Raw genomic sequence first — 72,089 nt, forward strand, 5'->3', positions numbered from 1 at the left:
CTTGCATTTTTAGTTATTTTAGGCTAATAATATAAGTAAGTATACATTTAAAGGAGATACCTCTTCTTTGCTAAAATTAAATGGTTTCTAATAAATTTTTAGCTATGATATTTATAAATAATTTAGGCCTCGTTTATATAAGGAGCTAATGATGCGATATCGCTCTTCAAGGGATGTGTATATTGTTAAACCTTTAATTTAACATTAGGTATTTTAAAAATTATGCATGTCTTGAGCGATATCACGGTATTTGGTTGGAGCTTACTATAAACGAGACCTTTTACTGACTATTTATTGGTTCAAAATGCATTAAAAAATGTCCCTTAGATTGAAGTTGGCCATTTAAAGGTAATTTAGATCAAATGTAAAGGGCATGTTAATAGCTATGGGCTGGACTTTTCTGAAGGTATTCACCGAAACTGGTATTTAAAATTATGCAACATCTTGCGAACTGGTTGTTAATTAGAAATGAACTAATTTAGTGTAAGATGTGAATTTTAAAAAGAATAAATCAAATCGAACCAGTTTGCAAAACTTAATTTTTGTAAAAAAAACATAAAATCCGATATTCACAAATTTATATGACAAAAGATGGCAATTACTCCCCACGAGGAAATCACTTTAGATAGAGTATTGCGTTATGCAATCACTTTCCAAGAAATAAAAAATTTTCAGGAATTGATTGACGTATTATTTAATGATCGACATTATCGAGATCGATTAATTTATTAGAATATTATTATTTAATAAGACGATATATCAAGGTTTTGAAAAATTAAAAGAATGATTTCGAGACCAACAAAGAAAAAAGATTTCATATTTAATTAAAAGTGAATGATACTACTACTACAGTCAAACCTGTTTAATTTTGACTTTTAATAATTTAGGTAACTCTCTATCTTGGCCAAAATTTTAAGTAATAATCAAATTCCTATTAACCACAATTAGAAAATGTCTTGATAAATTGGGCAACTGTCTACCTTTGAAAAGTGGACATATTTTTATTTTTTGTTCATATGCATAAGACCTCTATATAGTGGGCATTAGGCATTTTTTCATTTATAAAATTTTATTAACAAAATTATTCATATCAAATAATAAAATTAATAAAAAAAAATAGTATTGTTAAACATCTCGATTTGAGCTGATTTTTAAAAACGGCTCATTCATTATTAAGTCAGAAAAATATTGCCTAAGCCTCGAGATTTCGCTAATAGATTCTCTAACCCTTATGCCATCTATGAACAAAATCTAAAGCCTTGTGTATAATTTTCTGGATAAAAGTGAGTTGGCCGTTCTAAAGATCGGCTCAAATAGAACCTTTTAACAACATCACAAATATAAGGAGTTATCGTTAATTAAAAAAATTTAATTTATTAAATTCCAAATCATCATATTGTGGCAATAAACTAACTAAAATCTTATTTTATTTCATAAATTAATTTTACATTTTAAATTGTTATTTGGTATACGATCATTTTATAAATACACTTTTATTTTATATTACATATATAATTTTACTCATGATTTTGATTAATTAATAAAAAATAATTTTAAAATAGTTAAAAATAATCTCACTTTTTTGTTAAACTAAGAATATAACTATTATAAAAATGTATAATCTCACTCAACATTAAATTAAATAAGCATCATAAACCTAAAAATAAATATATGATTCTATATTGCTTATACTTTTCTAAATATAATAATAATATCGCAAATTACTTTATTTCCAAAATCAATGTAAAAAAAATCATGATAAATTCTAACAGAACAAAGAATAAAAATTGTTATCTATCTTTATTGCGAAATCCAGTGAAAAAATGTCCATAAATGTGAAATATATATCAACAGACACAACACGCCCCCCTTTCATGAGAAATCAAACTGGGGTAATAAAAAATACAATTTACGCATATATAATCAAAGTAAATGTCTACATAAATTCTAAATGATCAACAAAAATATAAAAATTATTATTATTTATTTTCATTAAATTTTTTTTTTCTGTTCCAGGAAGTTGCATATTTTTTCTTGACCATACATAATTTTCATTGAGCTGTTGCTACCCATTTTTTCTTAACTATACATAGTCATTGTGCTGTTGATTATCATTAAATCTTAATGGGTAATGAGTCATAGCTTGATTGATCCATTGCATCATTGGCAGTCATGATCATTCTATTTTAAACTTGGTATCATTTATCCAGCATCATTGTACTTTATTGGACAGAATCATTGTAGTTGATTGGTCAGAATATTACAAAGAGTAAGTCAGTAAATGTTTTTTTTTAAATTACATCCAAAATGTATTCTTTATTTTTTCTTTTAACATTCCATATACACTTCTTCCTTATCAATTATAATCCTACATTTCAAATATTTAACACAAAATTTCTGATTCCAATTGTTGGAATTGAATTTAGATCCACATTTATTATTTGATTATCATCATAATTTATATTGGTTATAATTTTATTTTATTTTCTTATAATAATTTAATTTTATTATATGATAAATTACATTTTTATTTTTCAAAAACAATTACATTTTTTTATCTCTTTATATATCTTTTTTTTAAACAAAAAAAAAATAACTAATACAAATTGATGTATAAAAAAAATGTTAATATAAAATTTTCACCTATTAAATTTAAATACAAATTGATATAATATAAAATAAAATAAATCAATTGCCAAAATAAATAATAAAATAACATCCATCAACATTCAACACTAATTAACAAAATTTTATTATATGATGAACTACACTACTTTCCCCCTTTCCGTGGGTCTAAATTATCAAATAGCCAATTTTCTTCATATATATAACTTTCAAAATTTTACACATAAAAATATTATAATATTATTTAATGGCTCTCTCCATTATTATAAATCCACATTTATATTCATAAAATCAAAGATATTTATATATATATATATATACATATAATATTACGCATGTATATATATAAACCTTTAATCAAAATTTTAAACATAAAAATATTCTAATATTATCTAATGGCTACCTCCATTATTATCCTTTACATATATATAAATCCACATTTATACATATAAAATCAAAAATATTTTTATCAATAACCTTTACACTTTATTTTTCTACTTAAAAATTTGAACTATTTATGGCCCATTCTTGATTATCAATTCATCTTTAGCACATGTTTAATGTAAAACTTTTATATCTGAAATTTGCATATTTTTACTTCATTACATAATTCAATTTTTTATTTAATTTATCACTCTTTTTTTATCATTAAACATTTTATATCCATAATTTTCTTTTCATTTTTTTTTAAACATTAGCAAAATGTTTAATATCCATAATTTTCATTTCATTTTTTTTTAAAAAAATATCCATATTATCATAATCCTTTTTTTCTTCACATTATATTTCAAAAAAAAATTATTCATGCTAATTATAATCCCAAAAGTTAAATATCAATTTTCTGTCCTGCATAACATGAGGTCTTAATTTCCTATGATGGAATACCTATAACGCCATTAAATGAGTCTTAATGTTTCCAAAATAAAATTTACTATTAAATCACTGGGTTTAAAAACTAAAATCAAAATATATAACACAAAAATTAATATAACCCTACCATATTCAATGATATAAAAATCATTACAACCATATCCAATGGTACAAAAATCATTACAACCATATCCAATGGTACAAAAAAAATTTATCACAATAATATATAATCTAAACCTATGTTATTACTTATTTTAATTCACTCAATTAAGACAATTGATAACCTTTTAAACGCATACTTTACGTTCTATCCTATCTTTTATTTGCTAAAATTTAAATATTAATTATTAATTTTAAAATAACTTATGAAATTTTTTTTAAAAAATAAACAATTGAATTTCACACCTCTCACTTTTTTTAAATGGAACCAAATTTTCTTTTAAATTTACATTAACTTTACTTTCATAATTCTTTCAACTATATATAAATCATTTAAATATCCAAAATTTAACTTCTAAATATCAAAATATCTTAACCATTTTAATCACTATAAAATCCTTTCATTTTCCATTATTTCTAAATTCATAAAAATTTCTAATATAACATCAATTACTAAATATCTAATTTTTATCTCATATAATTTAATTAATATTTTTATATTTAAAATTAAAATACATCAAATCTTTTTTAAAACATATTGTATTTAAATTTCTCTTTTTTCATCTCTTTTCTTTTCCCCTTCCATCTATTCCAATTTTTCTCTATCTTCTATCTTATTTTTTTTATACTTTTCATAAAAATATAATTTATTTCATTATTATGGCTATGTACAGTGGTTTTTCAATGTATTGTATAACCCAGGTTTCGTATCTCAAAAAACACATACACCAATATTATAAAAATGTATAATCTCAACATTAAATTAAATAAGCATCATAAACTTAAAAATAAATATATTATTCTATATTGGTAAGACTTTTCTAAATATAATGATAATTTCCCAAATTCCTTTATTTCCAAAAATATAAAAAAATCATATGATAAATTCTAAAAGAACAAAGAATAAAAATTGTTATTATCTTTTGAAATCCATTTAAAAAAATGTTCATAAATGTCAATTATATATCAACAGACACAACAATAACCAATGGCAAAATATATCGAGGATAGAAAGAAGATAAAAATTAGAAATTTTATAAAAACTATTAAATTTTAAAATGACAGTGGCGTCGCTAGTGGGGGGGGGCGCGCAGGGGCTCGAGCCCCCTGAAGCAAAAATTTTTTTTTAATGGCTCCTTAATATCCCCTTGAACTAAAAATAAATTCTTTCGATTGCGCACTGAATGATTTCTTTTATAATTCTATTGAGTAATATATAGATTTAATTTTATAATTTAAAAATTAATAAGTTTATCTAAATTATTCTTAAATGAATACTATTTTAACTATTAGAGTAGATTAATCTTATAAATTATATTTTCACTATTAAAAAAAAACAAACTAAAACAAATCTAAAATCTACCCAAACAAATCCTAGAAACTTAACCAAACTTTCTAAAAAACGAATCGTCAATAATTATATGAAATTATCAAATCAAAAGACAAATAAAACTATAATATAAATCCAAAAATTTTATTCAAAAGAAAATTCATTTCTTTATAAAAAAAATATCCGTAATTTTTTATAAAAATTAATTAATTAAAAATATAATAAAATCCACATATATCATATTACATCTAATCTTTCTATCCAATCAACCTTATTTTAATTGGTTGATTGGCATTTCGCGTAAAAAAAAAACGTTCACGTATTTACAAATACGACATGCCACCCCTTTATGGGCTCATGGCATGTCGGCATATATATATTTTTGTTAAAAAAATAATCGATATATAACGGTGTTGCATGATCAATCAAATTGCTATAACAAATTTATAAAATTTTATAAAGTCCTTCAATTTTATATAATTAATTCAATAATATCATGATTACCTTGAATATTTCAAAAAAATAGCTAATTTCAATGTGAATGATCCATTGTGATAGTGGATATAACTATGAGAAACACCAATCCGAAAGGAACAATTATTTCCTAAAGTATTCAATTTCAGAATCGTCATTAATATTATTTTACACATTAACATTAAGTTGTTTTGCCGGTGATAATAAAATCCTTGTCAAATCATCTGCTACGTTTCCTGCTTCCTTTTTTTCTTTTGCGATATCCATTCATAATAAAGAATGTTCATTGACTAATCATTGATGGAACTGTGATATTCCTTCGTGTACTGCTCAAATCAACGACGTAGATAAATATAGCCGGGTGGTTGTCATTGCTCCGATTAGTTGATTAAACGATAATTCATGAGCATTGGCTTGATAATTAACTTGACACGAGTTTGTTAAGACTGTAATCGGTTAATACGAGTTTTTTGGGGAATTTAAAAAAAATAAACAATTTTATAATTTAAAAAAAAAAATCTTTTACAAAAAAAATTAAATTAAATAAACACTTTTATAATTTAATTTTCATAAAAAAAATTAACACTTCATACACAAAAACAAAACCAATTCATGATTGCATTCCGAAACATAAACACATTTTAAACTTTTCATATTTCCTTTTACGGCCTTCCACACATACACGGACCATTAAATTATAAACAAGAAAAAAAGGGGGGAGAAAAAAAATAAAACAAAACTTTTTAATTTTAAGTCCTCTTATACAAATGTATTCCTAATACTAAATAACTCAAACACGTCGCACGTGCTAACCAAAAAAACAAATTTTTTTAAATAAAACTTTTTAATTAATTATATCTTTTTTTTTTGTTTAAAAAAAAAATATTTTCCCAGTACTAATACCAATGTTCAACAACCGTGATTTACCCTATAAGGCTATGAACAAAAATGTATTCACAAAATGAATTACAACTTTTCTATTCCTTTTATTTTTTTACACTTTTATTCATTTACAATACATATATTACCACAATTTCAATCTTTTTTCCTTGTTTATTACCGACAGCCGGAACATTAAACCAGTTTAACTTAACATTACATATACATACATATACTTCAATTTCTCGTAATATTACCTAGATAACCTCCTTATTCAATTTCACTTTCTTACATAAACATCTATCAATAAATTCTAATACCATCATATAATAATACATAAACTCAAACACAAAGGTTACCGACCGTTCACGTACATTTTACTCCTTCATGCTTTAACTTTGCATAAATATATATATTCACCACTTTAAGATGAGCCCCTCTCCTATTTGATCCTTTAACTTCCCATTCCCACATACAATATGTTACCCAAACCTTCATTTACACATTATATATTTGCTCGGAAACGAGTCTAATCCTTCGGGATGCACCTTCATTTTATTTATATTAATATATTTTCATATTTATATTATCATATGAGGTACCTCAGATTTACTCCCGCGGTCGTATATGATCATTGTGGCGCATAACTGTGCCGCCCATTTCTAATTGAATCAAATTCAACTTTGAACCTCTGTTTACCCCAACAATGCCCTTGGCCCATTTCTTGCCCCTCCCGTCAAACAAACGAGTCCATACTTTTTTTCCAACTTCAAACCTCATCTTTCGGTCCTCCAAAACTCCCTTCTCGTGACTCTCGGCCCTTAGAAAATCTAGGGGAACCCTAGTCCTCCGACCCAAAAACAATTCAGCAGGTGTCACTCCCTCCTTATTCCTAGAATTGAGGTAATACAACTGGGCCAAATACACCCCATTCCCCTGATTGCCGGCCTTTCTTATCCAATTCTTAACAATTGCTACCATCCTCTCAGCTTGACCATTTGAGCTGGGATGATAGGGCGGGGTCAAAATGTGTCGAATCCTAGACTCTTTACAAAACTGCTTGAAATTTTCGCTAACAAAGGCAGGGGCAGGTCCTCCATCAGATACAATGGTATCCGGCAATCCGAACCTGGCCATTAATGTCCTCAATTATCTTACAACAATTTTCGTGGTATATCCATGTACCTCCTCGTACTCTATCCATTTCGAATACGAATCTACTACTAAAAAATACGACCTTTTATCTAAATCGAAAAAATCAACATGTAAGCGTTCCCACGGTTTTCTCGACCTGGGCCATATCTGACCCACCTCCTTCCGGGACATCGTCGCGCACGAATTACACGGCTCACATTTCCTTGTTATATTTTCAATTTCTTTTCCCATACCCGGCCACCAAACATATTCACGGGCCCACGATTTCATCTTCCCCTGACCCTGATGTCCAGCATGTAACAAATTTAAAATTTTACCCCGTAATTTGAACGGAATTACGGCACTGAACGGAATTACGGCACGATTACCCCTCATTAAACAATCATCTACCACAGACAACTCCTCCTTCACCTTTTTAAAAACTTTACAATCCTCCTCCCAAGTCTTTTTCCCCATTACACATAACTTTATCCTATTCATTTCTCTATCTCTCAATGTACTCAACTTAAGATCCTCCCAATTGGTAGGACCCCCTTTGAGCATATGCGAAAGCGAACAAACCAGGGCTTTTTCACTGTTTCGAACCTTATTGTTCCCTTCATCATTTCCTTCATTTAATCCTAATCGGGACAAACTATCAGGCAAACAATTCTCTTTACCGCAACGATATCGGATCTCCACATTAAAGCTGCCCACCAACAACAACCAACGTTGTAACCGGGGAGACATCATTAACTCCCGATTGTTTTTCCGAAATAAGCGAATTAACGGTTTGTGATCAGTAAAAATTACAAATTTTTTACCAATCAAATATTCACGACATTTTGTCAACCCGAAAATCACAGCCAGGGCCTCCTGTTCAATCACAGAATACCTGGTTTCCACCTCACGAAAAACACGCGAGAAAAACAATACGGGTCTCTCCAAGCCCTCTATTACCTGTAATAACGCACCATCAACTCCTTTATTTGAGGCATCTACCGCCAAAACAATTTCCAATTCATTATCAAAACACACCAGAACCGGCTCCCTTCCAATTTTTTCCTTTAAAATTTCAAAAGCAATTTGCTGTACATCCTTCCACTCAAAATGAATTCCCCTTTTCAATAAATCATATAACGGCGCCGCAACCTTTGCAAAATCTTCCGCGAACCTATGGTAATAATTTACCATACCCAAAAAAGACTGCAACTCAGCCTTAGTGTCAGGCCGTTTCATGTTCGATATATTCTTCAAATTTTTATCCAAAGGTTTCACTTCAATTCCATTAATCCGATGACCCAAATATTCAACCTCCATTACCCCCAGAACACTTTTCTCCTTACTAGCTCTCAAGCCTTTATCACGAATTCTCCTAAACACTTCCTCCAAACGCTGATTATGCTGCTCCGGCGTCACGTCAGTAATTATCACATCATCCATACAATAAAATACTCCTTCCAATCCTTGAAAAACTAACGCCATGGTCCGTTGAAAAATGGGAGCAGACACGCTCAACCCAAATGGTAATCTACAAAACGCAAACAACCCCTTTGGAGTCGTTATCTTCAATAATTTACGGATTTCCTTTCTCAAAGGTAACTGCAAATACGCCGACGAAAAATCCACCTTGGAAAAATATTTCGCACCCTTCAACTGAGCCAAAATCTCTTCAATCCTAGGCAATGGATATTTAACCTCCACCACCCATCGATTTACCGTGACCCTGAAATCCGCACAAAGTCTCAATTTACCATTTGCCTTTTTAACAGGCACTAACGGAGTTGCCCAATCGCTATATCCCACAGGAATAATAATGCCGTCCTTCACCCATCTATCTAATTCCTCATTGATCTCCTTCCTCCATTCGAAAGGAACTCGCCGACAAGCCAAAAAGATCGGTGAAAAACCCTCCCTCAGTTGAACATCAACTTGATAATCATTTAAACAACCTAATTTTTCATCAAAAATAATGCCATACTGCCTTACTAGAATAGGAATAGCTTGATTAACCTTATTTCAATCCTCTTTTCCCCCGGCCACAATTTGCTTCTCATTCCCCTCATCATTAAAATCCAACTTGCTCGATTTCTCCATCATCTCCTCCGAAATTTCACAAATTTTATTATCGGTATTATCCAAATTTTCATTCTCTCCAACATCCACTATTACATTATCACTAGTATTAAAAATATTCCAATAATTATTGGGAAGACCAAGCTTGGTAATCCAATCCCACCCCATAACAGTCTTAACATTTTCCTTTACTACCCATAAATCAAGGAAAAATATAGTATCATTAAGATTAACCCCCAATTTAGCCTTTCCCAACACAGCGACTTCCGACCCATCAAACTGCCTGACACACATAGCCTCTTTTTCTAGTTTACCCCCAGGCCAATACTTATAAAAATTCTCCTGCGACATTAGAGAAATACTAGCCCCGGTGTCAAATAGCATTTCTATATTCCTATGATCAATCCTCAAACTAACCCTCGGACACAAACATGGTCCATCTAATTTTTCCGTCATTAAAATATCATATGTTTTAATCGGAGAATCAGCGTTTATTTTATCTAAAATAATAATTTCATTGGCATTCTCATTGCCCCTTAAATTCAACTCGGAATTAAAATTTTTATTACTGACAATTATATTTCTTTTAACAAGATTTGTGGGACATCTTTCCCAAATAAAATTCTTAACATCCCTTCTAAAAGAATAACGAACAATATTCCTCGGATATTGTTCCCACCTAAATCGACTAACCTCCCTCTCAGGGAAATTACAAGAATGATTTCTTATTTTAATTCTATCATTTCCCTCATTTCGACTAATAATATTAAATGTTTTATTATACACATTTTTCCGAACTCTCGGAGCCCCAACTCCTATATGATTCACCTTGCAATCATATAGTCAACACGAATTTCGTGATACTTCCATGCAGTCCACAGCTACATGTCCCGGCCTTTTACATTTAAAACATAATCTGGCCCCATTTAAACTAACCATTTTTACATTAGCATTTCCTATTTCAGGTCTCTTTAACGGAAATCCATCTTTAAACCTTTGCTCTGGGACTATGCAGGTATCCCTTTTATGTCCTCGCCATCCGCAACGATGGCAAATGATCATTTCAACAAATCTTTTATTTCCTGACACTCCTTTATTTTCCTCGTAATCATTAAATTTCTTATTCATATTTATATCACCCACCTGGCTCTTAACCGGACCTTTGCTCTCCTTCATCAACGCATTGATGGCTTCTAACATTTCTTTCATTTCCAGGAGGATCCTATCTGACCTCTCCCCAACATTTCCAGCCTTGATTTCCTCTAAAACATCTTTTAGATTACTTTCCAAGTCTGCTATTTTCTTCCCATAAATATCCGATATTAAAATAAAATACGTTTCCTCCATTTTCTTTTTATAAACATCTGACACTGCAGTGTCCTTCTTCCAATTGCAATACATGCCTGCCAGTACCGCAGTACCCCTTTTTACCAACAATTTCAATATAATAATCAATAAATACATCATTAATAATATTCCCACAGTAATCAACTGTTTACCTAAATCCAATTCATTAAAGTTCTTATACATAACTTTATAACCCAAATCCTTATAAAAGAGAACCTTATCCCCAAAACTATGCTCCCCACTAGGCCTAAAAAAATAAACCATTTGCTCATAAATTTTTTAATTAATACTAATAATCAATTACAAAAATTTAAATATTTGTAGAAAATATTAATATAGCACCTTAAATAAAAACTTCTCTATCAGAATCGTATAATGGTTAGTACAAATGCGCAGTCAAAAATTCTTAAAAAAATTATATAATTAAAAATTTTTTGTTTTACCTTCTAAACCGAATAACTCCTAGGAAACTATCAGCGTCACAAGACACCACTAAAAAAAAACCTACAAACACAAACTAAAACAAATCTAAAATCTACCCAAACAAATCCTAGAAACTTAACCAAACTTTCTAAAAAACGAATCGTCAAGAATTATATGAAATTATCAAATCAAAAGACAAATAAAACTACAATATAAATCCAAAAATTTTATTCAAAATAAAATTCATTTCTTTATAAAAAAAATATCCGTAATTTTTTATAAAAATTAATTAATTAAAAATATAATAAAATCCACATATATCATATTACATCTAATCTTTCTATCCAATCAACCTTATTTTAATTGGTTGATTGGCATTTCGCGTAAAAAAAAAATAAAAAGTTCACGTATTTACAAATACGACAACTATGTCAGCTTGCAATCAAATTCTGTGTTAAAAATAGAATATTTATATCACTCACTAAATATAAATTTAGCATTAACAGTTGGAGCTTTATTAACTTTTATTATTTAAATTATTATATAATCCTAATTAAATAAATATTAATTGAAAATTAACAAATTTAAATTGTAATTAGCCGAGATCAAAATCACTAATCAAATATATTATTGATATTTAAATTTAATTACCGTGCCTCTTCTTAAAATTATTTTCAAGGTCCTAATCCAAATAAGTATAAGAGATTTATTTATAAAAAGTAAGTAAACATAATAATTGGTTATAAAATATTAGGTGAAATAGCACTTTTACAGACGTATTTGACAGTTAATTTTAATAAATTTTACTAATAAATGCTTTTAATAATAAATATAAATAATAAATTGCTTTTAAATATTTAACGCCATCTATTTATTTAGAAATATTTTTAAAAATTTAACATCTTATTATTTATCCCAGAATGTATGTAATAAATTAGATAACTTTTCTTCTCTTTTTTACTTGTTTTTAGGAAAGCTATTTTTTTTATTTGAAAAACAGTTTTGAGTTAAATTTTTAATACTAGTATATTTTTGATATTTTTACAAACTACTACTATTTTAAGATATAATATACCCAGGCTTGTTAACCAATCTTTTTAAAACGATCGAATCCCGATCACGATCTTTTTTTCTATTTAAATTTCTGAAGGAAATTTCTGACCGAGGCAAAATTAACTAATATATGTTATAGATTTATTGTAATTGAATAATAATATAATATAACCGATGCAAAATTAACTAATATAAAAATAAATTAAATATGGTAGAAATTTATTGTAATTGAATAATAAATATAACAATTATAATATATTTATTTATAATTAAAATTAGCTTTTAATAATAAAATTTTTTCTAAATTATCATCATTTAATCATCCGCGTCTTTCATTTAGAACATGTTTAGCTTTACTAAACAAGCGCTGAACAGGAGCGCTTGATGGCAAAGGTGTATTCAATAAATATATTTTTTAAATTAATATAAGTATTAAAAATATTCATGGAATCATCATTTGAATAAAAAAAAATTTTAACGGAACAAGCATTTTGTACAGTATTTTCCCCAAAAAAGCATCAATGTCAATACATTCATTTGAGGTATCCGCATATGGTTGTTCCTGCATATTTTCCAAATGGGCAACTAATATTTCTTTTACCATCATATTTTGTGGCAGATTAATATAAGGCCAATTAAGTTTAAATTTAGGGTGAATCATGGCTGCCAAAATGTTACTGTCTTCATATAGTGAAGGAAATCTATATTATGAAATGATAATTAATTTATTATTAAATAAGTGTTCATTTTATTCATATAAATCAAATCAAGTATCTGCAAAACTTAACCCTTTTAAATTTTACAGTCAAGTCTGGCACATCATCTGTATGGTATTTATTTATATTTGGGTCATATCATAAATATTGATTAAATGTAAACTTAATACTTAATATACAAAGAAATTAACATTGTAATTTATTTACAAAGAATATTAATCAAAATATTAGCTTAAAATTCAAATAATCTAATAAATTTTTAATGTCTTCAAAGGCCCATTAATATTTTATTAGATATCAGAGGTTTAGTAGAACTGGCCTTTAAAAAATATTTTACTAAATTTGCCAGATCTTTGCAATTTTTTAATATATTTTGCAGATATCTGATAATATAAAATAATTGCATAAAAAAATATTTTTTTATAAAGAATCTGTATCTAGATTCTATTTCTGTAGGACCTGCTCAACTCAGGAATGTAATAAATTAAATTTAAGCATGTTGACATTAAGATTATCAAATAAAAAAAATTTAAAAGAATTATTTTTAAATGTCTCTTTAAGTTCGAGGATGATATTGGAAGATGATATTATTTTCTTACAGAGACGGCATTTGGTGCTGATCATATTATAAGAGTTGCTTTCATCCATTTCACATAAAGTAAAATACTTACGTAATTTCAAAAATGGTAAAAGATTCTCATTCTCACTTATATCTGCTGTTACTTCAATAGTAGAAGCAATAGAATCTTCTAAATCTATAATGGACATTTACATTTACCTATTAAAATAAATATTAATATATTATTATAAATTTATATTAAATAACTTGTAAGAGCTCTAAATCTCGTAAAATTTAGGAAATGAATAAATATATCTATAAAATAAATGGTGGAATGGAAGTTGATAAAATATGAAGATAGATATTTTTTTTTAAAATAATATTTTAATTTAATTTTCAAAATTTTTATTTTATTTATTGCTTTAAAAGAAAGAAAGAAAGAAAATTAATTTTTAAGAAGATCGGGATCGAATTTTAAACAAAATGATCTCGATCCTCAATTTAAGTCAGAATCATAAATCTCGTAAAATTGACAAATTTGCGATCGAATCCATGATCGTCGATCTTTTGATTCGATCTTTTAAGAACTCTGAATATACCAACTAGAGGTGGTACGACAATAATATATAAAATCTTAATTAATTTCTTATCATATCACTCTGGTTCTTATTTTATAGTTACACAGTGTTTCATTTCTAATATTGCATCCATGCCTTAAGGCTTCAATACATTTGCATAATTTATTCTAAAGATTTTTTGTGTTTTTGTTTTATCAATTTATCTAGCATAATAAATTCTGATATAAGTTAATACAGTGAGTGTCATGGCTATGACTGCAAATTAACCAACATCATTTGTGTGGCTATGTAATTCAGTGACGAAGCGTCCATAGAAGCAAGGGAAGCATTGTTTCTTACAAAATTTTTAAATAAACTTAATATAATCTTTGTACTATGCTAAATAAACTAAACTGACTTCGTTAAAAAAATTATTATAATTTTTATAACATTAAAAAGATTAATATAATTTTTATAACGCTAAAAAGATTAATATAATTTTTTAACGTAAAAAATTAATATCATTCTACTATATTAAGAAATACTATTATTTTTACTACGTTAAAAAGGTTACTATTATTTTTACTAAGTTAAAAAATTAACTATTATTTTTACTATGTTAAAAAAAAATATACATGAGGGAAGCAAATTTAATATTGCTTATTTTTTTAATAAATAAAGGGAAAATCATGCCATGGTATTGTGTAATTTTACCATTAAAAAATAAGCATTGGGGAAGCAAATAAAAAAATGCTTATCTTTTTAATAAATAAAAAAGAAATAAATTTTTTTATATAATATTTTTTCCTAACTTTTTGAAAATAAAATATTTTTCGTTTAAAATTATTTATTAATGTTTATAATTGTAATTGTATTATTGAAAATTTATTAACATTATTATTTAGCTCAAGAAATTTTGATGCTAAAAAATTTATTATTGAAAATGGAAGACCTAAACCAATTTTACAAAACTTAAAAAAAGAAATCAAAACTTGCATCCGTAATTTTTCTATCGATAAATATGAAAAATATGAATGGCTCACTGGATGTGAATTTTCTAATTCTCTATATTGTTCGTCATGCCTATTATTCCCAGTGGAAAAATATGTTTGATATGATAAAAGATTTTCGGATATAAATAATTTTTCAAAGCAGTTAAATGGCATGAAGAATCAACCGCTCATTTGCAGTCGATGATTCAATTTAAAACATTTGGCCAAAATCATATTGAAAATATGCGATGCACAAAATATCAATCGAACAGCATAATTCTAAAGTCAAATTAAATAGAGAAATATTGAAAATATTATGTTTTCTTGGAATCCAGAAGCTCGTATTCCGTGGTGATGATGAATCTTCTAATTCAGTAAATAGAGGAAATTATATTGAATTAATTTTACTATTGATACATCATTTAGAAATAGTGCAGTTTTTATTGGACTATCAAGCGAATTCAAAATGATTTGACTAATTCTATTTCATATGTCTTACACCAAATATTAAATTCGTCGAATTGTTAGATATTAGTAAATTCCAAATAATCAAAATTTCCCAAAATATTTATGAGATAATTTAAACGACACTTATTCTCAATTTTTTGACTTACACAAGGTGGAAACCTAATTAAAGGTAGTGTTTCGGGATGTTGAATTTAGAAAGAAAAAGAAGTTAATGAAATACTTGAATTTTAATATGCACCGATTTGATGAAAAGTTTTAAAGAGTTTTTTAAATCAAATTCCTCTTAACTTTGGCTTCAACAACAGCAAGTGCAGAACGAAGTTTTTCATCTTTAAAAAGAATCAAATCTTATTGCAGAAACAGGATGAGCCAAAATCGATTATCAAATCTATCTTTGATTTCGATTGAAAAAAAAATATTAAAAAATTTAAAATCTAGCAATAACTTTTATAATGCAATACTATTACTCAAAAACAAAGACGAATACCATTTATTTATAAATCTAAATGTTTTTATTACAGCTGCTGAGAGCAGATGATTGCATATTTTATAAGCAATAATGGTCAACTGTGTAGTTGTTTATTTTATATATCATTAAAAATGGAAGATAATATTTTAGAAATTATCTCACAATTTTTTTTTCAATTACTTATCTAGCTTTCATCATGTCATTTAAGAGGAAGCTCTAACCACCATATAGTTTCATGATTTGGATTGGACGTTTATATTCTCTTCTCCAAGAATTGTTGATTTGGTTAGGCCTATAAATTTTTCTTTATTAGTCCATTCTATAAAACATTGTCTAAAATTGGTAATAGAGCGTTATATTAGTTTCTTGACCTTTTGTCAATGTAAGTTGCTAATTTTATAATATGTAGATTTTAAAAACCATTATCAATTTATCACTATTCTTTAGACTCAAAATTTTTTTATATCAGCAATTGAAAAATATTTTATACTGTAATAAATAGATTTTGTATTAAAAAAAATATTTTTAGAAATGTCTTATATTGTTTTAATTATTTATATGCTAATTTATTTTGTATGCATAATATAATAAATGATAAAATATGAAATTCAGAATAATTATTCAGAGGTAGCAAATTTTTAAAAAGTATAATATATTAATATAAAACCCGGCCGAAGGCCGGGCAAGCGGGCAGAAGGCCCGCAAATGAAGGGTATGGGGGCGAAGCCCCCCTAAAAAAATTTTTTTAGTTGAGTCCCCTGAGATTGTAAAGGCTAGTGACGCCCTTGTAAAATGAATGTAAATAATTTTCGGAATTAGATTGAAATCCTATTGGAAGAACCAAAAATAATTGCAAATGGAATTTTCTTTAACAATACAATGCAAAAGCAGAGCTACAGCTTCAGTTTAAAGAATGAAGCAACCAGAACTGTAAATATTTTACCAATCTATCCTATTTCTAACTTTTTAACAATCCGTTTGATCAGAAAAACTTTCTTTACTTAAGATGCCATGTATATAACATCCTAAAATCATAGTTGAAGGATCATAGACTTGCGAAAACAGAGGCAAGAGTTCGTGAATCCAACAAAATTGGACTTTGTATAATAAATAATTATTATGATTAAATATATTAAAATATTTTGTGAAAATGATGTTAACAATTCATATTTAACAAATTAGCAGAAAATAGCTTTCGAGCCTTAAAAACAATTTTGATACTATAATTCGCATCTTAAGGCATAACAATTGAGTATATAAAACAAGTTCTTTCGGTAATTGTTTTTTTTAGCTAACCAGTTGTTAAAATTTTGGGTAGCCCTGGCCTATATGTAAGCGAAAGAAAAAATCATAGGTCTATTAGTATTAATTAATTTTTTTGCATTCGATGATAATCTCAACGAGTTATCTCCAGAAAAAATGAGCCTTCTACAATGGGACGGATACCGCCATCGGGTCTAGGGCTACTAACCAGCTCCAATGAGGATTTGGTAAATTTAAATTTTGATATCTTTGTTAATTTTGTTGCAGAGTGGTGTTAAAATTTTTATGAAAGAACTATGAGGCATATTTTTACAATGTATTATGTATTGAAAATGAGAGAGCCTAAGTGCTGAATTTTCATAGAAGAAATTGATAACATTAAGGATTTAATAGTTGGTGATAAACAAAATTAAATGGTCTGAGAGAATGGATAGGTTTGATTTGAAAGTCTTGATTGAAACATGACCTGAACATTATACCATATTTATTTGTTTTTGTTTGGAAATATATGAGATGTATGTTAAAAACCTAGATTTAAACAAATTGTAAAAAAGTGATTAAACCAAGATTTTAGTTTAAAAAAATTTGCTACAAGGGAACTAAGCAACTCTTATACCTTTAGGCAAAATATTTTGGCTTTGGTAATAGTTTTAGGTAAATATTGATTTAGTCAAATCGATGTTTTTAAAAAAACTTTATATGTCATGTCATAACAATTAAAGTGATGTCATTTTTGTGTCACGATATTTCTACTACTATCCTTCTGATAACTAGGCTTAATTAACCTATAAAAGAATTCATCGATAAATGATGGCAGGATTACCTAAGAGAATAATCAAAGTTTAACTATTAAAAACTAATAATATAATATCGTAACTTAGGAAACACAAAGATTATTAGCAGAGCCAGTTCCTGGTATCACAGCCATTCCAGATGATGAGAATGCTAGATATTTTAAAGTTATAATTGCAGGGCCTGAAGATGTTAATATAATTTTATACTTTAAAACTACTTTAATATTAGTCTCCTTTTGAAAGAGGAACGTTTAAATTGGAATTGTTTCTACCTGAGGAATATCCTATGTCTGCCCCCAAAGTTCGTTTTATGACAAAAATATATCATCCAAACATTGATAAATTAGGGCGAATATGTTTGGATATATTAAAAGGTATGATTAACAAATGTATTTTATAATAATATAAAATAGATAAATGGAGTCCTGCATTACAAATCCGAACTGTATTATTATCAATTCAGGCTTTATTAAGTGCACCAAATCCTGATGATCCTTTGGATAATGTTGTGGCTGAACAATGGAAAAGCAATGAAGTTGAAGCTATAAAAACTGGTAAAGTATTAATAATATTTTTCACATTTATGGAATAAAGATTATTCCAAATGCTAGATTAAATTATTTTCTTTAAGTAAAATATATAATGCTTAACTCTCAATTCTTTTACAAATTTTAGTTTGTATTCATTAAATAGTTTAGATAAAAATTAGTTTCAGTTTGAAAAGTAATTAGGAAGCTATAAGTTAGGGATAAATTATTTAAGTAATAGTTTTGTTCTTGTTAATTATAATTGCCATTATGAATTATATAGTTAGTATTATTTATGATGCAAATAGAAAGACTAAATATCCCCATCTATGGTGCAAAGAAAGACTAAATTCCCCCATTATTGTATAAATATAATGAAAAAACTGTTTTATGAATGTTGATTAATTTTTGTAGAAATTATGTATTTTTTTTCAAAACTAATTTTTATTTTAAATCAAAGAGCATTTTAAATTTTTCAAAGTGTTGTTATTGAAATTAATATTGTTTTTTTAAAAAATAAATGTAGTTTTTATCATAATTACTAATAAATATTGATTTCTCTTATTTTAAAGAAGTAAAATATCTTCTTTCCACATTTTTTTGATTTAAATGGATAAATAATAAGAAAATTAAGCATTTTTCCCACCCCAAATTATTTTGACAAATTTAATATTTTATTTGTGATATTGTAAATTTTAATTATGTTAAAACAGTGGTCACGTATATAAAATTCAAAATTACTATCATTATAAAAATATTGGTAAATAGTATTAATTAATAGATAATTATCTTTTCGGATTGAACTAAAATAAATAATTATTTTATATTCCTCTTAAAAAGGCCTGTGATTAATTTTCTTTACTTATAAGATTACCTTTAATTTATTAACAAGTTTATAAATATTTTAGAATAAGCCAATAAAAAGAGGAATCAAATATTTTCATTATTTGTTTTCAACAATTTATATTTTGAATGGAATAACTGTATTATTCGCCCATGTAGGAATCAAATAATTAATAATGAAAACATTATGCAATTTGATTCTTCGAATATTCAATTCAATATAAATTTTCAAAAATTTATTATTAAAATCTAAATGTTTCGAATATTTAAATTTAAGATTATTTATGAATAAAAAAATTAAAAATTTTGAATAATTTTAAATATTTAAAATTATAATTTTAAATTACATGAATAATTCCATATAATAATAGATAAAAATTATTGGGCAGACAATAAATTTTTTATATTTGTATTTGTGATTTTATGATTCGATAATTGAATTCTTTTAGGTATAATTTGGAATATCTTATAATATCTAATTGTGTTAAACAGCAACCAAGAAAGAAATTATTGTCTTTATAAAAATATATTTGCTTATAATATTAAATAAAAAGATAATCCTTATATTTTCTGGTTGACCTTGGCAATATATAGATATTCTGTAGCTGTTAATATTTCTTACCCTTACTAATAAGACTCTTAATAATTTTGAGAAGTTTATGAATAATGAACTTTATTAAAGGATCTTAGTAACAAGGCTGAAGAACGAGGTGGAAATATCGGCTAACCAATTCGGATTTGTAACCAGCAAATCCACAATCGATCCGATCTTCGCACTAAGACAAATGATGGATAAATATGGAGAAAAGGAACCTACATATGGTCTTTATTGACTTGGAGAAAGCTTATGACACGGTCCCTCACGATTTAATATGGTGGTGCTTGAGAAAACAAAATATCCCTGACGCATATATAGGGCTTATGAAAAATATCTATGAAGCCTCAACTTCTTGCGTTAGAATGACAGTTGGAGACTCTAAACCTTTTTGGGTTGAAATTGGATTACATTAAGGATCTGCTCTAAGTCTTTTTTTATTCAATATAATTATGGACACGATAATGAAGACATCCAAAAGCCATCTCCTTGGTGTAGCTATATGCCGATGATATAGTACTATGTGAAGAGACAAAGGAGAAAGTATTCGAAGAAGCCAAAAAGTGGTCAAAGCGCTTAGCTGGATATGGTTTAAAGGTCAACAATCGAAAAACGGTATACATGGAGATGAACGTTACAGGCACCCCATTGCTGGATGATCAATTAAAGTACCCAAAAGTAGACCGGTTTACATACCTAGGCTCGATACTACAACAAGAGGGAGGTTGTGCATAAGAAGTCAATGCACGAATTCAAAAAGGATGGCTTAAATGGCGAAGTATATCCAGTGTAATGTGCGACAAAAGGTTGCCAATATGGTTGAAAAGTAAAGCTTACAAATCCATCGTAAGACTGGTGTTACTCTATGGAAGTGAAACATGGGCATTAAACGCTACGGAAGAAAAGTTATTACAAGCCACGGAGATGAGAATGATAAGGTGGAGCTTGGGGTATACTAAACTCGACCATATGACGAATGACTGTCTCAGAGCAAAAATGGGTATTCAACCTATGGCGGACTTAATAAACGAAAATCAGTTAAGGTGGTATGGTCATTAAATCGAAAAGTATTGGACATGGAGGTGCCGGGGAAGAGAGGAAGAGGACGACCTCGTGTTACGTGGAAAGGTTAAGTAGACAAGGTTATGATGACTAAGAAGATAAATCTGGACATGGCCCTTACTCGATCAAGATGGAAGAAGCTTATCAAAACAAACCCCACGACTGTGGGACCATATGCATGATAAAGAAGAAGATATTTATATAAATAATACAATCAGCAACGTTTTTTTTTCTTAGCCCCATAGATCATAGAGAAACAAAAGTTTTTTTTTATAGTCAAAACAATAGATTCTTTATTATAAAATTGTTTCCTATATATAGTTAATATTCAATTACATTGACCTCCATAAGATAATATAAAAAGTAAGAAATATATAATTCAAATAGCGTAACCTTTTAAAATATATATAAACGTTCAAATATAACATATTTTCTTTCCCACCAAGTTAAGATCGTCTATCAATCTTTTTATACCAAGTTCAAGTTCATCTATTAATCTTTTTGTTGGCCTTTTTGACTCAATTGGTATTATTGATTTGGTTTCGTCTGGTTCTTCCCTTTAGGGTATTCGTTCCCATTATCATATTTTTGCAAGAGTAATAGTATTGTGTTCTGTTACTATTCCTTTTGCTTTTTCAAATAACGCATCATCTTTTTTAGTCCAATTCCATTTAACATTTTTACTAGTTTTATTATGTAATTCGGCTATGATTCAATGTAAGTTTGGTATGAACCGTGTTAAAAATGATTTTATATCATGTTGGATATTTTTGTATTGCTATTATTTTATTTTTATCAGGGTGTATTCCATTTTGATCTATATCCTAAATATACTTTTTCTTTTATATTTATTTTGCTTGTTTTGACTTTTTTTTTAAAGGACTTGTTTTATTGTAGGTATGCATCTTTGAGATCTAATGCTGTATATTTATTTCCATTCGCTATTTTTGCTATTGATTCTTCAAACGTTGGTGAAATTTATTAATAATGTTACTTTGAAATCTCCACATAATCGTAGTTCACCTGAAGTTTTACGGATCTATTTTCTTGATTATATTATTTTCTTTCAAACGTTTCAGTTCATTTTCAATTTCTAAGGCAACGGTACTCTTCTAGCTGGCAGTGCAATTGGTTTTGTATTTTCTTCCAATTGTAGTTTTACTTCGACATTTTTTCCTTATTTATTATCAAACACCGTAGCAAATTCTTTATATAGTTTGTCAATATTTACGTTACCATTATCATTGTATTTATATCTATTGTTGATCATATTGATTTTTACATTTTTTGGTAACGATAAGTCAAATTCGATAATCCATGGAAATCCAGAGCTGCATCATTTGTTTGTGTGACTAATAGTTGAAGCCATTTTATGTTATTATTTAATTGTACTTTACATCAACTTCACCCATAATTTTTATTCTATTATTTTCATATGTAGTTGGTGCTTTAGCTCTTCTAAGTTTTGGCCTTCCGATTTTATTCCAAATTATTTCATTAATAATGGTTACTGCCGAGCCAGTATCTAATTTTTTGGTTGTTTATTAATACCTCAATTGTTGGATGTTGCCCATTTGTATATTTTTCTTATTGAGACATCCGATCATCTTCTTTATTATTGTAATTTGTTCCTTAAACCTTTTCTTTAGCTTTACAACATACGGCGAAGTGATTTGGTTTCCTACATTTGCTGCACAATTTTCCGAAGACGGGACAATTTCTAATAGCATGAAACCGATTACAGAAATAGAATGGTTTTCTCCAATTACTATTATTATTTGTATGGTAGTTATTATACCCGGGCACTAGTTCTCTTTTTACATATGCTTTATTATCCTTTTGATAGTGCCGTTTATCATTATTATTATACTGCCGATTATTTTTATAATGTTGATTTATCCGATTATTATTATCATGTTTATTCGCCTCTTTGATTTTATATACCATTTTAGCAGTATTATTTATTTCTAAGTCGGCTCGTTCCATCGCTAAAGCCAAGTTCATTACGGATTCAGTAGCCCCGCGACTTAATCTAATGAAATCAATTCTTGATGCCAAAATAGTTCTTTCATCTTTATAGTTGTTTTGCTATTTTATATATGTCAATCCATCTTACCTCCTCTATATTCCTAGGATAGAGTAATTTTTTGATATCAGTTATAATGTTTATTCCTCCATAAGCTATAAACAATTTTTTAAAGTGGCGTCAGTTTGAGGAATATTTTTCACATTTAGTATATATTTGATATAATCAACGTAATCCTCGATAGAACAATCTTCCTTTTTAAAGTCCTGGAGAATAATTTTATCCATAATTTCTAAATATATATAATTTTTTCTTTTATAAACAGAAAATTTTTTTATAATTCTATATATTATTAAACTTGACCGAAGACCGAAAACCCGCAACTTAGATTTTTTTTTCGTCGCCATTTTTTATAGTCAAAACAAATAGATTCTTTATTATAAAATTGTTTCCTATATATAGTTTTTTATAATTATGTCATTTAATTACTACTAATATGCAATTACATTGACTTCCATAAGATATTATAATATATAAGAAATATATAATTCAAATAGCGTAACTTTTAAAATATATATAAACATTCAAATATAACAGTTTTATTTTTCAATATTCTATACTTCTTGGGTCATTAAGCCCTGCTGACAGTGGCGTAGCTACGGGGGTGGTTTTCGGGTTTGGACCCCTCCCAGAGCAAAATTTTTTTTTTTAGATTATACGTTCAAAAGACTTAAAAGTGATTTTATATGAATTATATTTTTCTGGTTTTGATGTTTGTGGAAGGATATTATATTACTATTGAAATTATTCTGGATAGTATTATTATAAAGTCATTGAGAATAATCTACTAAATTATAATAACATATTATTGATGCATTTAAAAAATATATTTTGTTATATTATCGAAGATATGGTTATGATTTGTAAGATAAACCCGGCCGAAGGCCGGGCAAAAGGGCCTAAGGCCCGTTAAAGGGGGTCTGGGGGCGAAGCCCCCTAGCTTTTATATGTATGGACCCCCTCTAAGGAAAATTCCTAGCTACGCCACTGCCTGCTGAATATTTATTTTTTAAATAGTTTTCTTGTTAAATACTGTTTTTTTTATAAAAAAAAATATTTTTTATAGATATAGTATTATATATATTTTTAATTATAAATTTATCTTGTCTAATCTTTTTAATATTGAAGATTTTAAGCAATAAAGAATTGATTTTATTTATTAAATATTTTTTATACAAAATCTTGACCCTCGCCAAATTTTTAAACAGTACAGCATGGAACATAGCCATAATTGCTAAGGAGGTGGAAGATATATTATCGCATTTTTCCTTCATAATAAATTTTAATGTATAACGCTAAAATATTAATTTTAATATTTTTTTGAGAAAAGAGCTGCTTTTTATTCTTATAGTCATTGACCGCCATGGGCAATTCAAAATAGTTGCTTATAGCTTGCTAATGGGGAAACGTATTACTGCATTGCCACGATATCCTAAAAAACATAATGATGTAGACCAAAATTAAGGCCATTTAGGGGATAAGGACCTAGCTAATAGGCAGACCTTTGAAAGTTTCTCTAACTAATACAGATTTGCATATTTTATGTTATGCGCAGCTTTAAGCGAGAAATTACTAACACCAAGAAAAATATAAGAGGAGATGGTGTTATAGTAGTTCTGGATATATTACAAAGATTAGTTTATGCGTTAAAAAAACGACTTAATGTTGAACATTTGATGATAACCTGTTTGAATTTCTGATTTATTGATTCAGTATGATTATTTGTGGTGTTAAAAATAGGAGTATAGATGTACGAAATTCCGACCCATTCTTTTCTGATAGGGTACCAATTTGTTTCTTGAGATTTTGTACTAAATGGAAGATGGAAATTAATTAGGCTTGTATAGAGATTGTTATTCATTTTCTGAACGTGCATAAACTAATATTTGTAATATATCCAGAACTACTGTAACATCCTCTCCTGTTATATTCTCTCGGTGGTTCTCTTAAAGCTGCACATCAAATCTGTATGTTAGCGTTAGAAAAATTTTCATTAAGACCTGCTTATCGGTGAAGGTCATTATCCCATATTAGTGATCTGCATCAGGCCTATTTTTTCAAGCCCGGCCCAGCCCGAAATTTTTTTAAAAAAAATTTACCAGCCCACCCCGGCCCAATTTTATCTAAATATAGAAATTAATTTTTATAATTATTAAAAATAAAAGACATGTGTTATATGGCATCTAGTTCTATAAATAAAATGAAATTTATTTTACATAAAAAATTCAATATAAAATTGATAAATCTAAATATATTTTAAAAAAATTCCAAGGCCCGACCCCGGGCCGGGCCTACTTTTGCAGATCTCAATCCCATATAATGGCCTTAATTTGACCTACATCATTATGTTTTTTTAGAATATCGCAGCAATTTTTTACGCAGTAATATATTTCCCCTTTGACAAGCCACAGAGCAGCTATTTGGGATTGCACATGGCGGTCTATCAATAGTAGGATAAAAAGCGGCATTCCTAAGCCTTACATTATAATTTATTATGAAGGAAAATTGCAATGGCTATGCTTTAGTTCTGTATTTCATAAAAATTTGGCGGGGGGGGGGGATATTATCAAAAAATATGAAATTTATAAAATCCATTAAATTCTTAATTCTTTAAAATCTAAATTTTCAATTTCAATATTAAAAAAATTAGAATAAGGTAAATTTTATTTTATTAAAAAACAGTATTCAAAAAATGATTAATAAGGTTAAGTCCAGGGGCTTAATTACCCATGTATATAATATTGAAATATAAAACTTTTTTTTCCTCTATCATCTATGTGGCTAAGAAAAAAATATAAAATTTTTGAATATACAAAAGTTTAACTTTATAATAGAGATTTAAATTTAATACTTTTAAAAAAAATTTAAATTTTTGGTGGATGAGCTCAGCTTCTTTTTAAAATTTGGAAATAAGGCTGAAATTCAAAATAAATTTAGCGAGGGGCTTAGTCCCCCTCACAATACATTTCTGCTTTGCTTATAATAATTATAATTAAAGCTAGAAATTTAAATATTAGTCTGTTTCGGTTGTTATGATTTCATAAATAATAAAAAGCTTTTGATTCTATTTTAACTTCCTACATTTATATGTAAAACATTTATGGTAATGCATGGCCTGGCCCTTTTTTTAAAAAAAAAAAATTTTCAGCCCGGTCTGGATTTTTTGAAAATATATTATTCTTAATTTTTATAGTCAATAATGGCTATTTAAAATATTTGGTTTAAACCCTTCATTGCAAAGGTGAAAAAAGTCCCTCTAGTGAATAGGTTGGGTTGGTATCCTCAGACCTCAATTTAGAAACATAATATATTAAAATCAAACTAATTTGTAGCTTTCATATTTTAAAAATATTAAAAACTATAAGTTAATAATTTTAACTATTATTTTAATATATGACAGCTTTTGTAACGGGAGTCATTTTAAAATGTCACAATGTAATATAAAAAAATATTTAAATAAAATTGATGATGTAGAAATGTTTATCTAAGGTTGTAATATAATATAATATAACTTTTAATTAATAAAGATTATATATAGAAAGATGTGTTTATTTATGCTTTATATATCGATGCTAAAACTGATGACAAAAAGTTACACGGATGAACAGGTGGAGTCTATATGACCCCACGCTCAAAAAACTTTTATAACTTTTGAACTATTGAAAAAAATCAAAATTGATTTTGCACACATGCTTTATCTAGAAATGTTGAGCTACTAAAAGATTCAGACAAAAATATAAAAGAATTTTAAGTAATAAAGGTCTGCAGCCACCGAATAAAAATATTAGAACTGGGTTTTTAAAAAAAAAAAATTAGGCCCTGTCCGTGAATTAAAATAATATTTTTTAGGGCACCAGTCCGGTTATATTTAAAAAAATTAAAATGCGGCCAGGCCTGGATACCCCGGCCTGTAAGTCTGTTATATATTTAAATAACTGCTATATTTATTATTTTACCTAGATTATTGAGCTTATATGTTGCATCAATAAATAGAACTTCAGGATAGCATTTTAGTTTGTGGGTCATAATATAATCTTGGTAAAATATTCCCATAAGTTCATTTTTTCCCACTGCTATCTCAACTATTTCTCCCTTTTTTTGTTTTAATTGATGAATTACACTTAAAAGTAAATTATCTAACATATATAGGTTACTCCCTATATTGTGGATATTCTTTAAGGTTAAATTGAAAACAGTGCATTAGTTAGGATGTTATACTAGGTATGACAACAATGCGATGTTTTAAAAATGATGATGTACGATATCCATCACATTTTACATTGGAAGCGTGGAAACGACTATAAAATCTATATAAAAATATTCAGGCAGAGCCTTGGCTATGTCATACATGTCAATATTTTTGAAAAATGATTTATCAATAATATAAGATGTGCATTGGACTTTTCGCTACCAACAAATATTTTTAAAAAAATCTCGCAAAATATTGTGGTTTTATAACAAATGCCGTTGATTGTATTATTTGCATAAAAATAATTTAAAAATTAACAAAGTTCTATTCATAAATTTAATTTTGTCATAGGCCAATATATAAGGGAATATTTATATAAGAAATCTTAAATAAAAGATCTATATATTGTCATTCGACCAGAAATTATAAGTATTTATGTTTTTTATTTAATACTATATGCAAAAGAGAGGTATACATATATTTTTATAAAGACTACAATTTATAAATTGATTGCTGTTTGACATAATTAAATCTTAAGATATTCCAAATTATACCTAAAACGAATTCAATATTTGACTCGTATTTCATGAATACGAATACAAAAAATTTATTGTCTATATGGAATTATTCTTGTAATTTGAAATTGTTCGAACTTATTTTCTTACATTTTTAACTTGTTTCTTGTGTTACATTTTATTTTTAAATTTTTTTTCGATATTATTAAATCACTTTTAAATTTTGATAACAAATTTTTGAAAATTATTTAATTTTCGAATCGAATACTAAAATTAAGGGTAATCTGTCACAGGCTTATTTATATGAGAGAAAATTTAATATAAAAAATATCTCTAACGTTCGGCCGCTAAGGATAAGGATTTAATTAATTTTTGAATTTTATAAACTGTACCACTGTTTTAGCGTAATTAAAATTTACAATTACGTCAAAAAATTTAGGTTAAATTAAAAGAAATCAATATTTATTTGGAAATTATTTTAAAACTCATTTATTTTTAAAGAAATGTTATTCTTTGATTTTAAAAAAAATGGTTGAAGAAAACAACATTATTTATACTATAATTGGGGCATCTAATTTTTCTCATAGCACCATAATGGGTGTATTTAGCATTTATATTTGCACCATAAATGGAATATGTAGCCATGGCCAAAGCTATATTTTGAAATGGATATTATAGAAGAAACACTATACATTAATATAAATGTGATTTAGATTATAAATGATTAATATCTACATATTTATGCACATTGGCATTTTTATTTTATTATAAATATGCTATATTTTTTATTGTAGCAAAATAATAAAAAAAAAAATTCCATATAAAGAGTAGGAAAATAAAAATTTTGATCACTTTACTCTATTTTTTGATATTGCATTCAGTACAGGGATAAAGATTTACTTAATATAATTTTCTAGAAAAATTAGTGTTTCAATTAGTAAGACTTATCTCCATTTTCCCTAAATTGGATTTTAGTTTTAAAAAAAATAATATGATTATTTTCGAATATTATTATACTAATTTAAATTATATTCTTTCTTTTTTTTTGATAAAGCTCGTGAGTGGACTCTAAAATATGCTCTCAACAACTAAATTATCTTCGCTCGAATATTCGGACTTTTCATTTTTTTATGAATTAATATGTCAAAATATTTTCATTGAAGAAGAAATTATGTAATATCTCGATACTATTTCCAGACTACTTTGATTCGTTGTATTTGTGATACAAATTAATCATAATTTTTTTATATTCGACATTTAAGACTTATTCGTTCGCCAATAAATTATTTTCTCAAAAAGTTACTTTTGTAATCTGGGTATTGATTTTAAAAAAAATTAGTGCTACTTACATCCATACAGGTATGTTATTATTTACAATAATTGTTCAATGTTGTTAAGTAGCTATATTTATGATACAAAACTGAGGTTTTTTATATTTTTATGATAGCATATTTTAATTTATATTATCGCTGTTTTCAAAGAATAAAGGGAAGGGCCTTCCCCCTTTTTAAAATATTATATGTAAATGGCTCGTATTTAATCGCTTAAAATTAAAACTAAAATGCTTAGGGAAAAATTTTAAACGCTAATAAATACTTAACCTTAGGAAAAATACTGAATGCTTAGAAATATTTCGGCGTTACTAATATCTTATCCCCGAAAAATACGCAACCCTTATTATAGAAGCGCAAAATTAATATAGTCATGTTTAGCTTATTGAGATGATTCAGAAAATGTTATTTAAAATTTTTTAAAAACTGATAAATTAGTAAAATATCAAAATAAGACCACTTTTCTGTAAATAAAAAATGCATCATTTAATTATGCGCTTATTTTAAAAAAATGCAGAATCATGTTTAGCTCTTTAGATTCAAAAATTGGTAACATTAATTTTCTTTTTTTTTAAACCACAAATCTCTGAGCATCCCCTAAAACTAATTAAAAAATATACTGAATTATGTTTAACTCATCTAGAGGATTCGAAAGTGTTATTTTTTTAAAGAGAAATTCAGAAAATGTTAATATTAATTTTAAAAATATTTGTTACCTTAGTGGGATATCGAATTTTTTGAGAAATTGGCGAATCCCTACGCATCCCTTATTAAACAGGCTCTAATTTAAATAAATATTGAATAATATTTAGTTCTTTGAGAAAATTAAGAAAATATTGATATTTCTTTTTAAAATATTTGTTAAAATTAGGGATGTACCGATATTTTTATCGGATCGGGCCGATATTTCACCCATTTTAAATTATCGGTCAATATTATAAAACTTTCCGATCCGATATAAAATGGCGTCTTTAATAAAAATAAAATGTTATAAAATTTAAAAAGATATCTAAAATCATTTATTTTTATAAATAAATCGAAATCCATTTTTATGTATATTTTTTTAATAATAAACATTCTGCCATATTGTCATTTTTTTGCGCATTCTCTTTATAAAAGTGTGCGACTTCAGAAGTTTTTAGTGAAGCTGGCGATATTGACAGTTACCATTTCCTCAGGCTGACCTCTGATAAATTGGAAATTTTGGTATTTCTAAAAAGAAATTTTTTTAAAATATTTATTTCAAATTTCATAATATATTTGTTTATTACTTATTATGTATATGGATTAATGTATTACTTATTATATAAAAGTGATTTAACGATAAAATTATTTTATATACTTTTAGAATTGCAATTAAATTGATATAAACAACTGATCATTATAATATATATAAATAACATAAGCTATGGTATAGTTAAATTATAGATGTTATACTAATAAAAAGTATATTAAAATTTAAAACCATTGGTATCTTTACAGAATACAAAATTAGATATGATATGGGATCGGATCGGCCTCCAAAAAGTGATATCGGTACACCCCTAGTTAAAATAATGGATATTGAAAAAAGCATTTGTTTTATTTTGATAATTATATGCTATTTTTAAAAACTTGATAGAGAATCATTAGCTTTTCGAGGGGATTTAGAAATGTTAATAATTTTTACAAATCATACTACGTATCCATATCACTAATTATGTACTAATTTTTTTTGAAATGGAATCTCAAACATAGAACCCATCTAGGAAATTTTTGGGAAAAATATCTAGAGGATCTTATCTTATTTTTTGTTGATTTATAACAATTCACATTTCAATTTTCTAAAAACCACTCTCATAATGTATAATTTTTGAGAATATATTGGTATCCGATCCCCCTTACAACTTTCCCTTTCAGCCTTTATCTCATCTCGTCTTGCTGCTCAATCTCTTATCGACAATGGATCTACTCCTTCAGATACTGACCTCTCACAGGCCCTCACCTTTTGGGGCAACAACTGCTCTCCCACTCTTAGCCGTCCCGTTTCCAGTACCCAAAAAGACTGGGATGCTCCTCTGATCGCCCGTTCCGTTGAATATCTTATTTCGAACAGGCCCTTTGAGGAAAATCCCAATAATTTGGTACTAAATGCAAACTCTGGTTACGAATGGTTGGAAGCCATCCCCAGCGCCAATCTCGGCCTCCTCATGACTGGCGAACAGCTACGTATATCTATAGCCCTCCGCCTCGGCTGTAATGTCGTAGTTCCCTCAATCTGCATCAACTGTGGTCAGCCCATTGAATCGAAGGCTTACCATCCCTTGCACTGCAAGTTCTCCCGTGGACGACAACATCGTCATAAATCTATCAATAACATTTTACTAGCCGCCCTCAAAAAAGTTAATATCCCATCTACCCTTGAACCAGTGGGTCTTTCAAACGAATACGCCATACGCCCGGATGGTATTTCTCTCATACCCTGGTCTAATGGTCTTCCGCTAACATGGGATTACACTTGCGTTGATTTTGCAGCCAAGTCTAACCTCTCATTTTCTGCTATCGAAAAGGCAGAAATCCTTAAAAAAAATAAATACGCTGGCCTCGCCAAGACTTTGTTCATTCCTATCGTTACCAATACCCTAGGCATGTTTGGAAACGAGGCCCTCAATTTCATCAAAATCATAGGAAAAAAAATAAGACAGATCTCAGAGGACCCCAATGAAGGATTTTACCTTCGCCAGCAGATTTCCCTGGAAATTTGCCGGTCTAATTTTTTAAGCATTCATTCTTCTCTTGGATGATATATACCCACCTTTTTTTTAAATATATATATTTTTTTTTATAGTCCTTTTTAATGTCTTCATAGATTATATATATATTATATATTTATTTTTTTTATATTTAATTTTTAATATATCCATTTTAATATATATTTTTTAATCCTCTGTAAATTATATGAATTATTTTATAATATTTTTTTTTAAAATAATAAAAAAGTCGAATAGTTAAATAAACCCCTTTGATAAAAAATACTAAATTTAATTTAAAAAAGAGCTACTTACGCGTTATTGATTTTAAAACGCTACTTTTTTTAGACATTTGGTATAGTTTTGTTAAACGGCTCGATTTTGCCAATTTAAAATTAAGATTTTTGCCATAATAATATTACGAAAGCCTCGAGATATCGTTAATAGATGTCCAATTCTTTCTGCCATCTCAAATTCTCCAGGCTTGGGTAATATTTTTGGGTAAAATGTCGGGTGAGCCGTTTTGAAAAATCGAGCCATTTAACAACAACAAATCCGGAATATTAATTATAGTTTTTTTATGAGTTACTTTAGAAAGGTTACTAGTATATTTTCCCATATTCCAAAAAAAACTTAGGTATAGATTTTAGAAAGTAACTGTCGAGATAGTTCTAATTAAATTACTTGTAAAATATAAATTGATTATATTATAATTGTTTTTAGTATGCAGATTTTAATTGTTTAAAATTAGTATAAATCGTAATGTTTAAATGTAAAAATCGATCTATTGAAAATGTAATAATTAAGAATAGTTTTTTAATTTTTCTGTTTATATATTTTATTTTGTTAATATTCTGTTAATTTTCTAATTGTAATAGTTTATTTGTAAATTTAGAAAGTCTAGTAGTTTAAATTTAACCATGAATAAATAAATGTGGTGCTGAATTATAAACCAATTACTACCTTGAATTAAATATTGATTTTAATAGCGTTCTGGGTTTACTAATATTACATGAAATGTATTAGTTATAAGATATGCAATTTTATATATGATCTTATGATGAAAATAGATTATTATTAGATGAGTAGTGAGTGTAAAATAACTTGGCGTTAATCCTATAAAGAAAATTTATTAATTTGATGTATATCATTATAATTTATATTTTTGGCAGACCAACATAATTCAAAGTATTGTAAAATCCAAATATAAGTGAATCTAATTAAATTTTTATGATTACTATTTAAATTGATATTTAATAGATAAACCGGTCCATAGTTATTAAAATTGATATCATGTATATACTTAAAAATATATCTATTAATTTAAGTAAAATTTTTTCATTATATAAAATATATTTTTCAGTTTTTTTATAAATTTTTCTGTTTTCATTAATTATGGTTATTTTTAATTGATGTCAATTTATATTATAAAATAAATATTTATATTTTGTTGTAAATTAAGCCAGTATTTTTGTTAAAAAAAATTTATAAATTATTTTTAAATAGTTCTCCAACTTGCGGAAATTTATTTAGTATTTTATTTTCTTATATATTATTATTCTAAAAATTGTGTAATAGATAGAATTAATTTTCTACATTCACAAAATATAATTTTTTTATAATAAATCATTATTATATTATATCTATTTCAAAAATATTATATCGGCAATTTATAATTGTAAAATTGAAAGTTTAATCACCATTGTAATAGAAGATGATTAATGAAAGATATAAAGATTGAAACAAAAATTTTAATAACCTAAAATAGACTATATAATTATATTAAAATTAAATAATCTTTAACAAAAATTTTTATCATAATTTATGTTTTCCTTTATAAAAGATTACAGTAAATAAAATTATAAGAAATTTAAGTTAAAAGTAAAAATTAATTTACCAAAAATGAAAAAGTGGTGAGTACCAGAGACCTTCATGGGCTTTAATTTTTTGACCAAACCCGGCATAGGCTCGCAGTAAATTTTTCTAGGCTCAAGCCCGGTCCATATCTAATGTTAAAAACAATTCCCAAGCCCGGCCCACACCCATAAGTTTCAAAAAAATATCCCAAACCCGGCCTAAGCCCATATCCAAAAAATTTTTTTTTTTTATTTAATTAAAATAAACGAAAAACGCGAGTCAATCTTCCTAAAACAAAAAATACAATTAGAAATTTTTAAACATAATATACATGTTTTTAGGTACATTTTTACTATAAGCCCTTTTTAAAGCCATCGATATTTTTAAATTTACATTTTATATTGTATTGTATTTTTTATAATTACAAATTGTATCTGAATAAAAATCTTATAAGATGGTAAAAAAAAAAATTAAAATAAACAATATTTAAATATATTTATGTAATCATTTTGTTTACAATACTGAAATTTATTATTAGAAGAAGAAAAAGGTGAAATATTTCTTTAAATTAGCAACTGTTTTAAATAATCTAAATTTAAATTTAATAATTTTAGGCCCAAGCCCATTGAAAATCCAGGCCCGCTAGAAAATATAATATTAGGGGCCTGCGGACCGGCCCGGCCCATGATGGTCTCTGATGAGTACAAACATTAAAATAAAAATATTAAACTTTCCTTTAAAAGCAACATACTCTTTCGTTTTTTTCTTATTAACTTACATAAAAATTTTCAAATGAATAAAACAATATCAAACCAATAATAAATTCTAAATCCAAATTATATTATCATTTACATATATTTTGATATCACAACAATATTATGTGATTTAAATATAATAAAAGAAATTTTCATAAATATCTAAAATATTGAAGCTAAAACTAGAGTTATACCATTTGCCTTTCTAGAGCCACTTAATATAATTAGAGATCTGCAAAGTTAGGCCCAGTCCGTACCCGGTCCGACCCGAACGGGCTTCGGGCCGGGCTCTGGCTTTATTCTATTTAAACTAATCGGGTTCGGGCCGGGCCTAATATTTTAAAAAAAATCGGGCCGGGTATGGTCGGTCCTTGGAATTTTTTTTTAAATATATCTAAATTTATCAATTTTATATTGATTTTTTTATGTAAAATAAAAAATATTTGATTTTATTTATTGAAATTAAACGACATATAACATATGTCTTTTATTTTGAGTAATTATAAAAATTAATTTCTATATTTAAATAAATTTGGGCAGGGCCAGGTGGGTAAATTTTTTTAAAAAAATTTTCGGGTTCGGGCCGGGCCGGTAAAACCTTTTTAAAAAAAATTTCGGGCCGGGCCGGGCTTGAAAAATTAGGCACGATGCAGATCACTAAATGTAATATCATTTTTAAAATTAATGTTTAATTTTTATAATAAAACGATTTTATGGTTGTACCTTTTTAACGTTTATTTATTAAATGTTTAATTATGGTTTCATTATTAAATTATAAATTTACAATAATTTAAAAAAAAATAAATTAATATATAACCTGTTGTGATATTCAAATTAATATTTTTGGTAACTAACGGTATCGGGGAAATTTTTCATCTTTTTTTATAAATTTATTTTTTATTTATTTTTAATTTATTTTTATTTATTGTTGTTATTTTTAATTATGGCTTTTTTAAAAGACCATAATTATAATCAGGGGTTCGAACCGAACCGAACCGCAAAACCGGAATGAACCGTTATGATTTTCTGAACCGTAACCTTAACCGAACCGTTATAAAGAAAATATTAAAAGAGCGAACCGAACCGTTATAAATATTTTAAACCGGTTCAAAACGGTTTTAAAAATAATTAATTTTAAATTATTAACCTAAATTTAAAATTTTAATTTTCCTTAGGGGCATTTTTTGAATTGGTGATTTCTTTTCAAATTAAATATTTCTATATTATCAACATTATATATCAAATTAAATATTTTTATATTATCAACATTATATATCAAATAATACCAGGTTTGTTGTTTTTTCTTTAAATACTTAATTTATAAGAGATTAGACAATTTATCTGTTAATTAGATAAGATATCTTAAAATCAGACATAATTATTCTTGGCTAAATTAACAAATTTATATATAAGATATTAATAAGCTTTTAGAATAATACCTGCTAATAATTAGGAAAAAATTATATAATTCTATTATTAATAAATAACATCTAATAGAAATCAAGTACCTTTTACATTCATTTTTATATTATATGGTTTATTTTTTTATCTCATTATAAAAACTTAGATCATAGAATTTAAATGACAATAAATAAAATAGTCAGCAATATTTTAATGATATAATAATTTTTTATTTATAATCATTGTTTTTTTAAATTCAGAATTCTAATATTATAAATTATTTATTATTATAATATGTTAGTTAGCATTTACCATTATCATATATGCAAAATAAAAAAATATGATTAAAGAATGGCATTTGTAATGAATATTTTTCTAAATCTGTATTTTTAAATAATAAAAATCTTACTATAAATCTTCTGTTTAAATAAGTTAATTAACATTTCATTAAATTATTTTTATACTTTTATTTATTTATTAATGTGTTTTATATTTAATTAAACTTACAGTGAATTAAAAATAGGAATTACATTTTGATGTTAAACTAAATATAAATACTATAATTTAACTTAAATTACCTATTCTGTCATATTATATTAACATCTAATAGAAATAAAGTACTGACCAATTTTTTAATATCGTTTTACAATAATTTCTTATTAATTGATATATTCAAAAAAGACCATGCTACAAATCTTGAACGACATATAGAAAGATTCCACAATAGGGAATTCAAATAATTAAGAAAAAAGAAAGAAAATTTGACTATTAAAAAAATTCAAATAACGAAAACTGATGCTTTTAAGTCCAACACTACTACAATACAAATCAATATAAATAAAGAAACTTTAATCCGCTCCTGCACCGAGCTAATAACAGTTCACGGTAGGCCAATAAAATCAATTGACGACAAAGCATTTCGAAATATTATAGATCCAATAATTATAGGATTGGGTGGAAATTTAACTATCAATTCGGAAAATATACGCAATAATATTAAAAAAATGGCGTTAGATTTTTCGGAAAATATAAAAAAGGAAGTATATCAAAAACTTATTTCGTTAAAATTAAATATAGCAACTAGATATGATAGGTCCATATTGGGGATCAATATTCAATTTATAAATAACGGAAAAATAAAATTAAGGACTCTATGCATGAAAGTGATTAAAGAACGACACACATCAGAATATCTTAAAAAAATTATTCTAGATGTTCTAAAAGAATATGAAATAAAAATTGAGCAGATTTACACAATAACCACCGATAATGCAGCAAATATTATTAAGATAATTAAGCTATTAATACTACACGATGAAGAAGATGATGACCTTAACGATTATTTAATATGATGATTTAAATAATAATGATATAGATAATGATGATTTAAATAATAATGATATAATTCATGATGAAAATAAAGAACCTTTTAATATTGAAAATATTAATCTTGCATCAAGTGCCAGATCCATATTAATAGGTATTAGATGTGCTTCACGTACATTTCAATTAGCAATTAATGATTGCATTAAAAATTCAAATGAAATTGTCATTATAAATAAAGCAAGAAACATCTGCAAAAAAATAAGAAATCAGACAACAATGGCTATTCTCTCAAAATTAAATTAGAAAAAACCACTAATAGATTGTTGCACAAGATGGAACTCTATCTATTTAATGTTGGAGAGATTACTAGAGTTAAAAAGCTTTTGCCAAGAAATATCGCTCCAAAGCGATCGCGAAAAATGTTTATCAGAGAATGAATGGAAAATAATTAGTGACATATTAAAAGCTTTATATCCAGATTATGTTTTGACAAAATATTTACAAAGTGAACAATTGACAATGGGCGATTTTTATGCTGCGTGGATCAAATGTCTCATGCAAACTAGTAAAGTAGACACTCCATTTGCCAGACTTTTAGTTTCTACGATGAAAGCACGAGAAATAAATTTCAAAAATGAAGTTTTTTGCTCTGCTATTTATCTCGACCCTAGATATAATGTATTTTTAACTTTTGAAGAAAGAGAGATCGCCAGAAAACATTTTTGTAAAACTTGGAATTGATACAAAATCTAAATAATCAGAATATTGAAATTCTAAATACTATGCCTTGTTCGTATTCGAAGGATAATTTAGATGATGATTTTGAAGATTTATTAAAGTCGCATGAAAGTCATAATAAGAATAATTCTCAGGTCATCGAATCTTATAATAAATGTATAGAAATAGAATATATAATTCGGTCATTTGATAATATAGAGAGATTAGAAAAAGATACTAATCTTTTGAATTATTGGGAAAATGTAAAGAATAGTATGCCAGAACTTTATAAGTTAGCTATAACTGTGCTAGCAGTTCCAGCTACGCAGGTCTCCGTAGAAAGAGCATTTTCAAGCCTTAAGTTTCTGCGCAGAGAACTAAATTAAATCCTGAAATATTAGAATATATTTTAGTTATCCTTTCGAATTCTCTTTTTAAACCTAAATAGTATAGTATACATATTATTTTATTCATTATTGTATTTACGCATGTTTGTTTTTATCTTATTTATTTATGAAATAAAAAAAACTAATTTGTCTAATTTATATTTCCTAAATTTAATAAAAATATCTATTAGATTATCATGGATAAATTAAACAAGAAATTATAAACTAAAAAGATTTTTCTCTAAAATTAATATATACATGGTTAATGATTAATTTTTTTTTAAATTAAATTTATAAAAACCGGAACAAACCGAAAAGAACCGTTATAAATTATAAACCGAACCGATATGATTTTTTTTTAAAAACCGAAATGGAACAAAACCTTTATAAAATTTTAAACTAAAAACCAGAACGAACCGAACCGTTATACTAAACGGTTCGAAACCCTGATTATAATATTATAATGGAATATCTTATTTTTACCGATATCATAAATTGTTACACAAGAACCATAGCTTTTTTAAAAGACCACGAACTTCTAGATAATCACACGTGTTGTAATAATAATATGATAATGGAGAGAAATGCAGCATCTTATAGAGTAAGATGCAAAATATGTACAAGCAGCAATTCTATATGGAAGGGTTTAACAATATATTATTTTTTAAATTTATTTTATTAATTAGGCTCTATATTTGAAAATGTTAATATCCCTGTTAACAAATTTATACATCTAATATATCTTTTTGTGTCCTTGACGTCAATATCCGACAGCCTTCCTTTAATAGAGTTAGCACAATGTACCATTGGAAAATGGATATATTTATTTGTAAAATTTGTCAATAAGTATTTTTTAGGTATGCTATATTTAGAAAGATTTGCTGCCATACACAGGCAATTAATTTTGACAAAATAGGGGGCCCTGGGCATGTGATTGAAATAGATGAATCCCATATTTTTAAAAGGAAAAATAACACAGGGAGGATTCTAAAATCTAATGCCATTTGGGTTGTAGGAGGAATTTCAAGAAATGATGGGAATATTTTATTTCTCATACAGAAAAAAGAGATAAAGATACCCTTCTAGGTATAATCAGCAAACATGTCCATACTGATTCAACTATAATGATGGACAAATGGAAGGGGTAATTTAAATATTGATAAATCTTAAAATTTAATATTTGTTAAGTAAATGAAAATGGCTATGCCCATTACTCAGTGAATCACAGTCAAAATTTTGTAGACCCTAATGATATATCAACCCATACTCAATGCATTGAGCGTTTATGGAGGGATCTTAAGGCAAGCATACCCAGAAATGGAAAAAAATCTTCAACTCATTTGTATATATGTCAATACAGTTATTTTCACAAAATTAAAAATATGTCCAATTTAAATAAATTAATTAAATTTTTAAATGATATAAATATGTATAAAACTATTTTTGTTTTCCTTAAAATTATATATATCTATATTATCATTGTTTATTGAAATAAATTGGTTAATTATCTAGAATTTGATTGAAAATTTTAAGAAAAAAAATTATATATATAACTATATTATCAGTGTTTATTCAAATAAATTGGTTATTTATCTAGAATTTGATTGAAAATTTCAAGAAAAAATCTTAATTCTCTAGTATATTATGATTATATTTTTATCTTAAATATTTAGTATTTGATTCAAAATTTTAAATTAAATTGAAAATTTTTAGAATGAATCTTAAATAATTGAAAATTTCAAGAAAAAATCTTAATTCTCTAGTATATTATGATTATATAGTTTTAGAAAATTATTTTAAGAAAAAAATCTTAAATATCTAGTATTTGAAAAATTTTAAATGAATCTTAAATAATTGAAAATTTTAAGAATAAATCTTAAATAGAATCTTAAATAATTGAAAATTTCAAGAAAAAATCTTAATTCTCTAGTATATTATGAATATCTAGTTTTATCTATTTTTTTATTTATTAATAAAAAAAATTAATAAAAAAAATATATAGTTATAAATATTATAAAATTTATATAACGCGATTAAAATTATATAAAATATATTCTAATCATCATGTGAGATGAGGCTGCCAATGAAGCTGATGTAATTAGTCCTGTGAATTGCTATTGCGAGTCTTTGTCTTAAGAAGAAGCCTTCACGAGGTTCATCTGTTAGTTTGCGGATTAGCGATCCAAGATTAATAAAAAAAAATAATAAAAAAAATATTTAAAAAAAAACAATAAAAAAAATAATAATATCAAAAATTTCCCCGAGATACCGTTAGTTACCATATTTTTATATCGATATTTTCTTATGCAAATTTATGGATACGAGATATAATTAGAAGAATTATTATGATATTACATGGGATGTTTGTTAATTTTATATTATAGAATATGTAAATGAGGATATTTCGAAGATGTTAATTTTAAATGAAAGTTTTATATTTTTTTATGATATGAAATTTTGTATTTTTTATTTTTGGAAGATAATTTGTATATTTTTTATTTTATAAATTTTATTTTGTTTATACCTTTTACATTGGCGTACGCAGCGGGGGGGGGGGGTCCCCCCCCCAAGCCAAAAAATGCAGATGCCGGATATATTTTTCAAAAATATTATTGTTTATATTAATTTATATTTGTTAATATTTATTCGTATCTCATATTAAATATATATTATATTACATTTATTATCACATTCATAAGTTATTTTATCAATTAATTTCGATTTCAAGTTTTCCGGCGTAATATTTACTTATTATTTTCAAAATTTAGTGGCGTAATATTTATCTACCATTTTCAAATTTCTAGTCAAATAATAATTATTTCTGAAACTTCTGGTCCAACAGGGAAAAAGAAATTGCAACCTTGTCCAACGAGATAGAGCCTCTTCCATCAAGCACTAACAGCTATTAAGGAGTTAGAAGAGCCAATTATTTGCTATTACTGAAATATTACAATGGTCTGAAAGAAATATTTCCTCAGAAGCAAGAAAATTATTGGATTCAATGCTTATTCCAAATTTTTTTTCTCATTAGAATGTATTATTTAATTATACAACTATTTTAAGTATTACTTTTCAAAAACATGACAATGATTTGATTAAGAAGATGAGAATAGCGGAGAGCATTTTATCAGAACTCTAGGAAATTAGGGCTAATGTTGATGAAGAATTTCATATTTTATATTTTATTGTTAGTCAAAAGCAGAGCTATACGTGTTTAATATTTGTCTCCCTCGACAGCAAGGCAAGCTCATCGTTAAAACATTAATATAGGATTAGTAGAAGAGTTTATCTTAGATGCAGATACATTTATAAACCAAATAAATGAATTTTTAATATATCATGCAGCACTTACATCTGCAAATATTACTTCCACAAAAGCCTTCCCAACCTTTTTCAGATGGTGATAGAAAAAAAAATATTTGTTAGATTTTTATTATGAAGATGTTAAAGTATCTTATGATGCCTTACTAGCTGAATAACTATGTTTATAAGATTAACTATAGTTGATATAGTCCCAAAAAATGCTATGGATACTCTGCATTATTTCAAACACATTTTAGATTAAATTCCCAATGTATTAAAAGGGTTTATAAACTCTTCCCATTAGTAAACTAATGAGAGAACACTCTTTTTTAAGAAGAATAACAGAGGCCTGCAGAAGTACCATTTGCAGGGCACGGCCCGGATTTTTTTCTAAGATTTTTTACGCTATTTTTAAAAAAAATTTTAGGCCGCTCGGCTTTTTTTTTAAATTTACAGGCTCGGCCCGGCTTTTTTTTAAATAAAATTTTCAGGCCCGGCCTGGATTTTTTAAAAAATTATATTTATTTTTGATTTTTATAGCTAATAATAACGATTTCAAATACAGGCTGTTTTAAAAAATACAGCCCGGCTTTGGTGTTTTTTTAAAAAAATTTAGGTCCGGCCCGGGTGTTTTTTAAAAAAAATTTTGGGCCCGGCCTTGGTATAATTAAAAAAATTAAAATATTGTCCGGCCCAGGAGCCGGGCCTGCAGGTCTCTGAAAAACATACCAAGAAGTACAACATGTGAAAGTAGATTGGAAGGTTTGGATTTTTTGAATATTCATAGGCATTTGACGACAAGCAAGGATGAGATAATTGAAAAATTAGCTCAATCAAAACGATGATTGGATTTTACATTGTAAATATATAACATACAAAATGCAATTATTCCTAAGAAACTTTTTGTGTAAAGACTCAAAAAATTCAAATTTTTATTTTGGGTCATTTAAGTGATTCTTTACATATAATTTTTTTATAATTCACATTAATTTAAAATTGTGTATTAGGAATAGTTATTAGTCCTAATAAATTTATGCTTGATATTTTTAAAAAACAATAATATTTCTCAAAAAAATTTATTATCCCCCCCCCCCCCCAGACCAAATTCCTGCGTACGCGCCTCCCTTTTACTTTACGGATTGTAATTATGATTAATGGATGAATAAAGATTATTAAAAGGGATTATATTATTTATTAAAACTTGTATTATTCATATATACATTTTTCTTTCTTACAAGGGTTACTCAATCTGTTTTTACAGTGGACCTAAGAGAGAAACGTTCCAGGGCCACTTTAGGGAGATTTTAGTTTATTACCAAACAATGGTTACATGGGGACAAAGAGTGTCTAAATGAACTCTAATGCAAAAATTCCAAAATAAAAAGTAAGAAAATATAATATAGAGGAATTTAAATTATATTGTTAAAGAAATATGTTTGTGTTTAGGTTATTTATAGGTGATAATTTATAAAATTTATAGTTAACAGAGAAGTTACTGGTATTTAAATTTAGCATAATCTAATTGAGACTAGATCTTTCAGATTTTAGAATTATTAGAAGCTATTAAATAATTGATAACTGTGACAAATAAACATAAAAATAAATTATGGAGATTAGTCTAAGGTGTGTAAAAAGAGGCTATTGTTACTTGCCACTAGGGTTGCATTTAAAAAAGTTTAAAGAACGCATGTTGTTTTTTATTTCAACATTAAAATATTTTTATTTTTAAAAAATTATTTTTTATTTATATAAATAAAATTTTGATAATGTTTTTTTTTCATAAATTATTAATTATTTTTAAAAAATTATTTAAAAATGAATGCAAATTAACAGATAAGGAAGCATATAAGATGATGCGAGATTATTTTCAAAATAATATTGGCAACTTATATTAAGGAGCTACCAATTGATCTTATGATGTTATGCTTTAAGGAGTTAAAGGAAAGATGTGAAAAGATTTGTAATTTATAATACCTGAAAACCAAAAAAAGGATAAATATATTGGAAAACTAGGAAAATATTAATAGTTTACCTTCATGTTCAAATTCCTTAGAATGTTAAAACTTTACAATTAACAAAAAAAAGCTTTAAACAAAGAAATTTTTATAATGCAGGATATCACAAACCAATAAAATCTACAAATTATCCGAGGAGAATCTAGAACTACCCATAGAAGCTCTATTACAATTACCTAAAACCTTATCATTTCACAAATTTTCAAAATAATTATAATTTTATCTATTTTTAATATATTTTTATTATATATTAATAAATTTAAATAGTGTAATCATTTAAAAAAATAAATGTTATGAAAAAAAAATATCCATTACAGAATCTAAATTTATCCAGTATATTGTAATTATAAAAATAAAAGGAATTAGGATATAATCTTTTTGCCTAAGTTTTTAGTTGTTTTTTTAGGTCATTTATATGGAATTCTTGAGCTGATCTTTATTTTTAATGTGCAATGATAAAAATTAAATTTAAAAATAAATCAAAAATTCTAGAAGAGTCTAGTTCTAAATAATTTTAACATTCTAAATAAAATATTTTGCAAAATTTAACTAATTAGTAAAAATTATAGTAATTAAAATTTATAGATTGATAAAAATATTAGCTTATGAAGAGTCTAGTATAAAAAAGAATTAGGATATAATCTATTCATCTAAGTTTTGAATTGTTTTTTAGATCGTCATATGGAAATCTTGTGCAGTTGCTATCTTTATTTTTAGTGTTACTAAATTATTATGATGAAAATATAAATTTCTGAAGGGTCATTTATTAAAGCAGGGTCTAATACCATATTGATCCTAAAAAAGGAAAATTTAATAAGTAAAAAAAAATATTTATCAAAGATATATATATTTATTTAAGATTGATTTCGACCATTGGTATAAAAAAAAGAGTATTAATTTAAAATTTATGAAAAAATAATTTATTTATATAAATAAAAAATAATTTTTTAAAAATAAATAAATATTGTAATGGTGAAATAAAAAACAACATGCGTTCTTTAAAAAATGAAAATGTTACTTTTTTAAATGCAACCATAGTGGCAAGTAACAATAACCGTAAAAAGATACTAGGAAATATGCGGAGATTAAGATTAAAAATTGAAACGAATACAAATAGTTTGGTTAAATGATACTATAATTTAAAAAAATTTGGAGAATGAGATTAGAGACTATAACGAACATTTTTTAGAAATAAATAAAAGTTTCTTAATAAATAGATTTAATCAATTTATAGCCTTTGAGGCAATATTTTTAAAAAATTATGTGATTGCAAAATAATAATTGATAGAATCCTTATGAGAATAGTTAAAAGATAAAAGGAGCAATCCATACGTCATTCTATTCCATTTTAAAAGATAAGTATTACATCTGTTACATTTTATATAATATTAAATTAAATTTATGTATTAAAACAACTAGGAAGGAATTTATAGTGCCTTCTTCCATATTCTCATCTAGGTAACATAACAAGGTTATATTGGCATCCTTGCGAAAAAAGCCTGAGGAGTTATCCGAGGCCCACGTGTGTTCTCTTTTTGACGGGTGGTAAACCAATGAAATGAATGAAATAAAAAATTTCTAAGCTATGTTTTTATTCATTTTATTTTATAAAATTATCTAAAAAAACGACTCAATTTATAAATCATAAGTACATAAATCGCGAATCACTAATCATAAAAAAATTTTACTACCCACCCGATCAATAGCTAGTACTACTACACTAGAATGAATTATTCATTCAAATATCAAATTCAATAAGTCACATATATTGACAATATTTTTTATATTATTACTGAAGGTAAACGTTTCAGTTCTATAGGGTCTAAACCGGGACGGGGCTGTTGGCGGACTGGTATTTTCCAAGGTCCGCGGATCAAAACGATCTTATAATTCATTTTATGTCTAGGTCCGTACAGATATTTAAGTGTGTCTTACTGTTCAACTCATATAATTTGCTTACATTTTATTTTCTAGAGAAGTTATTTTAATTTTTGCGATTATTTTCCTAGTTCACTTTTGCAATATACAAAGGAAAAGTTTGTAAAAAAAGTTTATTAAATTAAATATTTGTATCATTTATTATATTATTCATATTTGATTTTGTTATAAAATACTTTTATTAATAAAAATATAAAAAAACAAGAATTAAATATGATAAAAAGAAGAATATTTTTAAAATAACAAAAAAATTTAAAAACCGGTCAACCAAAGTCTGGACCGGGCTTTTGTTTGAGGATCGTTGCCCAATCAAGTCCGTGTATATCGGTTCTGTCCGGAAAAAGACCGGACCATGACCTTCACTAAATGTTTCACATGGAATTTTATTACTTTGAGATTTTGAAATAAATAAATATATAAAAGTTTATTATTTTTTGTAATTTTATAAATTCTGAGGCTTTTCATAAATAAGTAAAAATGGTTTATTGCCACTACATTTTTATATTATAAATAGAGTGAAATCAGTCAAAGGTGAATCTGAATAAAAAAACAAAACTGAATAATTCATTTTTTGCCGCCTTTAAAAATTAATAATTTAGAAATATTTTTTATTTAAGGAAAATTAAAAAAAAATCATTGATTTGAGGTATGACTTGATTTTTTTTTAAAAAAAAGAATGCAAAGAATTCAATATTTTTTTTGTCTATTTATAATATTCGTAACATTGAATCCATTGCTGGCAGACATTCAAAAAAAACCTAGAAATTATATTTATACATTTGATTAAATTTCCTCTTGTAATATAAAAAGATAAATACGTATACAGAACGAAAAAATTTGACAATATAGTACAATCATTGGCCAGCGTTATAAAAATAAAATTAAATACAAAAATATTCATTTTCCTATTGCAGACATTAATGATTGAGAAACACTTGAACATATGGGGCAATTGATCTGATGTTATAAAATAAAATTTAAATAATATATTTATAATAGTTGACAAGTCGGTCAAAAGTCATTTGACCTAGTCATATATGGTCAAATAATCTGAAGAAAAAAATTAAAAGATATTGGATCCCCAACCATAGCAAGAGGAGAGCATCTAATTAATAATGAGTTGAAGCATATGAAATAATACAATATTTTAAGTATCATAAATTTCAGAAGTAAAAGGAGGTGTATTTAATAGAAAAAATATGTGAAAAACTCCCAAAACAATTCGATTTCGACCCTAAATGGGTGGAATGTTCCCATCTTGCCCATAAAGAGAAATGGCATTTTACTAACAATTCTTAATATTAATTCTTTTTCAGAAAGAAATTAATCGATTTGGGTTAATCGACATACGAAAAAAGAAATAGATATTTAAAAAAACCTTGATATCAGGAAAATTTATTAAAAATTAATGAACCAGAACAAGGCTTTGTCACGAAAAGCGAAACATTAATTATAGAACGATAATGAATTTTAAAAATATTATAAAATTAATATAACAGATATATACAAAATAAAGGCCTTAAAAAACTTTATTCGAATTTGACAATATTTGACAGTTCAAACATAGACCAATTTACCTAATCATATTTGACCGGGCCCTGATATAATATATTATTATCGCGAATTACAAATTTGTTTATTTGAATATTACTTTATAAATTGAAGTGGTAGAGTTTTCGTAAAGTAAATTTTTAAGGCACTCGTGGTGAAAGGCATGCTTGCACAAGTATAGAATAATGTCATTCAGATTAATATAGTTAACTTTTTTATGTCGAGAATCGCCAATTTTTCTATCATCTACCCCATTGTCTTTATGTTATTTTAGGTGTGCATAATAGAAAATAATTATTAATAAGTCTACCTAACTTAGAGATCAAAAAGAGGAAATTTTTTTTCTCAGAATCTCCTTTCAATATGACAATTTTTTATGGCGAAATTTAGGATTTATAAAATAGATATAATATTAGTACTTTATAGTTTGCACAAATTGAGCGTTTGCTTATTGCCATACACTTTTAATAATAAAAACGTAACGCATCCCTTGTTTAAACTGATGTTGTCATTTTATTAGTACCGCCGATTCAAAATTTAACTAAGTTAAAAAAAAGAATCGGTTTTTATAAATTATATTATCGTCTGGTTCATTTCATTAATTCTAAATATACTATTTCAAAAGATAAGCTAATTTTTTACATTTTTCATTAATGTTGTTAAATGGCTCGATTTGAGCCGATTTTTAAAAACGACTAACTGAATATTTTTACCAGAAAAATATTGCCTATGCCTCGAGTTTTCGCTAATAGACATCCATATATGAGCAAAATCTTCAGGCTTGCGTAATATTTTTCTGGATAAAATATTGAATTATCGACTCTGAACGCCGTTTATCAACACTAATTTACATATAATTAAACAATTATAGGAAGAAATTTTTAATGCCCTTCCCCATATCATTCTTAGGGTAACAAGATTTTGGTACTTGCAAAATGATAGAATTAAAAAAAAATTGAAAAAAGCAGTTTGGTCTTTAAAATGGTTTCTAATGCTAAACGGAAATTTGACCAATTTGCACGATACCATTTGAAATGCATTATTTGCGTTTCTAACGCAGCTGTAACTCTATCTACCGAGAATTAACTCAATTAGCGGCTTCTCTATTAGTAAAAAAAATAAATCTAATTAACTCGTAAGTAACAGCTTGTCTCACTGCTCGTAGAAACGCTCATATGTGCGCACATTAAATTACAATCTAATATACAGCTGTTAAATCAGTTCTAAATGTGGATTAAAACAATTAATTGACTACAAAGCAATTTGTCTAATTGGAGTCCCATTAATATTTAAAATTTGGCCAACAAGCCTTTTTAAGATTTGGCCTCCATTTTTTATAAAACGAATGCAAAATGGAGTCTCACGATAACTAGATAAGACTAAGCTTGGTATTTATTTTTTTTTAAAAGCAAATAATAGGTAAAATTTATAATCTAAAGCGATATTATTCATTTCATCGCATTGCGCGATCAATTATAAATTTAACCTATTATTTGCGAACTTTTGAAAAATACCCAGCGAGGTGTGCTCCATTGCCTGAGCGATTAGCGCTTACTATAACTGAAGCCTAAATCCAAATAAAATAAACTCCAGAGTTGATTCATAGAAATCTGACAATTCCAGAGAATGTGTTACTTTAATAGAGTAAATCTTTAATATATAAAACAAACATTACCCGTCATCGATGTTTCGTCTTTTGTCGAAGATGTCTCCTTATCACAACTTTTATAAACGCTATTATCAGAAGCGGGGTGGAAATTTAAAGAGGAAGAGTCGGAGAACAGGGACTGCTGGCAATGACTACAGTTAAAATGGACACTTTTAAGATGATGATCTTTGTTGTTCTTGTGAATATTTTCGTTTAGCAAGAAGGCGTAATCGGCATCATCCGTAAGGGTGAAAGATTTCTTACTAATTTGAAATTTTTCGCGGAATAATTGGGCGGCGTCGGAGAGCAAAATTTTATTGCAACTATCTCTGAGCTCGGTCTTAGTTCAAAATTATTTGTCCATTTATATACAAAAATAAAAATATAAAAATTTGTAATATCAACCATCTTTTATGTTGGAATAGAAATCTTCAATCCTTGGAACCGGAAGTAATCAAGGAATCGAAACCTGTTATAGAAGACAGAGTAACTTTAAATGTCCAGAAACCGGTTACTATAAAATTGTGGAGTAATTTATATTTTTATTATTTTAAAATATTGTGCGATTGACTCATCTTGGAGTATTTATTTATCGTTTAAATTTTTTTTGATATAATAGAGTTTGAAACCTGAGTCTGAAACCGTGTAAAATTTAAGAATCGAAACAACTAAAGTATTCAGAATCATAATATTTTTTGTCCTAATCCCAAAACGCTCGTTATAAACTCTCAAAAATCATATTCATTTTTTACAATTTGATAAAATGAGCTCTATCTAACCTCAGTAAAAAACGAATATAATGATGAATAACAAATTTTGCGCACATAATCAATCTTTGAGCCCAGACCGGGCCTTAAAACCGGGTTTATTTTTTAATGATAGATTTGAAAAAGAAAACTAAATGGTAAAAAGCAAAAAAATTCAAATAATAAAAAAAAGACCTGTAAATGATAATCCCTTAATATTTTGACTAGCGAATCCCTCAAACCTTGGATTTTCATTCCGGCTTGGATTTGTTGAATTAGTATTAGAGGATCGACATAAGTTCCGATATTTTGTAGTAGAATTGTTACGAAGGCTTATTAAAAAAAAATGTATTTATACCAGAAGTGATTTTTCTGCCCAAAAAAATCTCTCACGATCTTTAAAGCTATTTGATTTCGAGCAAATGATAAACTCTGATATTTATTTTAACTTGAGATAATTAATTTCAAAGTAACATACCCGAAGCTAAAGGTGATTCAACTAAACAATGAAGCTTAACGTATGATTAACCAGATTTCATAATGACAACTAAAAAATATATTAAATTAACTTATTATAGACTAATAAATATATTTAATACAGAATAATAATGCACTTTTAATATATAATAAAATACTTTGTTTTTAAAAAAAATTTAATAAGCGGCAAATTTCGTCAAATAATGTCGCGTTCAAATGACATAAAAAAATCGTTAAAGTCCAAACCAACAATAAATTTATAAATATAAGGAAAGTTTATTTTACAAGGATTATTAATTGATAAATTGATAAGTTCGACCCATAATTCGCTATCGTCTTGCTCCTTGCAATAATTTATAGCTCCGTTTATATCCTCCAGGTTTTGAATCATCACGGCTAAAGCTTTTTTAGAATTTCCTACTCTTACTTTTTGGGATTTAATAATTATGTATATATATTTTTTTTAAATAAATGATAACTTAAAGTTTCCTAAAAAATTTTCATTTAAGAAGACCATGAAAAGATTTTTATGCATAGAAATCACAAAAGATTTTACAAAAAAGTATTTTAAATCTTAGATAACATTTGATCATTAATCCTGATCAACTATTCTCAAAAAAAAATCCTCATTCTTTGATGATTTTATGAAAATCATTGAATAGGTTATATTATTGTCCAATTAAAAATAGATTAAGGTTTATATTAATACTTATTTTAAATCATTTAAACAGAATTTTGAAAATTTATCACCAATAAATTATCTAATATATCAAAAAATCCAATCTATTTAAACTATCGATTTACATATTAATTAAATCAAAATTTATCTATTTAATATTTATGCAACGTTGAGGTTATCAATACCAGGGATGTGATTTTAAAAAACCAGGGTCCTGGTTTGAAGAACATAAAGAAATATAGACTCAAAATAACACAATTTTTTTTCATTTATTTTTTTATAATACATCATTTACAAGTAAAAAATTAATTAGTAATTTATATTTCAAATGTTCTATTTTCCTACAATCATAAAATAAAATGGAAGCACCAGAAAATTTTTGAAAAATGCGAAGGAAAAAAATGATTCCATGAAAAAATAATTTCTAACACCTAGAACCCTCCACTCTTAAAAATGGTCCAGGTCCTGGGTTGACTTCAGAATAAATATGAGGGCTAGGGAGGTTACATCCTTGATTAATAACCTAAACAAAATAAATAAATTTTAAAAAATAAACCTCATTCGTATTTAATTTTTAATAGTGTATAAAATAAAGGGCGTTCTCAAATTATATATAATTTATAGGGAAAAAGTTTGTTTTAAATGTAAGTCAAAATAAGAGAAATTACCATACAAAAAAACCATTTCACGATGCATTTCACTAGTCCTACACTCCTCCAGAGCCCTGTGTAGATTGTAATGTTGGCTATTTTTCAAAAAATTCATCAATTTTAGAGGTTCATATTTGGCGTATAATTTTACCTAATATACATTTATATATAATTTACAATGACATATAATAATACCTAGACTGACGATTCATTCATTAAAATGCATTTTTAAGCGTCGTTAAAAGCAAATCAGCTGGACCCGCCATTTTGGTAACCTTTATAATAATTATTTTCATGTTAAAAACTAATATTAAATTGATAACTTACTTTCTCATTATCTCGATGATCAGGCAATTCTTTAATAAAGTTTGCATCAGATATAATATAAAATTAGGCTCTCGTTTAAAATTTTAATATTTATTACAGTAACCAAGATGGCGTCTCTAGCTGATTTGTATTGATGTACACTTTTAATGAATGAATTGTCAGTCTAGGTATTATTATATGTCATTGATAATTTAAGAATTAAGGTTTCATTTATAATTGACGCAATGGATGCGATATAACAGTTAATCGAGTTAAATATAAAAAAATCTTTTAAATCAATCAGTTCAAATCATAATTTTAGAATGATTAATATTAATAAAAGAAATATCTCATTAAAAAATTTTAAAACACGCAGCTCTTATATCGTGTCCAAGCAAAAAAAACATTAAATAAATATAATATATAATTATAACTTGAAGACCGTGAAAATTTTTGCCAAAATGAATGTCTTTCTCAAAAAGTAGGTCCAAGTAATTTAGTAACAGATTCGGTGAGGGTTCAAGTTGTTGGACAATGTGATTGACATTTATCTATAAATAGAAAAGATATTTTTTTTATTAGAGGATTCAAAAAATTCTAATCGATCACTTTAAGTTGCCGAAACTAATTTTTAAATGGAGTAAAATATAGCAATTTGAAGCTAAATGGCAGTGTTGTTAAATGCTACTTTTAAAAGTAGCGCGCTACCGCTACCGCTTTCAAATGAGTAGCGCACTATTAGCTACTTTTTTACGCTATATTTTGATTTTTTTTAAAATATTTTTTTACGTAATTTTATTTCCACAAATAAAATATTGGTATAAAAACATGATTATATTTGTTACATATATATATATATAATTTATTTATTATTGCACTTTAATAATAATAACATTTCGGTACTATCATCCCCAAATCTAGAGCGATGATCAGAAAGTATATTTGCCATACCAAATAATCGTTCAGCACTAGCACTTGAGCGCAAAGCAGTATTAAATTTAATAAACACACTTTTTATATGAAAAAAATCATAAAAATATTTAAATGAGTATTTTAGATTTAAAAAAAGCATCTAGAGATTCAATAATATTATTCAAAAAAATCATCTATGGAAGGCCGCGGTTTCGATCTTGCTATAGTATTAGTATCGTGGTTAGGCATGGCATTTTTTAACGTTACCATCAGCCTATCAAGTTGCCCTTTAGATTCAGTTAAATTATTGTATGGCCAATTTAATTTGAAACTAGGATGAATAGCAGCTATTATGTTATCATCATCATACAGATCTGGAAATCTAATTTATATAAAGCGATTATATTTATAAAAAAAAGAATACCTTTTTAATTTTCAAAATTTAAATTTATCTGAGATTTAGATTCATTCATAAAAAATATTAAAATAGCATTAAATTATGGTAAATAAAGGTTATAAAAATATAATTATTATACACAAGGTAATTAATAATATATTAATTTTGAATTTTATATTAATACTATATATTAATATTATAGAAAGGATAATCTATATTTTTCTCATTTTCCAAAGAAATTTCGCTATCTTCAACAATCTCACACATTTTTAATAACTAGATTTATAATGCTAACTACATTTATAATGTATATTTTTAAATATAAATTTAAATTTCAAAATTAAATAAAAGGATTATAACATTTATAATGTATATTTTTAAATATAAATTTAAATTTCAAAATTAAATAAAAGGATTATAATTTTAGATTTAATAAAAAATATTTTTTAGATGTATTTATTATGTAATATTGAAAGGCTACTTCGCTACTTTCTAAATTAGTAGCGAGCTACGGCTATCGCTATTTTCTAAAAAAAGTAGCCAGCTAAAGCTACCGGTACTGAAAAAAGTAGCGCGCTATTTTAACAACACTGCTAAATGGTAATGGTATAATGTTTTTTTTAGAACTCGATTGTTAGAACCTTATAATATTCCCGCGACTATATGTTTTATGCATGCATATAAAAATAAAGAAAGGAAATGGAACAAGGAAGAGAAATAACTTTACTTTGTCTCGATATTTGATGAGCAAATTTAAGGTTAGAGTTTTATCCAATTGTATAAGAGAAGAAATCGTTTTATCCTTGACCATTTCAAAAAGCTGATAATCGACGATGAGTTTAAACGTCTCCGAACTCATATTTAACTTGATGTAAATGGATAAGGCCATTTCGTACTTCTCATTGAACGTATAACTGTTATGTATAAAAGAAAAAACAATGTTTCTCTCAAAATATATATCTATATGAGAATTTCCATTTCTACGAAATATATTATACAACACCACTAATCTAATTAGAGTACTCGTAGTAGGTTGAATTTTTGAGGGAGGTAATTAATGACCTGATTATTTAAATACGCTAATTTTAAAAAAAATATACAATTGTTTAATCTTTTTTATCTGATATTTCACTTTCTCTTGTGGGAGATATTATTATCTTTTTGTTTTACTTTTAATCTAATTTGAAAAAAACATATATTCAAAATAAGCAAGAAATATTCCTAATATGTGGCTAGGTTAACCCTTATCAAAACCATAAATTCGAAATTTTTACTATATATAATTTTTTTTTCCTGTTATTTTAGCTTGTTATATTTCTTAGGCTTATTAAGTTATTATGATTATTACAATAGATACATAAAATAAAAATCATTAAATTTTATGTTATATATGGATGTAAAATAGTTATTAGTAACATTCAATATATTTGTTTAATGAGTCGTAGGCAGTAGGCTTGTTGACAGAAGTTGCTAGACGTATGGCTGATTTAACAAACAAGTTATCGAGTTTTTTAAATATTAATTTGACCTTGGTGAGCAAGTCATTTTTATGTTTCTTATTTTTATCCATGTCATCCCTCTTAAAGGATGTAGAAATGTGATTAATGGGTAAGAGGTAGATAGTGGCATCCCTAATTTGCCATGTCAGTGATTTTTTGCTAGCAGGGGGGTTTTCAAGGTCCTAAAGGAAATTTAGCCATTAGTTTACTGAAGAATAATTATCTAACAAGGAAATCAGATTTTTGGACAGGTGTCTGGCAACTTAAAGTCTTGCCTCCTTAGGTATTCGGGATGTGACGAATGGTTTTGAAGTTGTTAAAAATATTTCTACATATGAAGAGTCGGCTGGATCAAACGTCGAACTATCTGCGCCAGTGGAGTTAGGGACTGTTGGGCCAGTATGTTGGGAATGGTAGCTATCGGTTTCTTGTTGTGATGAGGGCAAGAGCAGAAAGTGCATAAAATTATTGTGTATTTGTAACACGTTTATATAATATAAAAAATAATTAATTAATTTTATAATTAATTTAGATTATGTATGCTTATCTTACCATCATTAAATTAAATAGATTTTAACTATTTTATACCTATTATATATATAATTAATTTAGATTATGTATCCTTATCTTACCATCATTAAATTAAATATATTTTAACTATTTTATATCTATTATATATAATATATAAAATTTAATTATTTATATTTTATGTATCTATTGTAATAATTATAATAATTTAATAAGCTATATATAATTTTTTTTTTTAAAAAAAAGAAGGTTTTTCTTCTTTCTAAAAAAAGAAGTAGATAACTTGCAGGCCAGACCTAATATCCGGTACAATAGTCTGGATAGAAAAATATATCTGGTGGGGTCCTAAAGTATAAATTGACAATGCAACCTGGACCGAAATATTTTAAAAAAAAACTCCTGCTAGACTGGTCTCTGTATGCATAAATTTAAAACCATTTATTTAAGGTTCAACTTTTGTGTACTCTTGAAACGTTTAAAAAAATATAATATATTTACAGCAAAGCTAGGCATTGGAGCAGGATCAAATCTTCAGGATTTTGACCTAATTTTTCTAAAACTAAATTTGTCACGAAATTTAGATCGTATAATCTGGAAGGCAGCAGCTTGATAAGGTCTAAAAAAATCTAGAAAGACAAATTTATAAGAAAATGTATACATAAAAATTTATTAAAAAAATAAAATCAACTGATATCATGTAAAGATTTCTTAAGTCATTGGAGAAGAATAAACAACCCTAAAATTAGGAATATCACGCTCAATCAGTAACCGGTGGCATCGTTAGTTCTTATGATATCTAGAAGAGTTTAAAAAAAAAGTCTGTGCAAATAAAATTTAAGCGTGTGGCCCGCAACGTGTTCGCCCTTTAGGGGATGGCACTGTCGTTATCTTCAATCATTTATTTTATCGGCACATATTTCCTAGCAAATTTCAGATTAAGCTAAGATTTTCTTTCAAAAAATTGTCAAATAGCTTAGATGATCATTAAAAAATAATAATTAAATATCAATAATTAAATAATAAATAAAACAAAAAATAAATAAATTAAAATACAAACATATAACGTAGGTTGAAAGATTGAGTTTACAAATGAAAGAGACATGAAAAAAATGAGGAAAATCTTAAAGCGCAAGCACAACAAAATAAAGGATAAAATTATAATTACTTCTTAATTTCTATTATATGGTACAATAAACTTCAATATTCCCTTTCCCTCTTCCCCATTCTTCCCTTAACTTTTACCCACTTTAGGCTTTAAAATTAGCACAGCTAAAAAAAAGAGCCATTTCCCATATGTAAGTAATAAATCTCGATATAAATAATATTGTAATCTTTATTGAAATAGTAATTCACAAAGAGTGAATGATTTTGACTAGATACCGAAATCAAGAAAATATATCACAGCCAATGACATAATACCTAGACTGACGATCATTCATTCAAATGCATTTTTAAGCGTCGTTAAAAGCAAATCAGCTGGACCCGCCATTTTGGCAACACATATAGTAATTATTCTCATGTTAAAAACTACTTTTAAATTGATAACTTGCTTCCTTATTATCTCGATGATCCGATAATTCTTTAATAAAGTTTGCATCAGATATAGGAATAAATTAGCCTCTCGTTTAAAATTTTAATGATTAGTGTAACCAAGATGGCGTCTCCAGCTGATTTGCATTGATGTACACTTTTAATGAATGAATCGTCAGTCTAGGCATTATATATGTCATTGATCACAGCAATATCGCGCTATTTTCACGATAACTAAGCTTAAGGTGTGCCAAGCGTGGTTTACCTCCTTTTCCACTCCAGATCTCTTATTTAAAAAATATATATTTCAACTATAAAATCTTTTGATTTCTCCTGGAGTGGGGCTTTGACTCCTCATATAACGAAGTATTAGATAATTATTATTTTGACAAATTTTAAGTTATTTATCGATAGAGATCGTAGTTGTTTAGTATTTGTATCGATATATTTTTTGGCGTATTAAATATATCGCCACATGGAAAAATTGTATATTTACATTCCTTTTAGTTAGGTACATTTTATGAAAAAAATACCCGATAGCTCACGTTATTATCATGTAAAACCCATTTTTCGATCTGGCTCTTTGGTGAAGACCTTATCATCAATAACTCGGAAAAGATTAAATGGTAGCATTGGGATTCTAATTCGACCAAAATCTCTTTATCATTCGTCTTGTTTAGAGGAGGAACGTTAAAAAATTTCAAATTTTCTTTGTATTCTTCCGCCGTATTGGGATTAAGGATCAGAACCAAACTCCTCAACTTTTGACTCTTCGCAAATTTGTAAATCACATCCGTCCACATCTCGATTAATAACGTCGCAATGGCGAGTTTAAAATTGTTGCTTATTATTTTTGAATCTTTAAAATTTTATTGTTAATTTTTTTAAATTTCTGATTATATTATATTACATTTATTTTGCTTTCTTTCTTTCTATGTATAATTTTTTCTATAGCACGATATAAAACTAACTGCCTTTTTTTTCCATAAAAGCAAACCTCCAGTGCCAGAGTTGATCGAGAAGGATAGGGGCATGAAGGGATATCTGTAATACGGTTTGATAACGTTCAGAGCCGCCTTTTCGAACAGTCCCTCGGCTATCAGGTGGTCAGAATAAATCTTAGCAACTTTGTATGAGAGAAGCAAGGCTTGGTTAGATTCTTCGGTGTTAAAACTAGGCCTGCTACCATATTCCTTGATATTATTGGTTGCGAGGCTGGAGGGAGATTTCGATAAATTTTTAGTAGTCATTGTCAGAGCATTATTGTCAGCTTGATAAATAGATTTTAAATGAATTTATGTTATCAAATACTATAAGCAGATTTTTAAAAATTACTAGCAGCGGCATCTTAGCTAAAGTTTCATGTGTATTATGTCCGATAAAAAATTATACCTTATATATAAAAGTATAGTGTATCTTTGACACAAATATTAGTGGCACTGACCAACTTTAAATTAATCAAGAATTCTATTTAGTTGTCTTCAACCTGATTATATGGAATAGGGATGAGGGTGGCTTATAGAAAAAAGTTAAATATGATTTTAAGCAGGGATCCAATCCGAACCAAATCCAAACCTTTAAACAGGTATTTTTTACCAAACCTGAACAGAACCACTATATGAACCGGGTTGACCCCATGATTTTATGCGTATAAAATAATGTGAAAATGTTTGCTAGTTTAAATTCTAATAATTTTTATAAACTTCTGTTTAATGCCATTTTATGTTTTTTAAATATTTTTAAGCTTATAATGCCTAGAGATAAATGAATCCAATATATCTACATGTAGTATTATTTATATTTAAATTAAATATTATTTAATAATGTGCATTCAATAAAATGAACGTTTTATCCACGTATTTTAATTTTAATGATGAAATAAAAAAAATGTGCTTTCCTATACATAATTCGACAGTGTCCAAACCGGTGCTTAGTCTAATATCTTTAATTTTTTACAGAGTCTGAACTTTGACCCGTCATTTTTATTCGAACTCCCTGATTTTGGGCAAAAATTCGAAATTTTTAACTAGTTAGAAAAAAAATATATAATAAAAAATTAATCTACCTTGAACTTGATATGAATAATATAATTTGATGGCGGAATTGAGGGCCTCCTCGAATGATTCTTTGTCTAACAACCAATAAACGTGATCTTGAGAGGACCTAGAACGACCTAAAACAATGTCCTTTGGACTCGCGACAAAAAAGATTCCCTCTCCAATTAAATAATCTAGGAAGTGAAAATAATTAAAAATCTATGAAATCGGCAATTTTACAAAATATGATAATATTAGTATTTGCAAACTTCAATACCTAAACTATATTGAGTGGGTTTCGTAGTTTGCCAATCCTTGGTGGACAAGGCGTCGTTGACCGTTTCCTCATAATATTTGTCAGTTCTTGGATTAATAACATGTAATTGAGGCCTAACACATATATCTCCATCAATTTTTGGCTTAGGTGAGTAGAAAGATGGTGGTTTATTTTCTGGAAATTCAGACACTTCTTCTCCAGAAGCTATTCCCGTGATGGATAAGATGGAATTTGTTTTCTGGTGGTCATCATCCATTCCGGATGCTAAGCTTGTGGCTATAATTTGGTTATCTTCCTAAACAAATCAAAAAATAATTTACAAAGTTGCTAAATAATTTAAAATTCATTTTCTTTACAAGAAAATTAAGGATTTTTTAGCAAGGATGTGAACCCGAACCCTCGTATTTTGGTTGAACCCGAACCCGGACCCTTTTTAAAAGTGAAGAGTCCAAGGGTTCTAGGTGTCATAAAAAATTAAAAATATTTTTTTAAATTTTATTAACTTTTTTTTGGAATCATTTATTTTATCTTCGCGTTTTTCTTTCAATTTTCTTTCTGGAGTTCCATTTTATTTAGATATTGTGATATCATAAATTATTTTCCAGTGTAATAATATTTTATTATGTAAATTTATTAATATGCTATGTTATAGAAATACGTTGATTATTTTGAAAGTGAATTATTTTGTAGTACAAGTAATAATATTTTAATTTAAATAATATTGCACAACACGTTGGTCCTCAATTTGTATGATGCTAGAAAGATTATTAAATTTGAAAGATTTCTGTAAAAAATAATTAAAATATAGACATAGCATTATTGAAATTTCTTTTTATGTTTATTTGATTTTAAGGTATATGGATTACAGTGTTGTGATGATTTAATGAAACATATTGACTATTTAATTAAAACACATGCATATATAATTATAATCTTTACAAATGTACAACAAAAGAAATAATAAATCAATAATGATATGTCTATATTTTAATTATTTTTGCAAATATTATCATTTTATATGAATGGGTTTGAATTTAATCGTCAATATGTTTCATTAAATCATCACAACACTGTAGATGCCGATTAGATTAGAAAAATTTAGTCCTTTTTATACGAAATATTAGAAAAAAAATTTGAGGGCAACAATATTTGCAAAATAGTGTTGTATATGCTTATATATATTTAGACCCTCGGTATCAAGTTTTATTGAGTATTGAGCAAAAACAAATGGCTAAAGACCATCTTAAGGATTTATGGCATAAGCAAAACTCCATTATTTACAATATATTGGAGGCTATGACAATACCTATTGATTGTAGTGATAATAATAACAATGATAGCAACATTGATGATCTTGAAATTTTACTTTTTGATAAAGAAAAAAAAATCAAATTATCATCAGAAGGAGGATCAAAAAATGCCAATTGCATCTTTAATAATAAAGTTCTCAGAAGTTAAGAGAATAAATATGGATATAAATATTTTAAAATTCTGGAAAGAAAATTATTCAATATATCCAGAATTATATATCTTATCTAGAATCTTCCCGGTGACACAAGTACAATAATTTTATAAAGATAACTATCTATTTTAAGTAAGGGTAGAACATGTATTTTCATCTTTGAAATATATATTGTCTACTTTACGTGGAAATCTCAGGGACGATATTTAGAAGATATTATAATTGTGCGAGAATAAAACATTTAAAATATAAATTATTTTATTTTTAAATTTTTCATTTGTAAATGAAGTATGATAATAAATGAATAAAAAAAATCTTATTTTGAGTCATTATTTTTATGTTCCCTAAACCCGAACCCTGGACCCAGGTCCTTTCAAATTTTATTCCTGTACACAAACCTGGACCCTTTTTTTTTATCGAAGGGTTCACATCCCTGATTTTTAGGACAATTAAGGTAATCAAAAATGCTCTTTTCAATGATTTACAATTTTATTATTTAAAGGGAAAAAAATAAAATTAATTGTAGCAGAAATTATTATCAAAATTTTTTTACATATATAATTTGTAGTAATGTAAACAAGTATAAATCAATGTTTTTTACTTTTGAGTAAGCTAAGAGAGCTATATTATTAATGTCAGGATATGGTATCAATCCGCATATGTAAAAATGAGTTGTGACTGTTCTAAAAATTTGTACATATTTGATAATAGTGTTGCCAGTAATATTAAAATTTTCAAACAATGATGTGGTTAAATAAATGCCACCTGATTTAGGTGATAAATTTTTGGGATTAGAGGTTGGAGAAGTTGATACAATCTTACATAGTTTGATCTGATCAATCCACCCTATCATAAATATCTTATTTTTATTGTTAATATTGATTTGAGGAGAATTCTTTTTAAGCAAGGAATTTTCTTTACTACTGCCAGTTAAACTTTTTTCCTCATCTGATTGTTCTACTGATTTATTGCTATTTTCAGTGGAATCTAAAACACATAATTTTTCAACTTCTTGGGGTTGAGAATGCCATCTAATACAGCATGGGAAAATAGTTTTAATGGGATGAGAGTCTCTAATGATACTCCCTATAATACTATTGGAGTAGGTATCATAAATTTTCACAGCCTATAGAATAAGAGTTATTTTTAAAGAAAATTTTAAATTAAGATATATACTTTTAAATCATTCCAAGCTATATAATTTGAAAACCATTTGATGCTCTCAATAGAACCAAAGCCACCACCATATATAATATTTGTTTTTTTCCCTAACATTGTTTTTTCATATATAATAACCTATTTTGAAAGATTTGATAAAATAAAATTTATAATGAACATTACTTTATCTAGACCAACTACAAATAATTTAGATGTGTTTACTTTGCCAAAGTGTGGATTTAAAGCTATACACTTAACTTCAATATCAAATCTCTGTGAATGATTATGCTCTGAATTATATAAACCAGTTATAATAATCTAAATACATATACTATAAAATCAAGTTATTAATTATATATTTACTCTGCCATCATGTGAACAACTTGCTATATATTCTCCCATTAAATCTACACTTATTTGATTAACAGTGGATGAATGCTTTTATTATATTTACATTTTATAGAAACATGAATAAAAATTACAGTGGCTATATCTTTTCCTTGAATTTTATTGCCTAGATGATCTATGATGTGAATCATCCCCCAACTAGTACCAATTGCTAGAAACTTTTATTAAATTATTATAAGACTTTTGGAGAATTATACTAAACTTTTTCATGGGCGACAAAACAAGATAACGAATCTTTGTCTAAAATATTATAGATATCATTTCCCAATCTTTCATACTTCAATCTTGGTTCCAAAGACTTTAATTTTTTTTTCTAATTATAAATAATCAATTTCAAAATACCTCTTCATTTTCACTGTATTCTTCCTCAATATACTAAACAAATAAATATCATAATTATAGAAATGTATAAAATTAATATTTCATCAAAATATTCAAATTACCTCGCTCATATGAAAAAATGAATGACAAGATTAATAAACCGCATTCATATGAAATTATTCATGAGTGCTAAATATTGCCAATTTGAGAAATAGTCAAATACAATACATAGCATATCACTGGCGTATTTAGAGGAATTTGAATTTAATTTTTTTGTGTTATTTCTATTATAATAATTTAACTGTTTTGTGATATAAATACTTGATATTAATATATTATTTGAAGATGTGTTATGTAATTTTTTTTTTTAATTTTTAATGTTCCTTTGAAATGATTATTTTTAATAAGGGATTATTTTTTTATTAAAAATTAACAATAAAACAATATAATTTAAAAAAATCTTAAAAAAAACTCTTATTAGCCCTGGTGCCCCCAAAATATTTAGGTTCTAGAGTCTTGAACTAAATCATATATCTATATAGATAATCATGGAAATTAAAGACAACATACATATCTTAACCGATTCATGTCTCCAAATTTAGCAGTGATCACAGCGCTTATGGGAGGTAAAATTTTCTCTGACACAAGCAAGGGTTGCATTGTAGTATCGGAACCTTGAAAACGATGCTCTATCTGACACCGTTTATCTTTTAAAAAGTTTAAACTTCAACACCCAACAAGAACGAAAACACTAAGCTCACCTAATTTTACGCTGCAGCGCAAAGGAAGGACGAGATTTACAATGAATGGGTCACGCGAGTAGCCATACTTAATAAAAATTACATGTTACCAGCATTCATGAGAATGGTTGAAAGGTAAAGATTGCTATGCATTCCAAAGAGATCAGGAAAAGAATTAAATATTATGTGAACAACCATAGATGTCATTTACAACATATGTCTTGAAGAATGTGACATGGAATCAAACGACAACGATCTTGGATGACAAAGTGAAAGACCATTAATAAGCCAATATTATACACCTACATGCTCAATAGGACAACGTCAATTATTAGCAATGGATTCCTAGCCCACAATATGACAGCCACTATAACAAGCGCTACCCAAAATCTACTCCATATTATAACACAGAGATGCCAAGGTCTAAGCTGTAATGAAAGACCTAGGTATTACAACAGCGACAGTCAATACAGCTTTGATAAGAGGAATAATGCTTACATTTTTAGTTTTCCAAGATTTTATCCAAGCGACAATTAAAATTTTAATAAATTCAAAAATAATAACAATTTTGAAGGTAATTTAAACAATCTCGGGGGACAAGAAATAATTAGTTATAACGCAGGATATACAAATATTACAGAAATAATGAGAGGCCCAACGAGAGTCATAATCACAACAATAGAAATTACAACGACTGTCATAGAAACATTTTATTGCATAACGATAGAAATCAAACTTGTGATTCGAACGATATAAACATCATGAATATTTAATAAATTGCGAATGACAGGAATGCAAAAGGAAGGAGTACAACTTGCTTAGCATGGGTGTGAACAACATGGACCAGGGTACAAACGATGTGAATGGTGATCACAATCAAAATTAACTATATATTGAGCACTATGCAATTCGATATAGGTATAGTTCACTATCTTATCGACTAGTAGCAGTCAAAATTGACATAAGTAATGCTATAATATCATAAATAAATCAGGTTACGACAGCAATACAATCAGGATCATAGGCATAGCTATAGCGTACACGCTTTCAAAAATATTATTAAAACTTTTTTTGTCGAAAGCTTAGCTGATGATAGCTGGAAAATTATCAAATGTCAAGGAGGATCAAGAATCAACACATAAAACAACCCGGCAATGAAAATATATGCGAAACTTAATTTAAAGTAGGTCATCGCGTCTGAGATTCCAGGTAGAAGTCCTAGAACAAGATATTTAATAACAATTCTAATTAATCTAGTAACAATAGGGGTGCTAGAAGAGTTATATTATCTTATCTATATATATAATCCTCAAAAAATGTCAATCAAGTTTAACCAATAGAGTTCTTTTAAAAAATATTTGTCCGATGATAATCATCATAGAAATTTTAAGCCATTAGTAATTCCCATGTGATATATAATATGGCAAAACACAATATCCATATCAAATTTGCCATTGCATGTAAAATATTCTTTTTTCAACAAATTTTATATAGATAATATTTTTGAAATATTTGCTCAACACCATAGTAAACACTATATTCTTCATTTATTTTATTTTTAATGTGTAAACTTTCATTAGAGTCTATGATATCTGGGCTGAATCAAGGAGAGTTGGCTTCAAAGTTAAATTTCAATTATTTTATTTTTGATAAGATCACATATACCAAGGTAAAAGTTCTTATATTTTAAATTTATATAAAAAAAATTCTTTTTACCTTTTAAAACCTAATTAATCAAAATTCAGATGCCATATCAATAATAGATGATGTTTAGATATTAGTAATAAATATTTGCTCAACACCAAATTAAACAATATTTATTAAAATCTTCAATTATTTTATTTTTGATGTGTAAACTTTCATTAGAGCCTATGACATCTGGACTGAATCAAGGAGAGTTGGCTTCAAAGTTAAATTTCAATTATTTTATTTTTGATAAGATCACAAATACCAAGGTAAAAGTTCTTATATTTTAAATTTATTTAAAAAAAATTTCTTTTTACCTTTTAAAACCTAATTAATCAAAATTCAGACAAATTCTAAAACCTCTAGAAATGCCTAATAAGAAACTATGTGTTATTATGTTGTACTGACTTATTATCTTTTTAATCAATTGATAATATAAGAATGAAAGATTTTTTGATGGTATCAAATTTATGAAAAAAAAATTGATATATTATCTATAATAGATAAACCTTTATGTCTTTTTTGTTTTATTGAAATAGCATTTGCTGCTGAGGAAGGTTTACAATAGTTGAATTTCATAGCCATGCTAACAATAAGATTACACATAGACATGAATGATATAAATAATATTTGATAATTCATATTCATTATCTATGTTTCTGTGTAGCTTACAACCTAGAATAAATTTTTAACAAATATATTTCTTCTTGATAAATTCTCCCTAATTTGTTGTCTAATATATAAAGATAATGATTTTATGTTATACTTTTCATAATACTTATTTTAGAAATACCAAGTTATCAATTCTAATTCTGATTTGCCAGACAGGACAACACTAAGCCCGACTGCTATTAATAATGTTTACCTATCAATGAAAGCACATGTACAATAAGAAATTAACTCAAAGGCCAAAATTTTGATCAATTACATTCTATATGTGGACAGATCAATACAGAGAAGAAACTATAGTACATTTACACTTCATTTAATAATAGATAATTTTGAAATGATTTACTTTACTTTAGCAACTCATGATATAACCCCAAAAGACACAGGTGAGATTATTCCAATTGAGATTGATAAAATAGAAGAGGAATTTAATTTAAAAAAGAAAAAATACAAATGGTCACTGATGCTGGGTCTAATGTTAGAAAGGGTGTTTGATTAGGTGAATATGAACACCGCTTATGTTTGGGTCATGGTTTACACAATCTGGTTACAGTAGATGGTATTAAAAAGGTACCCTTATTTGAAAATCTCATCAAAAGAATTATAGGAATTATTACTGTTCTAATATATAAAACTACAATAGTTGAATTTGAATTCGAGGCAGATCAAAAAATGCCTAAGTATAATAGATTTAACATCAGACATGTTAGATCATGATAGCACTGATCCATATCCAGATACCCGATTTTAAATTGGCAATTCCATTGATAATGATAACAATATTTCCACGCAAAACCTTAAAATTGAACGTCCCAACACGTTGGCATATATAAATTATGCTAGAAACCATATGTGGATTAAATAAGAATATAATTAATAATGTTTTGAAAAGAATTGGAAAACACTTTCTCAAATTATCAAACTATTAATCTGATCTGGTAGAATAACTATTAGCATTTCTTTTAAAAATTAAAGAAACTGTCGAATTTCTATCAGTACGTTACTTTTTAGAGGTGAAATTGAAACACATTTAATAGTAAATGACAGTGATAGTTCTGAAATCATTTCACTTAAGGAAAATATGCTAAAAAAAACTTTCGCTACGATTTCCGGTTTGTGATTTTCAAGTAATAATATATAAGTACTTTCATTTATTTAATTCACTTTTTATTTCAAAAATTATCTAGGTATTGGCTTCTCCTCCTTTAGATCTAAGATTTCAAAAATTGACAATTGTGTCATAGTATATAGTAGAACAAGATTGCTGAGCTTCAGAATTTATAATAAAACATCTTAAACTTATATAGAATGATGATATTCAGATAGTAAATATAGCTATTGAGGATCGAGAGGAATTATTAAATTCAAGTTGACAAAATTGGCAAATAAACATTCAACAAATATAAATTATGATTCCACGTTAGGTGACAGAATAAGAATACCACATTCTTCTTTGAAGACGACATTCACAAGATATGGATGTTCTAAATTTTTGGAGAGAAAAGAAGAGTGAACCAATCTTTCCAGCTCGCCAAAGAAAATTTTGTATTCCGGCGACTAGCACACCCAGTGAAAAAGTTTTATCTACCGCTGGATTGACGTTGAATTCAAGGATATCCAAAAATTTAAATAAAATCATTTTTATATATGATAATTATAAAATTACGAAATCGATTTTGGATTTATTGTGAGTTTTATCTTAAATAAAGATCAAAACATATGCCGAGATATCTGTAGAATAGTGTATATTTATTTATTTTTTTAAAAATTATTAAGCAATTAAAAAAATTTATGTTATAAAAATTTATAATTGCGCCGATTTACGCCGCTTTTGATGACTGAGGCTAAAAATTGGCGCGCCGGGGCAGGCGACAAATTGTGCCGGCCACCGATAGTTTCGTACACGCACAGGTCTATTTATACATTATGAATTATTATATACGTCAATTAGACATGGTTATAATATATTTATGAATTTAAAAAAATATAATATCTATTATAATAATCCTCAAAAAACGTCAATCAAGTTTAACCAATAGAGTTCTTTTAGAAAATATTTGTCCAATGATAATCATCATAGAAATTTTAAGCCATTAGTAATTCCCATGTTATATATAATATGGCGAAACACAATATCCATATCAAATTTGCCATTGCATGTAAAATATTCTTTTTTCAACAAATTTTATCTAGATAATATTTTTGAAATATTTGCTCAACACCATAGTAAACACTATATTCTTCATTTATTTTATTTTTAATGTGTAAACTTTCATTAGAGTCTATGACATCTGGGCTGAATCAAGGAGAGTTGGCTTAAAGTTAAAATTCAATTATTTTATTTTTGATAAAATCACATATACCAAGGTAAAAGTTCTTATATTTTAAATTTATATAAAAAAAATTCTTTTTACCTTTTAAAACCTAATTAATCAAAATTCAGATGCCATATCAATATCAGATGATTAGATATTAGTAATAAATATTTGCTCAACACCAAATTAAACAATATTTATTAAAATCTTCAATTATTTTATTTTTGATGTGTAAACTTTCATTAGAGCCTATGACATCTGGACTGAATCAAGGAGAGTTGGCTTCAAAGTTAAATTTCAATTATTTTATTTTTGATAAGATCTCAAATACCAAGGTAAAAGTTCTTATATTTTAAAAAATTTCTTTTTACCTTTCAAAACCTAATTAATCAAAATTCAGAGATGCCATATCAATATCAGATGATGTTGAGATATTAGTAATATTAGCCAATTTATCTTTCATTTTTCAAAAGTATAATTTTTAAAAATAATTTTTATGCATTATTATATCATGCATTTTGCTTTTTTTTTTAATCAAGGCCTATACCAAAATATATGTTGCTGTACACCAAAATAAACACTATTTATAATATTGGAGAGTGGTTAAATTAACTACACTATACTTTATGAATTATCACTTCTATGAAATATCAGAGCAAATATATATAAAATAAGTTCAGACAACTTTAGTAAAAAAATTGAAATTAGGCTAAGCAAAACTTGGGATGGGCATTAATTAAATTCTTATTGGGCCTAAAAATGTTGTCATTTGCAGACCTCTGGTGATAATACAATTATATATTTTTGTTTTTCTTTAAATTTCTGAACATATTAAAAAAGTAATTTTTATGGTTCCACGTCAATTCGGCGATATAAACAAATAGCATGAGAAGCTATTTTGCCTTCTCCCTTAACTCCAAATCCTAATTGATAGGTATACTTAATAAGTTAAGACCCTGGATTTTGACCCTTGGCAATTATTTTTGCTATAGCCCATTGCAATGTGGTAGATACTACCACAGTGTTTTATGAGATAAACAGTTTGGCCCCATAATTGATTTTAATCTATGATGGCAGGTCTTTTTTAATTTAGGAAGGTTTTAAAAGCTTATAAATGATTCTTGATGAGTGCAGATTTTATAAGAAGTGAGAACAAAAACCATTGTATCTGGGTAAAAAATTTGTTACAAATATCATAACTTACAAATCATATTTTTTTTATTCCATATTTTCCGTAATATATTTGACTATTGGTTAGTTGAGTAGAGCCCAGACCCGGGGTTTGGGCAGGGTTGCCATGTCTCCCCCCCATCAGTGGGAGTCTCCCACAATTTTTTAGTTTACCCACATACATCTCACTCCCACAAAACTCCCAAAATTAGAAATCTCCCACAAAAAGCTCCCACAATTTTTTAATTTCTCACACAATTTTTTTTTAGCATTTTAATGTTTTTAATAAATAAATAATAATTTTGAGAGACAGTATTTGATTATTTTTATATTTTTAAAATAAATTTTAAATATTTATTCGAAAAATATGTCTAGTTCTTTTATTTTATTTTTCCGCTCTAAAATATATTTTTTATAAAATTCTCCAATTCTCCACTCGACATTTTCAAAATTTTTGTGTTAGAAAGAATAGAAGTTAGAACAGTATGTATAATTATTATAAATATATTTTAAATTACTTAATATATTTTATATCGTTATCTAGAATTGCAGTGCTCCACTCGACATTTTCAAAATTTTCGTGTTAGAAGAATAGAACTTTTAGAAGTGGATATTTAATCTTTAATTCTTTTAAATAAAGTTAGTGGATGAATAATAATGATTAAATAATATTTTTCACTACTTACTTTTATACTATTCCATAAAGTATATGTCAAGCAAAAGATTATAAATATAATTGATATATTATTCAATTCAACAATAGCTCAGTTATAACAAACGACAATCTACCAAATATTATCATTTTAAAAATATGCGTACCATCATGCAAAATGCATATGCTATCTGTCATCACAATGTGTGTCGAATCTTTTCTCCATTATATTTAACGGCTCCAAAATAAGTGCTAACTTTACTTGTGGTAGGACAAAAATGAGCAAGGCTATCACAAATGTGTTAGGACCTGAATCCAAGAGGTCAATTCTAGACGATTTGAAAGAAGGACATTCTTATGCTACTTTAACAGATGCATCAAATAAGGGAAATATTAAAACATTTCCCCTGATCCTTCGCAGGGCATTTCTATAAAACTATTGAAATTTTTTTCATCCGATAGTGAAATATCCAACGATATAGCTAACCACATAATGGTAAATATAGCTGATTCAGGGTTATCAATGAGTTGCATGTCAGCTTTCTGCGCTGATAATGCCTCTGTTTATTTTGGCAAAAATCAAAGTGTATTTACCGAATTGAGGCAGCACAATAATGAATTAATATCAATTGGCTGTATATGCCATATACTGCATAATTCTTGCAAGAAGGCAATGTATGTAGGAGTGGTCTGATTTGGAATGGTGTGAGTTGTTGCGATATGTACCTATCAGGTGGTTATCATTAATACCTGCCATCGAGAGAATTTTAAAATTTTACGAACCCTTAAAGAAATACTTCTTAAATAAAGATTTTAAAAGCTGTCCTAAAATTTTGAAAAATTTTTTCGAGGATGAAATGTCAGAAGCATATTTGGGATTAGTTTCACATGTAGGAAATCTACTTCATGTAGTTAATATTCAGTTGCAATCAGAAGAATCTTTATTGGTAAAGATTCACAAAATCATGCTACAGCTCTGTTCATCTCTACAGTTAAAAATAGATAATAAATTTTATGGCGCTATTGCTAAAAATATTATATTAAAATGTTCAAATAATACTCTAATTAATGCATTTTTAAATGAAGCAGATATTTTTATTAAGACAATTTTAGATACAATCAAAATTTGATTTTAATAACTCTATTTACAAATGTTTAAATATTATGACCTTGGAACAGAAACCATCATTTGATGGTTTTTGTAATTTAATAAATATATTAAAATTACCGATAGACATTGAAGCCTTGTTTGAAGAGATTGTAATTTTTTCCATTTTTTATGATTCGCCAGAATACTTAAAGTTAGATGGCCTAAAAGCAGAGGAGAAATGGGTGGAATTTTTTCGTAATAACGATAAATCCCCATGCTTGGAAAAAATTTGTGAGTATGTTTTCTCCTTACCGGCTCAACAACTTTGAGTCATTTAAAGAAACATTTTTATTTTTTTATAAAAATCTATATAGACTTTTCTAAATCTGACTTGGGAACATTTTAATTTTCATCCATTTGAAACATTCCAATTCTTTATAAAGGTTCTGATTAGAGAGCAAAATATAAAATTCTATATCTATACATTCAATAAATTATCATTGAATTTATTTAATTTTTTTGTCCATTTTTAATATCTGTTTCAAATTTTACTTGAAGATAAGTTATGCTCTCATCTAGCAAGAATATATTTTTCAGATTATAAATTACAAATACAAATGAATAAGATATTTTTAAAGATTTTTTATTGTGCACATAAATGAAAATTACTAACCATATACTTCATATAAATAATGAATTTTAGAATATCCCTTCATCTAAAAAATATAAATTTCTAAATCACACCTCTTCATCCATTGTTAAATAAAGGTAAAATTTATTATTTTATCATTGAATAAAGGAGAAAATTCTGATTTCCCGTCATTTTTGACGGGCTATCAGCTAGTAACAATAATAATGGTCAAAATATTAAATCCAAAATTTCTGAATTTCTTTCAAACTCAACAAGTCATGCAAGGATCGTGGTATTTAAGAAAGATAATTCAGAGGTACGAGGAATCTTTCTTAGGGATTATTGGAAACCTGTACGGAAGCATGCAAAAAGATTTTAGATATAATGAGTATAGAAAGGAGAGATACCTCTTGAAATTCTGCCACACAATAGCTTAATTGATAGAATTATTAAAAATTTATGGGCTGAATTTGCTGCCAGAATTACAGCAACAAGTTGTCATCAAAATATAAACAATTGTAAATTGAAAAGAGCCATAATTATGATAACGTTATCTAAGCTCAAACAATGATCACAGCCAAACATAAGCAATTCAATATAAATAATTTAATTGTGATGAGTGACATCATTTCCTAAGAACAAATTCAAATATGGTTAACTACTTCCCACTTCTCCTTTTTCGGTGCTAATAATGGAAGAGAATGAGGTTTTTTTTACATTCACTTTTTGTGCAATAATCGGTGGCCAGGGAAACTCAATGTTTTTTTGAAGAGATAATATTGATAATG

General features: G+C 26.8%; 3 protein-coding genes across 3 annotated transcripts; 1 reads left to right on the plus strand and 2 right to left on the minus strand.

The window, feature by feature from the left end:
* Positions 1–6,946: 6,946 nt before the first annotated feature.
* Positions 6,947–7,474, minus strand: LOC135922073 (uncharacterized). The gene has a single exon (XM_065456495.1). The coding sequence runs from the start codon at positions 7,472–7,474 to the stop codon at positions 6,947–6,949; it is 528 nt and encodes a 175-aa protein (XP_065312567.1).
* Positions 7,475–18,108: 10,634 nt separating this feature from the next.
* On the plus strand, positions 18,109–29,265 carry LOC135931211 (ubiquitin-conjugating enzyme E2 N). Its single transcript, XM_065468166.1, has 5 exons — positions 18,109–18,234; positions 18,276–18,377; positions 18,418–18,562; positions 18,602–18,742; positions 29,060–29,265. Exons 1-5 carry the CDS (start codon positions 18,202–18,204, stop codon positions 29,095–29,097), a joined length of 459 nt encoding a protein of 152 aa, XP_065324238.1. The 5' UTR covers positions 18,109–18,201; the 3' UTR covers positions 29,098–29,265.
* Positions 29,266–46,528: 17,263 nt separating this feature from the next.
* Positions 46,529–62,492, minus strand: LOC135922090 (vacuolar protein sorting-associated protein 41 homolog). Its single transcript, XM_065456506.1, has 21 exons — positions 62,471–62,492; positions 62,370–62,402; positions 62,230–62,325; positions 62,102–62,185; positions 61,983–62,057; positions 61,803–61,937; positions 61,638–61,757; positions 61,063–61,587; positions 59,000–59,294; positions 58,752–58,916; positions 57,684–57,956; positions 57,220–57,545; positions 55,655–55,782; positions 53,857–54,043; positions 52,255–52,371; positions 51,533–51,665; positions 50,471–50,611; positions 49,904–50,040; positions 48,990–49,302; positions 47,415–47,572; positions 46,529–46,720 (listed from the first exon to the last, which is right to left on the minus strand). Exons 1-21 carry the CDS (start codon positions 62,477–62,479, stop codon positions 46,661–46,663), a joined length of 3,510 nt encoding a protein of 1,169 aa, XP_065312578.1. The 5' UTR covers positions 62,480–62,492; the 3' UTR covers positions 46,529–46,660.
* Between the last annotated feature and the right edge of the window lie 9,597 nt (positions 62,493–72,089).

Source organism: Gordionus sp. m RMFG-2023, chromosome 1 (genome assembly GCF_954871325.1).
Source record: "Gordionus sp. m RMFG-2023 chromosome 1, tfGorSpeb1-WG-v2, whole genome shotgun sequence".
Taxonomy (NCBI): domain Eukaryota; kingdom Metazoa; phylum Nematomorpha; class Gordioida; order Chordodea; family Parachordodidae; genus Gordionus; species Gordionus sp. m RMFG-2023.

What these genes read in the sequence shown, in the direction of transcription:
- LOC135922073 (XM_065456495.1), bottom strand. Translation starts at nt 7,474, where the DNA reads ATGGCCAGGTTCGGATTGCCGGATACCATTGTATCTGATGGAGGACCT.
- LOC135931211 (XM_065468166.1), top strand. Translation starts at nt 18,202, where the DNA reads ATGATGGCAGGATTACCTAAGAGAATAATCAAA. An exon ending in TACCTAAGAGAATAATCAAA is followed by an intron (nt 18,235 to 18,275) that starts GTTTAACTATTA and finishes ATCGTAACTTAG; the next exon opens with GAAACACAAAGATTATTAGC. An exon ending in ATGTTTGGATATATTAAAAG is followed by an intron (nt 18,563 to 18,601) that starts GTATGATTAACA and finishes AATATAAAATAG; the next exon opens with ATAAATGGAGTCCTGCATTA.
- LOC135922090 (XM_065456506.1), bottom strand. An exon ending in AAGGAAAAGATATAGCCACT is followed by an intron (nt 62,058 to 62,101) that starts GTAATTTTTATT and finishes ATATAATAAAAG; the next exon opens with CATTCATCCACTGTTAATCA. An exon ending in TCATCAAATATCGAGACAAA is followed by an intron (nt 52,372 to 53,856) that starts GTAAAGTTATTT and finishes TTCTATTTATAG; the next exon opens with ATAAATGTCAATCACATTGT.